The 71,745-nt window shown below is 46.8% G+C and overlaps 2 protein-coding genes across 2 annotated transcripts in view; both read right to left on the bottom strand.

Moving 5' to 3' along the window:
- NMRK2 (nicotinamide riboside kinase 2) overlaps window positions 1-5,407 on the bottom strand; it is a 19,389-nt gene extending 13,982 nt beyond the window's left edge. The window contains exons 1-2 of the mRNA XM_056844388.1: window positions 5,303-5,407; window positions 371-461 (exon numbers count right to left, since the gene is read on the bottom strand). Of these exons, the coding sequence (XP_056700366.1) occupies window positions 371-461; window positions 5,303-5,328 (117 nt within the window). The 5' untranslated portion in view covers window positions 5,329-5,407. The remainder of the gene's footprint in view (window positions 1-370; window positions 462-5,302) is intronic.
- A 21,954-nt stretch (window positions 5,408-27,361) lies between these two features.
- On the bottom strand, window positions 27,362-60,509 carry ATCAY (ATCAY kinesin light chain interacting caytaxin). The gene is made up of 9 exons (XM_056844589.1): window positions 60,422-60,509; window positions 45,751-45,809; window positions 44,569-44,793; window positions 43,668-43,853; window positions 42,074-42,176; window positions 37,138-37,269; window positions 36,760-36,846; window positions 31,658-31,756; window positions 27,362-27,401 (listed from the first exon to the last, which is right to left on the bottom strand). Exons 1-9 carry the CDS (start codon window positions 60,496-60,498, stop codon window positions 27,362-27,364), a joined length of 1,008 nt encoding a protein of 335 aa, XP_056700567.1. The 5' UTR covers window positions 60,499-60,509.
- Between the last annotated feature and the right edge of the window lie 11,236 nt (window positions 60,510-71,745).

Genomic DNA, 71,745 nt, shown 5'->3' with positions numbered 1-71,745 from the left:
TCCCTACATCTTCAAGATGTGTGGTCGTACTATATTTAATCTGTGTTAGGGATTGCTGCAATCACAAAACCAGGGAATAGTTATTGCAAGTTAGCTTATCGGAAGCAAAACAGTATATGTGTGTGTGTGTGTAAATATATATTTGTGCACACACATGCACCCTGAACAATTCAATCACTTCTTGTACTTGATTAAAAGAAATTATGCCAACACGCGGATCCGTGCACAAAAGTGTGCCGTATACATGCATACCTGGTTTGTGCTAACAAAGCAATGCTCTCAGACTCTTTAGGATGCTTACTGCACATTTAAATCACTGCAAGAACAATACGCTTCAAAAAAAAAGTTAAACAGGAAAAGTTATGCTTACCTTGAAAAAGTCATCTTGATGGACAACACAACTGTTTGGAAGTGCTTTGATAAGTCTATTGGTCAGAGTGGTTTTCCCACCATTGGTCACGCTACATAAGAAAAGAATTTGGAGCAGAATTGCAGAAGACAACATTAGAACTTTAATGGGGACAGAGAGGAGTTCAATGAACACATGTCGCCTTTGTGCATAGATCATGTCAAATGTTAATAACTGAAAAGAAAGTGAACTTTCTTCAGCATTTAATGCATCTTTAAAGGAAAAATCTGCGGGAGGGTTATGGGGGACAGTCCTATTTTTATTCTAACCCATAGATAATAACGGGAATTCAAATATTCCTGCTTTCCCACCCCACCTTAATTGGCTCAAGTGGGTCCATTTTGGGGATTATACATTAAACTATTGGGACTGTACAGATTCTCTTAGGGCGAGAACGTATGGTCACTTTATCCTCCTTTAATCCCTGTTTCGGACAGGATTCAGCCAGGATCGAACGCATGCTTTTCGCCTAATGTGCGTTCGATCCTGGCTAAAACAGGGATTAAAGGAGGATAAAGTGACCATGCGTTTTCGCCCTTAGTTAGTTGTGATTACATACAGGAAAACAGTATCATTTGGTCCACCACCTTTTTTTGGTAGGGCCTTGAACATGGTAGGCAGCAATCCAACAGGGACCAAGATGAGAAAAGCTCTCTCCTGTGGAATTTCTGCCTGCCGTGGAACTGCAGAAGGTGCAGGCAGCCTGTCAAATAAAAAACTGGCAACCCTAAACAAGTACTATAATTAAGCAACTAATTATGATTTTCCTAGTTTGTACATTTAAGCCTATCAAGGTTAGTACTGTCTACATTGACAGGTAGCAGCTTTGCTGAGTTTGAGGCATAGATTTTTCATATTATCTGCTACTTGTGGTGTTTTCTTTTTAACCAGAGATGCAGAGGGCTGAACAGGGGCCTCCTGCATTAAAAGGAGATGCTCTTTTACTGAGCCATAGCCTCTTTTAAAGAAGGCAGTATCTCAGTATTGTATGACCAAAGTATTTAGGATCACTATTCTCCACCCCCATTATAAGAGATCACTCTGCCCCCTTCCCATTATAAGAAGAGTTGGTTTTTATATGCTGACTTTCTCTACCACTTAAGGAAGAATCAAACCGGCTTACAATCACCTTCCCCTCCCCGCAAGAGACACCCTGTGAGGTAGGTGGGGCTGAGAGAGCTGTGACTAGCCCAAGGTCACCCGGCTGGCTTCATGTGTAGGAGTGGGGAAACAAATCCAGTTCACCAGATTAGCCTCCGCAGCTCATGTGGAGGAGAGGGGAATCAAACCCGGTTCTCCAGATCAGAGTCCACCGCTCCAAAACACCACACCACGCTTAGGGTTGCCAGGTCCCTCTTCGCAACCGGCAGATTTTGGGGGTGGAGCCTGAAGAGGGCGGGGTTTGGGGAGGGACTTCAATGCCATAGAGTCCAATTGCCAAAGCGGCCATTTTTCTCCAGGTGATCTGATCTCTATCAGCTGGAGATCAGTTGAATTAGCAGATTTCCTGCTACTACCTGGCAGTTGGCAACCCTAACCACGCTGGCTCTCTTGCAAAGCAAATAGGGGCACACCCAAACCACAAAATGTGTCCCCCGTCCTAGCTAAAATTAGCTTTTCCTGCTGGGTTGTTTTATGCCACATATAATAGAGTGCCTATGTGTTGATACATATACACATACCCATGTGAGGGCATAAATCTTGCAGCCAAATGTTACATAATATGCCTAGGAGGGGGACACAAAAGTGAGTCACTGAGGGCGGAGCCTGAAGAGGGCGGGGTTTGGGGAGGTGAGAGTTCCGAATAAACATTGGCCATTTAAGCTTGGTAATTAGCAGGGAATTCCAGGCTGGAGTGCCCCACATATTCTTTTTGAGTTCTTCCCGCTGAACTGTCATTTCGGAAGTCACTGCAAAGCCAGGGTATTCCTGCTTCACATTACTTAAGAGCCCCTTTAACATGACCTTTGTTTTCTTTGCTCCATCCCCGCTTCCAATCATCCACTCAAGGAACCATGAAGAATCACAGCTGTGGGGTTAGCTATGCGAAGGACGATTGCTAATGGCTATGAAACGAAGGAGCAGGCGAGTGGGGGTGTGGAATTTGTTTGGCTTTCTCCTCTTGCATTGGGACCGTGAATAGGCATTTTAAAGGTCAGATGTAAAAAGGGATCTTTGAGCGAGCATTCAGAATTGACCCTGCATAAATGGCCATAGGCTTGCCATTTATGCATGGGAGGTTTTGCCTTTGCCGCTCTTTTGGATGCACATTTTCCCCATCCAAATTCTCAAAACTTAATAAGCCCCCATGCAGAGATTTGAGAAGTCGGATGGGGAAACCGTGCATCTATAGCACTGGTTCCCAACCAGGGGTCCATGAGAACTAAATTAAGGTCCGCGAAACATAAACCCATAACAAATTAATATTTTCAATTAAAAGTTCTCTATTATAAAAATATATTCAAATATTATTCTAAGTTTAATGTTTAACTAACAGTTATGATTAATTTTCAAATTCTCGGGATTTTTATTTTGAACCTTGGGGTCCCTGCACCGAACAAAAAAGTCCTAGTGGTCCCTGGTCAAAAAAAGGTTGGGAACCACTGATCTATAGAGTGGCAAATCCAATGCAAAACCTTCCATGAATATTCTGCACTGCTGCGCAGTTATTCAGGAACAAGGGTACCAAAAGCCGCATTCTGCATAGCTCTGCATGCTTGAGAGGAAGCCCCACTAGGCCACCTTGAAGAATAAACCGCGCGCGCAATTCCCCATCCTACGGCCAAGCCGAGGATGCTCGAAATGCCCAAATAAGGAAGGGGGGGAGGAGCAGCAGCAAAGTCTTTTGAAACTGGCCGCCAGTCCCCAAGCCGCCGGGCTGTGATTGGACGGGCGGCCCAAGGAGTGGGCGGGGAATTTCGTGACGGCGACTGTGTACCGGTTTCTCGCGCGCGCGCGCGGGAGACCCGTCCATCCCGGGCTGTCCGTTAATGTTTTGGTTTTAATCTCGATGGCGCGCGCGCGCTGGCGCTTGGGCGGGCGAGGGAAAGGCGGGAATCTATTGGAGGGGAGTTTTGTTTCTTGGGAGGGGAAGGCGGGAAACTTTTTTTAGGGGTTTTTTTTTTAGCAAGGATTTTTTTAATTTTTCACTTTTTAATCATACGCAGCAATAATAAATACACATTTGTCCTGCTTTGCAGACAAAAAACAGCTCTCTTTTCAGAAAAGCTTTCCCCCCTTATCTAAATATTTCTTAGAAAATCTTAAAGCAATAGAATATGGGGTTTTTTTTAGGAAGCAAACAAAAGGGATTTTTCTCCCTTTTCCAGACAAAGAGGGTCGAAGTAACTTCCCCTTTTGTAGCCTTGTGACAAGAGGGGTTGCTGCATAAAGTAGAATGAAAGACTTCCAGTGCATTCCTACCAGTCTAAGCCCATTCATTTCAATAGGCTTAGACTGGAGTAGCTCTCTTTAGGAATGAAGTATTAAAAATCTCTTCTAGGGTTTCCCGAGCTGAGTAGGAAACAGCCCTGAAAACTGTTGGAAAAAGATGGATTCCACATTTTATGCCTAAAGTGCCTTTCCACGTTTGTGGTTTCGATCAGGGGATACAAAGCTCTGGAACAGGAATAAGCCTCGAACTACCCCCCCCCCCAAATAAATCTCTCCTCTTTTTTACAAAATCGAGACGCAAGAGCTTCAGACAGCAGATATAGAACTTGGGATAAACACCCTTAGCGTTTGGGATGCACCTCCCAGCCATGGTGGGTCAGACACGGTTTGCAAAACTGCAGTCCTTCAAACTGCAGCCTTTGGGTTCTGGTTTGATCAGTGCCCAGCTGCAAATCATAGTTTAAAACTCAGGTGTTACCCCCCCCCCCACTCCCCAAAACTGGGGTCTCAAGTCTGAGCCGTGTTGTGTAGGTTGTAAGCTAGAAGGGGTGAAACCACATTACTGAACAGTATAGGTCCGCTGTCCATCCACTGTCTACTTACTCCTTGCAAACCCCATGACTAGTTTGGATTCTTACTCCGTTCTTTAGGTAGCGGTTGCTTAAGAGAGGCAGTACTTTTTAGAATACTATAACACTACTAGGGGATTCTAGTCTGTAACTGCCCTTTTAAGAATTAGATTTCAAAAGGACAATCCTGCTCTTTTCCCCTGGTTTAATGGAAATTTAAGAATTTAAACAATTATTTTAGGTTTTAAACACTGCAAATGCATAAATGGGCAATACTATAATACCTCGGATATGGTTCTCTTCCATCTTTAGCAGTACACGCATAATGCCATAATCCTTTCCCCATTCAAAGGTGGCAGTCATTTATTTAGAATTTCATTCCCTCCGTGCCAAAACCTTTTCAAAGGCACATTTTAAAACTTTTGTCATATTGGCATGGAAGTTCTGATTATTTTATGACGGGCTGCTCCATATCATACAATTGCAATCAATACCACCCCTTTCTAGATCAAAAACTACCTAAAATATTTATTTGAAATGATGAAAGTACTCGATAAATTGATCCTTTGGTTTTGTCATATCAAGCTGTAGTCTTATTAGGGGGTGATCCACACCCCCCAGATATACCCAACTATTTAGTATTCATTTTTCTTCCCGTCTGCTTTTAGCTAGTGAGTAAATTTATAGTTCACCTTTCTGCTCCAAAGAAACATTCAGGGTGGCTAACAACCGCATCAAAAAATCTAAAGATTTGTCTTGTAGCATGAAATGTTATATTAAAACAAAACAAAACAATGCTAGATGCTATTTTCTATTGGAAGTTCACTTTCTTTTCAGTTTATTCCCAAATACGTTTCAAATGCTGTGAGCATGCAAACAGGAAAAAAAAAAAGCCAAACACAAACAGCAAGAAAGAAATGTAACGACTTACCCTCCTATTCCAATGATGTATTTCATCTTCCTGGTTTTTGGGTTTGGGCAGGAATGCAGAAATAAAAATAGGAAGAGAATAATGCCAGAGAGCAAAGATCTTCTAATCTGCCCTGGACTTTGCTTGAACTATTTCATTCAGGAAAAAGGCGTGTGTTGGCTGTCATTTATACACCAGAGCGGTCGTGGCCGCTCCCCTTTCTCCCTCCCTTTCCCCGCCCCGGGGAGGAAATGGAAAAGCACTCCCTGCAGTCATGAGTCTCGGAGGCCCTCTGAGCCAATCCTGAACATAGTGTGACTGGCCATGCGCAATGTGCCCGCACCTGTTAAGCCCTTTTCACACATCCTCGCTTGCTTCTGGCTGGCCTTGTTGACTTAGTTTATAAATAGCTTTTTTTGGCAGCCGTTCCCTTTTGCCTAAATTAGTAATGAGAAAAATGGAAATGTCACCCTCTTTCGTTACATTTTCAGAGTACGGTGTTGGGTGTTGGAGATGAGAAACTGAGTCCTACATAGCCTTAGTATATTCTAGCAGTATCTGTTTTGTTATGTTTTTATGCTACCTTCCTTTAATCAAGGCACTTAAGTTGGCTTCTGTAGGATTTCCAGAAGGCCCAGGGATTGACCTAGACAGGCTTCGCTTAAGCAAGTTCACTGCCATGTGCCTTCCAACCGGACCCCGAAATATTGTTTCTTCAATTTCTGCAAAATCAATAGAAAATATTCGATAGGCGGGGACTGCGAGTCTGTGGTGTTTAACAACTCTTCTATAAGTAGGGTTGCCAACCTCCAGGTTGTAGCTGGAGATCTCCTGCTAGTACATCTAATCTCCAGGCAACAGAGATCAGTTCACCTGAGGCAAAAACGCATGGTCGCTTTAGCCTCCTTTATTCCCTGTTTCAGCCAGGATTCAGCCAGGATCAAATGCATGCGTTTTGCCGAACGTGCGCTCGATCCTGGCTAAATCCTGACTGAAACAGGGAATAGAGGAGGCTAAAGCGACCATGCATTGGGCTCTATTGCATTTTACCCCATTGAAGCCTCCCCTCTCCCCAGACCCCGCCCTCCTCAGGCTCCCGCCCCAAAATCTCCAGGTAATCCCCAACCTGGACTTGGCAACCCTGTCGATAAGTGAACACTTGATTTATTTTGTAATGAGTTAAATTACATGGGCTGGTTGTGTGCGCTATTTTAAAATAAATCAAGTAACGCTCTACCAATCAGCTCTCAGGGTAACTTAAAATTCATCAGAATAATAAGGCCAGAAATTTCTGCTTATTTGTGCTTATTTGCACGTGTACAGAATCACACACACACACCCAAAAAAAACCCTTTTGAAAAAGTAGGGACCTGCAGGGGAAGAAGAGTGCATGACTGAGAAGGCTGGAGAGAAAGGGAGGTAGGGCATAGATAGAGGAAGGGAGGAGAAAGAGAGCCACTGGGGGGGGGTGTATTTTCCACCCCCCTCATGTAGAATCAGGTAATCGTTATGACCTCCTTACTCTTTTATGAACTCCTTACTCTTTTAGCACCGCATGATGTAACACGGTGTGTGAAAGCAACATGATCCTTCTTAAGGGTGAACAAGGTCTGGAAGAATTATGTTATTTGCAAACCGCGTGGAACTGTAGCTGCGGCTGTGTTGACAAACAGTTACTAGAAACATTGAGTTTTCAGTGCCTGTCATTCCTGGATTCCATTTGCCAGATTTAAACATGGGTAGGGTTGCCAGGTCCCTCTCCACCACCGGCAGGAGGTTTTCAGGGCGAAGTCTGAGGAAGGCGGGGTTTGGGGAGGGGAGGGACTTCAGTCGGGTACGATGCCATAGAGCCCAATTCCCAAAGCGGCCATTTCTCCAGGTGAACCGATATCTATCAGCTGGAGATCAGTTATAATAGCAGGAGATCTCCAGCCACCACCTGGAGGTTGGCAACCCTAGAAATACCTGGAGATTTTTGGGGGGCGGAGCCTGAGGAGGGGGGGTTCTGGGAGGGGCTTCAATGCCATAGAGTCCAAAGTGGCGATTTTCTCCAGGTAAACTGATTTCTATCAGCTGGAGATCAGTTGTAATAGCAGATCTCCAGCTAGTACCTGGAGGTTGGTAGCCCTAAATATGGGTGACTGACGTGCTTGATTTCTGGTTCAATGTTTTAGTCTCTTTCCTTTTTATCTTTGCTGTATATCAGGACTATGTAATCACTACTGGTGTCTTCAAGTGGACATAATCCATTTTGTGAGTCAAAACTTGCCAAGTGATTAAAAGGTAAAGGTCCCCTGTGCAAGCACCGGGTCCCATGGGGTGACGTCACATCCCGACGTTTCCTAGGCAGACTTGGTTTACGGGGTGGTTTGCCAGTGCCTTCCCCAGTCATCTTCCCTTTACCCCCCAGCAAGCTGGGGACTCATTTCACCGACCTCGGAAGGATGGAAGGCTGAGTCAACCTTGAGCCGGCTACCTGAAACCAACTTCCGTCGGGATCGAACTCAGGTCGTGAACAGAGCTTGGACTGCAATACTTGCAGCTTACCACTCTGCGCCATGGGGCCAAGCGATTACCCCAGTTTTTTTTTTTAATTTCCAGGCAAAATGGCCTAGTTACCCCCTTCTTTTCATCCTGCTTAATTAATGGCTGTTTTATGAACTTTAAATACCGCTAAATACTTTGGAGGGAACTCGTCAGGAAATTTGCCCCAGGGAGGTATCACTTAGAAATGGAAGGCTTCCTGTCCTAAATAATGGTTTAGTCATGGTTTGTTTAATTTTGTAAAATTCTGCCTTCAAAAATTAGACCAATTAATTTCTACATCAGTGGCAAGCTGCCCTTGTGACTCTAGATGGCATAGTTAAAATTCTTCAGATCAATGGTGCATTGAGTTTACAGGAACAAGTTTAGAGTCTAAATGTTTACCTCATAAGGAGGACTTAATTAAAATCAGACCATCAGCAAGAGGCATAGACAATTCAGAATAATCTTTTCTAGAAATCTTACATCATTCTAATCTCCCTGATTTGTGAAGTACAGATTCATTCACATCACAAGAAGCAAGTGGATGCTATTTCTCTGAACCTGCGCGATTTCCCCTTCCTTTTTGGACAGGATTAGAGTTGACTGGGAGACTCGGTTATTTTCCTATCTGAAGTATATTTTTATGGCTGCAATTTTGCCAAACTGGACAAGGTCAGAACCATTTTGTATTTGATGAAATGATCTGAAACAAAAGCTTTTGTGTGGGAGGTGAACACATGAACACATGAAGCTGCCTTATACTGAATCAGATTCTTGGTCCGTCAAAATCAATATTGTCTACTCAGACCAGCAGTGGCCCTCCAGGATCTCAGGCAGAGGTCTTTCGCATCATCTACTTGCCTAGTCCCTTTAACTAGAGATGCCAGGGATTGAACCTGGGACCTTCTGCATGCCAAGCAGATGTTCTATCACTGAGCCACAGCCCCTCCCCAAAATCATTAACACCTGAAGCTGCCTTATACTGAATCAGACCCTTGGTCCATCAAAGTCAGTATTGTCTACTCAGACCAGCAGCAGCTCTCCAGGGTCTCAGGCAGAGCTCTTTCACATCACCAACTTCCCTAGTCCCTTTAACCAAAGATGCCGGGGATTGAACCTGGGACCTTCTGCATGCCAAGCAAATGCTCTAACACTGAGCCTTGGCCACAACACAACACAACACAACAGTAACACAACACGATAAACCCACTCACATCATGTAGAGGAGAGAAAGCATTCTCAAAATGAATTTTAAAATTTTGCTTCCCCCCCAACTTGTTTGCCCGTTCTGTAATAAATCATTTTTGTTTTAATAAGTTTGGTTTAAATGGCTGTCATATTTTGTTCCTATGTGTATAGAAAAACCAACTCTTCTCCTTCTAGCCTACATCCATGCCAAACTGACTCTAGGTGCCATTTCAGGGTGTCTACAGCCTCCCTGGGATTGGCTGAAAGTATAGAGTTGAGTGTCATTCACATATTGGTGAAAACTCAGCTCAAATCTCTGGATGACTTCACCCAGAGGTAGATTTTGAAAAGCATAGGGAGCAAGAGAGAGTCTTGTGGGACCCCCCAGCTCCCCAGCAACACCTTCTGAAACTTGCCCTCCAGGTTGGACCAGAGCCATTGCAAAAGGGCGCCTCCCAGTTCCAGCCCAGAAAGACGGTCCAGAAAGATACTGTGATTGAAGGTATCAAAAGCTGCTGAGAGGTCCAGGAAAATCGATGCACACCCTTGACCATTTCCTGACGCAGGTCATCTACAAGGGCGAATAAGGCTGCTTCAGTCCCATAACCAGACCTAAAACAAGATTGATATGTATAGAGTGTGCTACATGGTTGGCTACATGGGGAGAATGAGGGGTTCAGGGGCTACACATGCAGCAGGTTAGTGTATCCTAATGGAGAAAATACTTTATCTGGGACTTCTGTAATCAGGTGTCACTAATTCAGCCCAGAAAATGTTATTAGTACTTCTAATGAAAAATACAAGTACACCAAAAGAAAAATCTGTAGGGCAAGTATCAGAATGGACAATGGAAAAACACAGCAAACAGGCTTAAAGTGTTCCTCTCAAACGACACGTCGTCTCTTTGTGATTGTGTGTGTTCCTAATTGCACGTTTTGCCTCTCTTGCAAAGCAACAGTTAATCCTCTTTTGAGTTCCTCCATACCCCTCTAAGTCTTAGTTATAACGTGGTATGTATCAAAGTTTATCCAGTACGTGCATTGGCCATGTTCCTCAGAGTCAGGAGTTATGCATAAGCAAACAGCTGCCAAGACCTCAGCAGTGACGTTTCTCTTCCCTCGTGGTGATCCAAATTTCTAGGCTGACTGTAGAGGATAAAGAGAATGGAAGGTCATCGATGGTCTTCTACGCATGGTTGTTTCATTCGCCGACACCCCTCTGACAACTTCAGGTCTTTGTGTTGATTATGAATGCCGTTTCCAACCGTCAGAGGTTGTCTCGCTCTCCCCCTGCATTTCCCTGCATTTTGTCCGCATTTTCAAATTCAAGATAAAACAGGTCTCTGAAAACACGGGCAAAATATGGGGAAATGCCGGGGGGGGGGGGGGAGCGAGGTGACCTCTGGCAGTTGGAAACGACATGCACAATCAACTCAAAGACCCAAAGGAGAATGTGCAAACAAAATATAGGCAAGACATATTTTTTTGTTGAAGGTTCAGTATTTTTAATTAAATATACATATTTTTTTTCCTGGCTTCAAACGAAGCAAGAAAATGTCGTACATAGTTAACAACAGTCGGTATCTGCTAGAAATTGACCAGATAAATACAAACACAAGGGAAGGGGAAGAATTATATTTCCTCACAATTTAGAAGTATGTTTTCTTTTTTGGGGGGGCAAAGGGGCTCCACTTGAACACAAGAAAACTGCATTACGTGGGGACGTGTGTGTATTGTTTGCTCCTGTGTGGTGATGATGTGAAACTTCAGCGGGTCACGAGCATGCTGTGTTAATAACTACAGGAATATATACAAAAGATCACATGTATTTACACTTGTTCTATCGGAACGTTTTTTCCCGTCTCCTTCAGCTATCTACATGATAAGACATTTTTCAAATGTCTTTGAAAAATGGGGAGAGAACCTGATGGCAAAATGCAGCGAGGTCTGCTTGAAAAGGGTACACAGTTTTCCATTAGGACTGTTTAGCATGGAAAGAAGGCGGTTAAGGGGAGACGTGATAGAAGTCTATAAAATTATGCATGGTATGGAGAGAAGCTTTTCTCCCTCTCTCATAATACTAGAACGCTGGATCATCTGCTGGAGCTGGAGGGTGAGAGATTCAAAACAGACCAAAGGAAGTATTTCTTCACACAACACATAGTTAAAATGTAGAACTCCCTGCCCCAGGATGTGGTGATGGCTGCCAATCTGGAAGGCTTTAAGAGGGGGATGGACATGTTCATGGAGGAGAGGGCTATCCATGGCTACTAGTCAAAATGGATACTAGTCACGATGCATCCCTGTTCTCTCCAGGATAGAGGAGCATGCCTATTATATTAGGTGCTGAGAAACACAAGCAGGATGGGGCTGCTGCAGCCCTCTTGTATGTGGGCTTCCTAGAGGCACCTGGTTGGCCACTGTGTGAACAGACTGCTGGACTTGATGGACCTTGGTCTGATCCAGCATGCCTTTTCTTATGTTCTTATGTTACGTTCATTCATGATGGATGAAACATTGAATTAATGAGAATGGAAAACTATTTCTGCCAGCTTCTTCTTCTCTTCTTCTTGCTATATAAGTATTTGATCAGTATTTGAATGTTTTAAAAGGAGAGCCAGTATAGTGTAGTGGTTAAGAATATCGGGCTGGGAGACCCTGGCTGGAATCCCTACTCCGCCATGCAAGCTTGTTGGGTGGGACCTTGGGCCAGTCGTTGTCTCTCAGCCTAATCTACCTTGCAGGGTTGTTGTGAGGATAAAATGGAGGACTGGAGAATGATATAAACTGTTCTGGATCCCCACTGGGGGAGAAAGGTGGGATATAAATGAAATAAATAAATTAAATTTAAAAATTATCCACTGTCCAATACAGCAATACTTATTGTTCAAGAAGTAGGCCATCTTAAAGTATTTTACCATTCCTGTTGGGTCTCTTGCATCACTGTAAAATTCAGAATAGATCGATCTTCTCTTTCTGTCATGGCAGATGTTAGAGAATCTATTCCAGCCACTGAAACATAGCAGAGGAAGAGGCAAGTGCTCCATGTTCACTTTGCTTTGGTGTAAGGTCAGAAGCCACTCAGATTAGAAGAAGAGTTGGTTTTTATACCCTGATTTTCTCTACCTTTTAAGGAGTCTCAAAGCGTCTTACCATAGCCTTCCCTCCCTCTCCCACAACAGGCATCTTGTGAGGTCAGTGGGGCTGAGAGAGTTTGGAGAGAACTGTGACTAGCCCAAGGTCACCCAGCAGGTTTCATGTGGAGCGGGGAAACCAAACTGGTTCACCAGATCAGAGTTTGCCACTAATGAGGAGGAGGGGGGGATCAAACCTGATTTACCAGATTAGAGTCCACCACTCTTAACCACTACACCACGCTGGTAGGTTTATGTTTTAACCTTGTGATGTGTTGTTTTAACTGTTCCATTTCCAGTTTTTTTTTTGGGGGGGGGTAAAATTTACTGCATTAAAGGAGTACTAGCCCAGGCTAGCCTGATCTCATCAGATCTCAGAAGCTAAGCAGGGTCATCCCTGGTTAGTATTTGGATGGGAGACCACCAAGGAAGTCCAGGGCTGCTATGCAGAGGAAGGCACTGGCAAACCACCTCTGTTAGTCTCTTGCCTTGAAAACCCCCAAAAGGGGTCGCCATAAGTTGGCTGCGACTTGACAGCACTTTACACACACACACACACACAGCTTTTTTGTGGTGGTTCTTCAGTCTCAAGTTGTTTCATTTCTGCCCCTTCATACGTCCTTCTTATCCCCACCCCCCAGTGGTAACCATTGTTGTATCTGTTCATTTACCATTTCAGGTGTCTGTTAATTTCATCTGCTAATTTTTCAGCTCAAAGACACACATGTCTCATAACACCTCTTTGTTCATCCTTTTCTCCTTCCTCCCCGCATACAGAGTGTTTCAATATGTATTAGTTTTCTGTAAAAATGCAGCATTTTATGCAGTCTATAAAGCCTGAGCCAGCTGTCCCAGGGGAAAGGAAGCACACATGTACTGGGAACATGATCATTAACTGTGGGATAGTGCAGAACGTAAGAGAAACGTAAAGAAGTCTTCACTTGCTTTCAATCTGGTCCACAGAATGAGTTTCGGCTGCGGGTGACGCAGAGCTGGGCTGTGTTCGGGGAGGATGCATAAGGACGTAGGAACATACGAGCCCTGTTGGATCAGACCGAAGATCCATCTGGCTTAGCGTCCTTTTTCTTACAGTGATCAGTCAGATGCTTCTGGGAAGACCATGAGGAGAGCTGGAAGGCAACGGCCCTTCTGATGTCATTCCAAACTGCATACCAATGGGCTTCAATATCCCACCTCCATAGCTATCTTAGTTTTCTGCTCATTAGAAGAAAGGCTTCTTCTATAAATAGGGCTGCCAGGTCCTTCTTTGCCACTGGTGGGAGGTTTTTGGGTGGAGCCTGAGGAGGGCGGGGTTTCAGGAGGGGAGGGACTTCAATGCCATACAGTCCAATTGCCAAAGGGGCCATTTTCCACCAAGGGAACAGATTTCTATTGGCTGGAGATCAGTTGTAATAGCAGGAGATCTCCAGCTAGTACCTGGAGGTTGGCAACCCTATCTATAAAACAAACTGGAGGACAATCTCTGTTTTTTTTTTTTAAATCCAAACTATGCATGATGCTGATGTTAGGCTCTCCTCCTCATAGGGTTGCCAGGTCCCTCTTTGCCACTGGCGGGAGATTTTTGGGGCGGAGCTTGAGGAGGGCGGGGTTTGGGGAGGGGAGATTTAGAGTCCATAGTGTCCAATAGCCAGAACGGCCATTTTTCTCCAGGTGATCTGATCTCTATTGGCTGGAGATCAGTTGAATTAGCAGGAGATCTCCTGCTACTACCTGGCAGTTGGCAACCCTACCTCCTAACTTTCTTATTCCTTTTACAAAATGCTGAGGAGGAGGTTAAAATCTTTTTTTGTGGTGGTGGGAATGGTTTTCTCTTCCAGTGGTATGCCTGCTAAATTTGCTTCCCTTTAGCTACTTCCTCCCCATGGGGGGGGGGGAGTGGAGCACACCCGAATTTTGTAAAAGAAGAAAGTACTGTTGAAAAACAAATACAGTTCAATATTGCATTCAGTTTGGACCTAATACATTGAATACCAAATACCAGCAGCTTTAAAGGTGCTTCATTTAAAAACACACTCTTGCTAGACGATTGCTTCCAATGCAATTAAATGAAAATGATTAACCCTAATACATTTCTAGGCGGTAGGGTTGCCAGGTCCTTCTTCGCCTCTGGCGGGAGGTTTGTGGGGTGGAGCCTGAGGAGGGCGGGGTTTGGGGTGGGGAGGGACTTCTTGGGCTAGTACCTCTCTCTCTCTCTCTCTCTCAGCCAAGCTTGTCTTCCAGGAGGGTAAAAAGGGTGATCCCTGCGATGCTGTCTTGGGTTCTTTGCAGGAAGAACAGACTACACAACTGTAAAGGAGATTTCTTTCATGGTCTATTGAACTTCCCATCCTGTTGTATTGACTCACTCTGTGTAATCCGCCTGGAGTCCCAGTGAGAAAGGTGGACTGTAAATGACATAAATAAGTGTAAGTCCCATTGGTCAGGCCGCACCTGGAGTCTTGTGTGCAGTTCTGGAGGCCTCGCTTCAGAATGGATGTGGACAGAATGGAGCGGGTGCAGAGGAGAGGGACAAGGATGATCAGGGGCCTGGAGACCGAGCCCTATGAGGAAAGGCTGAGGGTCTTGGGAATGTTTAGTCTGGAGAAGAGGCGGTTGAGGGGGGACGTGATTGCTCTCTTTCAGTATTTGAAGGGCTGCCACTTAGAGGAGGGCAGGGAGCTGTTCCTGTTGGCAGCAGAGGACAGGACTCGCAATAATGGGTTTAAATTGCAGGAGGAAAGGTACTGGCTGGCTATTACAGTAAGAGTTGTTCAACAGTGGAATCAGCTACCTAGGGCGTGGTCAATTTGGCTAACAGTGGTGAACTCCCCCTCATTGGCAGTCTTTAAGCAGAGGTTGGACAAGCACTTGTCCGGGATGCTCTAGGCCTGTGTTGGCGAACCTATGGCACGGGTGCCACTTCCGGCACGCGTAGCCCTTTCTGCCAGCACGCACGGTTCCTCCAAGCCGCTGGCCTTTCCGGCTCTGCCCCGCCCCGGTTAGGGTTAGGGTTGGGTTAGGGTTGGGGGAGGCTGTAGCCCAGGGGTGGGGAACCTCCGACATCATTGGCGGTGGCCCCCGGACTCTCCCACAGAAGCTGCCGCCATTGCCGCCGCTGGAGCGTGCGCGGCCGTCCAGGCAGGTGGGAGAGCGGGGAACAGAAGCCGAGCGCTCACACTCGGCATGGCCGGCAGCTTCTCCGGCGCCCTCTGGGCCTGTGCGGGCGGAGGGGCATGGCTGGTCGGTGGGTGCGAAGGAGGCGCCCTCTGCCCCACCCTGCTCGCCTCTCACAAGCCTGCCACCGCGCCCCACCGAGTGGCAAATCCAAGGCAAAACCTCCCATGCATAAATGGCCTCTTTCTTTTTCTGTCTCCCTCTGTCCTTTTCTTTCTCTCCCTTGCTCCATTTCTTTCTCCCTTTCTCTCTCTTTTTCTTTCTTTCTCTCCCTCCCTTCCTTCCCTTTCCCCCTCCCTTCCCTTCTTTCCTTCCTTCCTTCCTTCCTTCCTTCCTTCTTTCCCTCCAGCGGCTTCTCCGGCACCCTCTGGGTCTGTGCGGGCGGAGGGGCGTGGGTTTTTGGTTGCAGTTTGGGCACTCGGTCTCTAAAAGGTTCGCCATCACTGCTCTAGGCTGATCCTGCATTAAGCAGGGGGTTGGACTAGATGGCCTGTCTGACCCCTTCCGACTCTATGATTCTATGATTGTAGTAGTCTTACCTTATTGTAAAGAATACACTCTGCCCTTTGGAGCTCACATTGTTTTTTCCTCCCCTCCCTTGCATACCAAAGGAGACTGGAGGGGGGTTTCTTGCCAACCCCTGGGTTTTGCAGCTGTGGGTAGGGGGAAGGTATAAATCAAGATGATTGTCCAGTGTCATGAAAACAATAGAAGCCACGTGACTTTCGTCTCCCGAGTACCTTCCCATCCTTACACTTACTGTTGAGTGAAAGGTGTGGTAGGAATATTTCTGGAACCTGGCACCCAAGATCCTTTCTCTTCCTGGAGAGCCAGCGTGGTGTAGTGGTTAAGAGCGGTGGTTTGGAGCGGTGGAGTCTGATCTGGAGAACAGGGTTTGATTCCCCCACTCCTCCACATGAGCGGCGGAGGCTAATCTGGTGAACCGAGTTGGTTTCCCCACTCCTCCACATGAAGCCAACTGGGTGACCTTGGGCTAGTCACAGCTCTCTCAGCCCCACCTCCCTCACAGGGTGTCTGTTGTGGGGAAGGGAAGGTGATTGTAAGCCAGTTTGATTCTTCGTTAGGTGTTAGAGAAAGTCGGCATATAAAAACCAACTCTTCTTCTTTTTCTAGTGTAACAGCTATGCTAGAGACATCTTTCTTAAAGGAGTGGCCATGGCCATAAGTTCGTTTTCACCTACGAGGCTGCGGCGTGAGCTCCGTTGCTAAGATGGCCAGAGGCTGGTTTTTGGAAATGAGAAAACAAACAAACGATGCCTCGCGTAAAAACTGATGACTGTTTGCAAGCCCAGTATCACTGTGCTGGCCAGCAGCAAATCAAGGAAGAGCTTTGCAATTGTAAAAAAAGCGCTTCTCTCCTTTCTCTTAGTTCAGGGCCGGATGCTTTAAAATCCTGAATTATATCTGCGTACCACGGAGCCTCTGCAACGGATGCGAAACTTTCAGAGCTCTGAACCATTCCTTGGAAAATGCCATTTCTCTGCTGACTGCGTTGCGCAACCGAGAGTCTTCTGGCCTTTTTCTTGTTCTTTACTTTAGCTGGCGGGGTCTTTGAGATGGGGGAGGCAGGGCTTTTCTGGATCTTGCTGAGAATGAGATGGTCGTGAAGTCGTAACACCGGGAAGGTCATTTTTACAGTTGATAATAAACCAAGCCGAGCCCGCCTGTAGACCCTGTCCCTTTGTTCATGACATGCTGGAACAGAGAGAGGGAGAGGGTGAAATTTGTCATTTGAAGGTGGCAGACCTGTAGTTTAAGAAGAAGAGCTGGTTTTATACCCCACTTTTCTCTACCATGAAGAGGCCTCAAAGTGGCTTACAATTGTATTCCCTTCCTCTCCCCACAACAGACACTTTGTGAGGTCGGTGGGGCTAAGAGAGTTCTGAGAGAACCGTGACTAGTCCAAAGTCACCCAGCAGGCTTCATGTGGAGGAGTGGGGAAACCAACCCGGTTCACCAGATCAGAGTTTGCCACTCATGAGGAAGAGTGGGGGTTCAAACCCGATTCTCCAGATTAGAGTTCACCGCTCTTAACCACTACCCCACACTGCATCGTTGCAGGTAATTATTAAAGCAACCATGTGAGGGATGCCAAAGTATTTATGATCGCCATCTTGCAAATCTGGGGGGGGGGGCACAGCTCAGCAGCAGAGTCCATAATTTACAGACAGAAGGCTCCAGGTTTAATTCCTAGCTAAAGGGATCTTGGCTAACATTCACTGGGAATTACCTTCCTCCGGTGAAAAGGCTTTGTTCTGCTTGTTTATTTGTTACCAGCATCTGTTTGAGAGCCGGCGTGGCCTAGTGGTTCAGAGTGGTGGACTCTAATCTGGAGAACCGGGTTTGATTCCTCACTCCTCCACATGAAGCCTGCTGGGTAACCTCGGGCCAGTCACAGTTCTCTCAGAACTCTCTCAGCCCCACCTACCTCACAAGGTGACTGTTGTGTGGAGGAGAAGGGAAGGCGATTGTAAGCCGCTTTGAGAATCCTTAAAGGTAGAAAAAAGTGGGTATAAAAACCAACTCCTCCTCCTTCTAAATCCAAGAAAGAGATCACTCCTCATTTGCCTCAAATGCTTTCACACACACACTGAATAATGCACTTTCAATCCACTTTCAATGCACTTTAATGATAGTTTGCAAGTGGATTTTGCCGTTTCACATAGTAAAATCCAGCAGCAATGTGCATTGAAAGTGGATTGAAAGTGCATTATTCGGCATGTGTGAAAGTGCCCTTAAGGTGTATGAGGAACTGTGTATGTGTGAAGTGCCGTCAAGTCGCAGCCGACTTATGGCGACCCCTTTTGGGGGTTTTCATGGCAAGAGACTAACAGAGGTGGTTTGCCAGTGCCTTCTTCTGCACAGCAACCCTGGTATTCCTTGGTGGTCTCCCATCCAAATATTAACCAGGGCTGACCATGAGGAACTAGTCATTTGCAAGTGTAAAATGGAACAAGGATGCTCTCTCCCCCCACTAGGGCTGTTAAAAAAAAAATCGGTAAAATTTGAATTCGGCAAAATTCGGCCTGTTTTTATTCAGGAAATGCCAAAGTCCAAACTCCCCCACTTTGGGTCCGTGCAATTCGGCATGACATACATAGTTCAGGGAAAAATTCGGCTGAATAAAGCCATTAAAAACACAATCGCGCATTTCTGCAGCTCCGGGGGGTGCATTTTTGGGGGTAGAGGTCCCAAACTTTTAGCGTAGCTTGAGGGGACCCTTCTTGCAAGAACCCCCAAGTTTTGTAAAGATTGGGTCGGGGGGGCTGAGATATGGGCCCCGAAAGGGGTCCCCCCTCCTTAATGTGCATCTCTGACAATGGGGGGTTGCAATTAGCAGAGCTTGCCGCCCACTCCCAAAGCTCCCAGCCCTGACAAACAGCTGAGCTGCGGGGAGCAAGGGCGGGGCAAGTGCGAAGAAGTTTGCAAACCATGCAAAGCAACACATTTGCAGCCATGCAAACCATGGAAAGCAACACATTTGCAACCATACAAACCATGCAAAGCAACACGTTTGCAACCATGCAAAGCAACACCTGACACCTGGGAGTTTGCAAACCATGGAAAGGGACAGAGGCAGCTAGCTATGCATAAGGAGCAGGAGGGGTGGAATTTCCCCTTTTGCATCAGACTCAGGACCAGGCAAATGCATTCTTTAAGTCACAATTTGAAAACCAGTTATGAGCAAGCATCAAAATAGACCTAACCGATCTTATGAATGAGGGAAAACCTGAGGACACACAACTGAAGCCCCGTCCTCAAACCAGGGAGAGAGACTCAGGGGGCACATACACCCCCCCCGCAGAACAGGCGAAAGCCCCCTTTGGCTTCCCCCTCACCAACAGAAACTGCTCCCTCCTGTAAGCTCTTGACCCATCGAACCAGAAATCACCACAGAGACAATCAGATTCCAAGCAGATGGCTTTACTGGTCAAATAGGCAATACAGTGCATTGAAGGCAAGATGACAGCTATGGTTTGTCTTGCCCGTTATTTGGAAATATAAGGCAGAGAAACGGCGGGAGATTACAAAGCATAAACAGAGCATTATTTCCCAGGAGTGGCGTTCCCAGGCTTTGGTATGTGTAGCCGTCCTTGAAGTCTGGACGGTTCAGCAGAGAAACGAAAGGAACCATCTAAACCGAGATAACAGCCTGACATCCTGCTCCCCTTAAGGCCCCCTCCCATCCGGCAAGGGGGCTGGTCTGTCTGGGTAGGTATTGTGAAAAGCGTTGACGAGTTTGGGGGCGGAGACATCCCGTGCGCGAACCCATTCATCATAGGCAGGGGGGAAGTGTTTCCAGCGGATCAGGTATTGCAAGGCCCTGTGGTGTATGCGGGAATCGAGGATTTTGGAGACTTCGAAATGTTCCTCCCCCCCCCACCATTATGGGCTGTTCAGGAGGCGGCTCCGGGTGCCATTGTGGGGAAGCAACATGGGGCTTTAGAAGGCTGATATGGAAAACGGGGTGTACACGTCTCAGAGTTTTGGGGAGAGACAGTTCCACTGTGACAGGATTTATGAGGCGGATGATGGGAAATGGGCCAATGTATTTAGCATTGAGCTTATGGCACGGACGGGTGGAGCGCAGGTTCTTGGTGGAAAGGTATACCAAGTTACCCACTTGCAGGTCCCTACCGGGGGAACGATGCTTGTCGGCCTGCGCCTTGTATTTGCGCTTGGCTCGGTCTAGGTTGCTAACCAGCCAGGGCCATGTTGTACGGAGGGTGTGTGCCCAAGAGGCAATGTCGGCATCCCCCTCCCCCTCTAATCCTTCTATTGGGGTGACAGGACTGAAGTCCTGTCCATACACCGCATAAAACGGGCTGAAACCTGTGGACTGATGTACAGCATTATTGTAGGCATATTATGCAAAAGGCAACAGTTCCACCCAGTCATCTTGGTGGTAATTGACATAACAGCGCAAATAGCATTCAAGTACAGCATTGACACGTTCGGTTTGACCATCCGTTTGGGGATGGTATGCACTATCAACCCCTGCTCCACCCCCACCAATTTGAGAAAAGCTTTCCAAAACTTAGCAACGAAACTACTTCCGCGGTCGCAGATTATCTTGCGCGGAAACGAATGTAGTCTAAAGACATGTGACACGAAGAGGCGGGCCAACTTCTGAGCGGAGGGGATCCCCGCACATGGAACCAAATGTATTTGCTTAGAAAATAAGTCAGTGATAACCCATAACACAGTTTTTCCCCCGCTGAGAGGGAGATCCGTCATAAAATCTATAGCAATCACTTCCCAGGGTTTGCTGGGTATTTCAAGTGGTTGCAGTAGTCCTGGGGGCTTGCCTTGAGATCGTTTGACTGTGGCGCAAACAGGACAGCTGCGAATAAAAGAGTCAATGTCAGAACGCATTCCCCCCCACACCAAAATTGTCTGCGCAACAGGTGAAGGGTCTTTAGGAACCCAAAGTGTCCAGCTGTTTTTACTCCATGAGCCAAGTGTAAGACGTCTTTTCGGAGCGCTTTGGGCACATACAATTTCGAGTCTTTGTACCAAGAGTCTCCTTGTTCGATTACACCAGGAGGCAGGGTTTGAGCAGAGCGTTCCATAAGGCATTGTTCTCGAAGGGAATTTAAGAAAGATTCGGAGACGGGAACTCCCCCCCTTGTTTACAGTGGTAGTAGGAGCAGTTATGGGGGTTGACGAGGGGGAAGCGCTTACGTGCGGTGGTGTGCAGACTGCAGGCGGCTGGGCGGCCGGTTGGGTTGGAGGAGCTGGAGCGCCGGCTATCGTGTGTTTCCGTTGTGGGGGCAGCTGGGCGGCAGGTAGGGCTGGAGGAGCTTGCGCGCCGGCTATCGTGTGCTTCCGCTGGGGCAGCGTCTGGGATCGAGTTTGTACAGCCAGTACGGGCAGGGCTTCTCTTTGCGCGGGCATAAATAAAGAGTCTGTTGGCCGATCGAGTTTCGCCGGGTATTGAGGCAACCGGGAGAGAGCATCTGCGAGAACGTTTTGTTTTCCAGGGACATGCTTCAGGACAAAACGAAACTGAGCAAAGAATTCCGCCCAACGCTGTTGTTTCGCGGATAACTTATGGGTTCCTGTGAGGGCGGCTAGATTCTTGTGATCGGTCCAAACTTCGAAGGGTTAGACCCTTCCAGGAATTGTCGCCATAGAGTAAGTGCATGGTGAACGGCTGAGGCTTCTTTCTCCCAAATGGGAGAGTTCAATTGGGAGTGCGCAAATTTCTTTGAGAAGTAAGCGCAGGGGTGAAGGAGACCATCTGGTCCTCTTTGGAGCAGGGCCCCTCCCATAGCTACGTCGGAGGCATCGACTTGTACAATGAACATTCGATTTGGGTCTGGGTGCCGTAGCACAGGTTCCGACGTGAAAAGGCGTTTGAGGGCTACAAAGGCGGTCTGGCATTGATCAGTCCACAGTATCTTAGCGGAGGGTAATGTACCAGAGCTTCCTTTACCCTTGGTTTTCAGAAGGTCGGTGATGGGCAGCGCTATTTGGGCGAAGTTAGGGATAAATCCATGGTAGAAATTAGCAAAGCCCAGAAACTGTTGTACTTGCTTGCGGTTGGAGGGAGGAGTCCAATCGAGGACGGATTGGACCTTGGCCGGGTCCATGCTAAGGCCATGGTGGGAGATTATATATCCCAAGAAAGTTATTTTGCTCTGGTGAAATTCGCATTTAGCCAACTTTGCAAAGAGTTGGTGATTGCGCAGGCGGTGCAGAACTTCTCGGACCAAAGTGACGTGCTCATCCATGGTTTTTGAATAAATAAGAATGTCATCCAAATAAACTACCACCCCGCGGTACAGTAAATCATGGAGGATTTCGTTGATGAGTTGCATGAAGACCCCCGGGGCACCTTTTAACCCGAAGGGCATCACAAGGAATTCAAACATTCCAAAACAGCTAGAGAAGGCAGTGAGGGGTTCGTCCCCCTCGCGGATACGGACGCGGTAGTAGGCTTCTATTAGGTCCAATGTGGAGAATATACGTCCCTCTTGTAGTTGCCCCAAAATATCTGAAATTAGCGGTATAGGATAGGCGTTGGCTTGAGTAACTGCATTGAGTTTTCGGAAGTCAATGCAGAGGCGTAGGTCGCCCTCCTTTTTTCGGACGAAAAACGCGGGGGCTGAGTTGGGAGCATTCGATGGGCGAATGAACCCTCTGGCAAGGTTTTTGTCCAAAAGGTCCCATAGTACAGTGCGCTCGGAAGCGCTCATAGGGTAAATCTTACTCTTGGTTAATATGCAGTCCTTCACCACCTCAATTGCACAGTCAGTGGCCCGGTGGGGGGGTAAGGCATCACATTCTTTAATGTTAAAGACATCCGCAAAGTCCTGGTATACATCAGGTAGGGACGGCGGTGATGGGACATCGGAGATTAATGCCGGAGCGGGTGGAGACAGCACCGCAACGTGCTGTCGGTGCTGGTCGCATTTGGGGTTGGCAAAGGAGATAGTGTTCGTCTCCCAGTCTATACTGGGACTATGACCTTTAATCCAGTTAATTCCCAGGACCACTTCAAATCGGATAGGGGCTATGGTAAAGTCTATTTGCTCCCAGTGGGAGCCAATACCCATCGCCACCCCTATAGTGCGATGATCAACTGGGCCCCCCTTGAAATGGCTCCCATCCATTTGGGCAAATTGGACGGGGGCTGGTAAAGCCTCGGACTTGACTTTGAGTGCTGCAAATGTGGCCTCATTGATGAGAGTGCGACCACAACCGGAGTCAATGAGTGCCTTAATGGGTAGTTGGGGACCACCTTCATAGTGTTGTAAAACTGCATCCACATAAACGGTGGTTTCTACTTCCTTTACTTTAGTGGGAGCTTTCGGTTTAGCAGGAGATTCTGCAGAGGTCTGTGGAGACGCTCCACTCACCACAGACCGGAGCCGTTTTTTGACAAGGGGGGATTCCAGGTTTAAAGCTGGAGGATTCCATGGGTTCTCTTCGTCAGAAGGAAAGTTGTCCCCCAATGGGGCATTTGTAATCCGGGACCCGGCGGGGTCATTCGATGTAGGAAGGATAGATGAGTCCTCAACGTGAAGTGCAGAGGGTGTGGGTCTTCCCGGCGCTGCGCTGCGGGTGGCCGCGGTGCCTCTGCGTTGAGGTCGTCCTCTAGCTCGGGCTGTCATGCTGGGACGAAAGGGTTCAGGGCGATGTGGGCAGACTGCTGCAAAGTGGCCCAGTTCCCCACAAGTGAGGCAAGCACCTCTTTGAAATCGGGTTTCGCGATCCTGGGGTGGACGCGCGGGTTTCCGTGGATTGGGGGGCGGTGCCTTGGGCTGGGGCTTTTGGACGCTTTTCTCCTTGTTTCTTTGGCGGACAAGGGAAATAAAGCGCCGGCGGCTTTCCACCTCTTCGGCTAATAGAATCCAATCCTCGAGGGTGTCGGGATCACCCCGCATATACGACCAGTTCAGAATGTCAGGGTGTAAGGCTTCCCTGAAATGGTGAATTAGGGTGGCTTCGGGCCAGCCCACAATTTTGCTTGCTAGTCTTTGAAATTCATCGGCAAACTCTCGAACTGGAGTAGAGCCCTGTCTTAGTTGTAGAAGCTCCGCTTTGGCTCGTTCCCCCAGAAAGGGGTCCTCAAACCTCCTCCGTAAGGCAGTCATGAAATTGTTGAGGGAACGGATAGAGCGGGATCGGGTGTCGAACTGGAGGACCATCCAGTCGGCTGCTTTACCTGTCAAAAGGGAAGCCACATAGCGAACCCGGCTGTCCTCTGTAGGGAAGAACTGTCCTTGTTCTCGCATATAGCTGTCCACCTGATGCAAGAAACAGGGCAGGGTTTCGAGAGATCCATCGTAAGTAGTTTTCAACTTGAGTTGTTTCCAAGGACCGGGCATGGGTTGGCCCGGTTGCACGGGTGCCCTGGGTGCAGGTAAAACGGGACCTCCGGGAACCGGAGGTTGAACAGGCACATTAGCGGGTGGCTGGGCTGGCACTCCCTGAACCGGTACTGCGGCCCCCTGTGGAACGGGTTGTGCCGGGGTTGTCAGGGCCTGCTGTAACTGCCTGTTGTCCTGAAGCAAGCGTTCCATTAGCTCCTGGAGTTGATCTACACGGCCAGATAGCTCTCGATTCTGAGCTCGTAACAGGTGAACGTCCTCACCCGGGCCACCTGTACGATGAGGTTTGCTTGTCCTAAAACTTGTGGCCCATTGAGAACTGTCCCCATACAAGTCCTCTTCCTCAGACTCTTCGGAGTCTTGGCGTCGTTCCGCGAGGCGGCGTGCGCGTTGGGTCGTGCGCGACGGGGCAAATACCGGGGAAAAAGACAGACCCAATGGAGGACCGCTCCTTCCGGAGTCTTTGGGGCGGCCGCCTGTCCGCGCCCGATCCGCAGCCAACTGCAGTTCTTTATCCCTTGCGGCTTGAGCCTCGGCTTCCCCCTTAGCCGCTTCAGCAGCTTCCCTATCCGCGAGAGCTTTTGCACTTTCAAGTCTCAGAGTGGCAGCTGCGGTAATGTGCGGTAAAAGTTCCGTTTCCAGGAGCGTGAGTAGGGGGTCGGGATCCCCACCTAGCAATGGTTGCACTCGGACCGCGACCGCGGGTGCATCGGCCCCGAACGTCGAGGTCAAACGTTGAGCCAAGGTGGCTATCGTGGTATCCTTTGTACAATCCACAAAGAGGAGGGCCGTCTGGATAGCGACCCTCTTGGCTTCAGCTTGACAGTCAGCTGCATTGGGTACCAAAGAAAAACCTGCCGGTGCGGCTCCCGCCATGGTACCTTCCCCCAAGGCAACAGGACGCGTTAGAGCCGTGGATGAGAGAGTCTCATGGGCAATAAGCTTATCCAATAAATCGGTTAGTATTTGTAAGTCCTCAGTTGCCAGCCGGGCATCATCCAGCAACTGATCAAAATCCTGGAGGTCTAAACGAGCATTAGTATCCTCCGACGTTAACATTCAGAGAACCCTCACTAGAGATTGCCACTGTGTCTGGACCAGTCCACTCAAGCGGCAAACCTCTGAATTAGTCCTAAAGAGTTCAGCTACTATGTCCCGTAGAAGGGTAGGATCCTCAGATGAGGACTCCAGGGTTCCAAGAAGCAGTCGTCACGGTTCACTCGGAGAGCGCCCTCCTAGCTCCCATCCGAGTGGCAGGCGAACCCTCCGGGGCTCCAGCCTGACTAAAGAATCGATGAAGAAGAGTAGTGGATAGCTGTCATAATGTAAGCTCTTGATCCATCGAACCAGAAATCACCACAGAGACAATCAGATTCCAAGCAGATGGCTTTACTGGTCAAATAGGCAATACAGTGCATTGAAGGCAAGATGACAGCTATGGTTTGTCTTGCCCGTTATTTGGAAATATAAGGCAGAGAAACGGCGGGAGATTACAAAGCATAAACAGAGCATTATTTCCCAGGAGTGGCGTTCCCAGGCTTTGGTATGTGTAGCCGTCCTTGAAGTCTGGACGGTTCAGCAGAGAAACGAAAGGAACCATCTAAACCGAGATAACAGCCTGACACCTCCCCCCACACACACAGACTCTGCTTGCCCCCCCACACACACACACAGGAGAAAAATTATAGATTAAAGCAACAAAATGGGTCTTACTGTGGATGTCTTCTGTTCTATCAGGGGGCACCCCCCCCCCCGCAGAACAGGCGAAAGCCCCCTTTGGCTTCCCCCACACACACAGAAACTGCTCCCTCCCCACACACACACAGGAGAAAAAATATAGAGAAAAGCCCCAAAACGGGTCTTACTGTGGATGTCTTCTGTTCCATCTTCTTTGCACCTGCCCCGCCCTTGCACCCTACAGCTCAGCTGTTTGTCGGGGCTGGGAGCTTTGGGCGTGGGCGGCAAGCTCTGCTAATTGCAAACCCCCATTGTCAGAGATGCACATTAAGGGTGGGGAAGAAGACCCAGCTTGGCCACCGATTGGCCGCAGGAGAATACTGCTTACTAACTGACGGTTATGCTGCTGCGCCGAACCCCAAATTTGCCGAATTTATTTGCCGAACACCCCGAACTCGCTGAATTCGGCTCCCCGTTTTCCCGCCTTTTTTGAGTTCGGTTCCATCCGAATTAAAAAACGCCGAATCAGGGGAAATTCAGCTGTTTTTCGGTTCGGGACGAACCGAATCGACAGCCCTATCCCCCACTCCGAAAAATGCCCAACCAGAAATGTACTAAATTGATTAAAAGAGAGAATAATCCAGACCTTGTTTCCTGATCCTCTGCTGGCAGCACAGGCCTGTTTTGGAATATAGACGCAACAATCAATAACTTCACAAAGCGCATTTGTTAATACTATACCACCCATCTATACTACCATTTGGTTCTCAGCAGGGTTGGGAAGGAGCCTTTCAGGAGTCTTTGAAGATCTGAAGAATATCCACACGCACGCATGCAGACATATGTTCAAGGGATGATCTACAGGCTGACATGGAGCCTTAGGCCCTAAATAGCACATTTCTCCAGGTGATAGCAAAGTAGCTACCGAGGTTGAAAATCTGAGGTTGTAAATCTGGGGTCCAATAGAGCTGAAGCATGCACAGAACATAAAGCTGGGGTCCATGACATACTTCTTTTAAGTAACACAGAAGAATATGTGAAGGAGCCTTGCCAGATTCAGACTGAAGATTTACCTAGTCCAGCACCCTGTTTCCCCACACTGGCCAGCTACAGATTCACAAGCAGGGCATGGAGACCAAATCACCTCCTCAGGTTGCTCCTCAGAAACATATTCAGAGGTAGATTGCCTCGGAACATGGAAGTTCCATCTAGCCACCATGCCTAATAAGCATTGATGGTCCTGTCCTCCAAGACACAAGGTTCAATTCTCTGCAGCGACTATTCATCACAAAATATTAATTCTTGCAAGATTAGGGAAACTGCCCGAGGTGGACTCTGTTGGACCGGTATTCTCAGAGATCAAAATCAGGTAGCTACCTCTCTCTCTCGGCCAGGTCCTGTTTTTCTTCCTCCCTGCAAAGATAAATTGCAATTTCAAATATACCGCTTCCTGAAATAGGTACATGGTAAAGAACAATGGGAAGGATATAGGGTTTTCCCACACCTACTAAAAGTTGTATCCTACCTTTCTTTTCTGGCTCTGTTTCTCTCTTCTTCATACCTAAAAAAAATAGAGAAGAGAATTACTTTAGCTGTTCAATCCCATAATCTCAAATTCTCTATCACTTAAGGAACATTCAGACCGGCTTATAATCACCTTCCCTTACCCTCCCCACAACAGACACCCAGTGAGGTAGGTGGGGCTCAGAGAGCTCTAAGAGAGCTGTGACTAGCCCAAGGTCACCCAGGTGGCTTCGTGTGCAGGAGTGGGGAAACCAACCCGGTTCACCAGATTGGCATCTGCCGCTCACGTGGAGGAGTGGGGGAATCAAACCGGTTCTCCAGATCAGAGTCCGCTGCTCCAAACCACCACTCTTAACCACTACACCAGTGGCGGAACTACATTTTTGGGGCCCTGAAGCTTGAACTGTTATGGGGGCCCCTTCGCAACCAGCAACAATAGGGCAACATCCACCAAGGTCCAAAGGGCCTTGCTGCCCTTGCAAGGACCTTGAGGCCCAAATGGTGGAGAACAGGGTGGTGGGGTGGAGTCCTTGAAAATGGGCCATACAGTGAGCCCCTTCCCACCAGCAACAAGGTCTGGGTAACCACTGTTATCTTCTTCAGTGGGGTTGTTCTATGGCAGATCACCACAACTTTTTAATAAATTAACTACTGCAGCTCAGATTTTGATTAAAATTGCTGTACTGGGTTATCTCACATGTCAGTCACTGGTGTGAATAAAAAATGTTGTAGAAGCAAAACAATAGTTATATAAAAACTCAGTAGATGGCACTGGGGAGGACTGAAGATGTCATGAGGAAGAAAGACTCGGGTCAACCATTGTAAAGGCATTACCCTCAACATGACCCATATGAATACTTATGTTGAACTGTCTACAAAACATTCTACCACTAGAAATTAATGAGAAATAATCCAGGTCTGCCTCTTCCAAAAAACTCAATTGAATAAGCAAAATATTTAAAAAATTATGCTAGAAAACAGAAATATCTTGGTAAATATGGGAACTGAAGGACTAGTTGCTAGTTAACAAAACCTGTAGAAATATCCACATAAAAATATCATCCATGCTAACTATGGACCAAGCACACCTTGACCTATACATCTTTAACACTAAACACTAGCAAAGATATAATCAAAACTTACCAAAAAAGAAGAAAAAGAAAATTTGGAGGAATGAAAGTCACACCACCCAACATCAATGCGTGGAAAAAAGTATTGGTTCATTCTCTAAAAGTGTGCGGTTGTCCGCAACAAGGGCCAGGGCTTTTTCGGCTCTGGCCCCAGCCTGATGGAATGTTCTTCCAAGTAACATCAGGGCCCCATGGGACCTTCAGAAGTTCTGCAGGGCCTGTAAAACAGAGCTTTTCCACCTGGCCTACAATTGAGGGCGACCACAGGTTGTCATCGTTACTGGCCTCCCTCACCTCTCCCTCGGGGCTTCTGATATGAGGATTTGGCTGCTTGGCCGTCTACAGCAGCTTCTCCCCAGCCCTGCTCCCTAGGAGTAAACCCCCTCCCTTTTCAGGCAAGGCATTTTATTCCTTCTCCCTAGGCACCACTCCCTTACTCCTGATTGGCCCTAGCCTTCCCTCCAAATCCTCTTCCACCAATCACAAGGCCCAGAGGGTACCTGGGAGATGTAGGCCTGGTAACTTGAGGCCTAGAATCATGACACCCACCCTGAGCCCGGCTTTGACTGGGAATCAGGGTGGGCTACAAATTTAACAAATAATAATAATAGGGAGGGGGTCATCAGAGGGGGCACATTAGGATAAAGAGGTGAAAATCTGATCTTTTGGTATTAAAATGCACACGCAAGATGAATGCAGCCTGAATTAAGAATTCAGATGTCTTTTTATGGTTCTGATTGGCTCTAGCATAAGGGCTGAGCTATAGAAATATTAAGCCGCGCACCAACAAAGGATTTGAGGATCCAGCTGCCAAAATGTATGCTATGAATAGATTCTGATGAGCTCAGTGAGCCCTTACAGCTAGGGTGTTCGATCACTGCAAACCCCCAAGAAAATTTTGAAATTTGACCAATTACAGGGACATTTTGAGGCCATGTGAAATGGGTATTAGACCATATTCTAAAGTCAATATTAAGTACTTCAACCCATTGGCTTATGATTCTATCACTAAAAAACTCCCATCAATTTTGTAGAGAAATTCACTCATTAAAAAAAAGTTGCTTCGGGGGCCCCTCCAGGATTAGGGGCCCTGAAGCTTAAGCTTCATTAGTTTCACAGTAGATCCGCCTCTGCACTACACCACATTGGCATTCAGTTCACTAATCACAGGCACTGGAGAAACCTGACCAGGCAGTGGTGATAGCATACGGGCAGCCTAAATCTCCCGGACTAGACCTGGCAACCAGCTATGCAGGCACACGACTACTGTTCCAGCCACGCGCCCGCCCCAAACGGTACGGGACGGCCGCTGCGCGCTCCATTAAAACTGACAAGGCCGCTCCTGCGAGCTCTGTGCAGCCAGCCACTAGGAAACAGAAGCAAGGGCCACCTCCAGTGAACCTGAGAGACTCCATGTTCCTGTGCAAACTCTGTTCCAGCAGCAGCCATTTTGTGAAAAGCAGACAGTCACGTAGTCAGTGCCAGCACCCCCCTTTCCCATTGCAATATCAGCAGCTTAATGGGCAGTCAGCAACGATCCTGATAACAGCGATGACTCGTTCCTCCAGCTATGCAGCAGCGATCCCCGGACGTTTGCAGAGATCGCGCCTATTGTTCCAGAACGTTAATCACTTCAGCAGAGATCTCCCGGTTCCTCCCGGGTTGCAAAAGCCATTGGAATTAGAATAGATTTCCAAATTCTCACTACCCCACCCTGGTAGCCATAGATTAATTCTTTTGTCACCTTTTGTCACCTGGGAACCTAGGAGGGGTAAACCCCCTCTCCCTGCCCCCAGAAAAACAGTATATCTGGGGTGCCCCCAGCCCATTATGACACCTTAGGTCTTTCCTGGCACCTTTGCCGTTACTCTGTTGGTTTGGATTTTGCGCAGCCCGACCACGCTCCCTCCCGCCTTGCTGGTCAAGTCCACGGGAACCCCTTGCCCCATCTTGCTCAATTTTCCACTCTGTCTTAGTCTACGTGAACTTGGACAACACCGCTTCAAGAAGGTAGATATCACCCCACCAACGATCCCTGCCACGTTGGCATCTGTGCTTGTACTCCTCTCTTTGAATTTCTTAGATTTCTCTGTATGTGTGTATGCAACACTGATTTGATTGAAAACTACATAAACTCTTTTAATCTGGAATCCATTGCTTCTGTCTTTATTTAAAGGTCACAGTTACCAGCTCTGGTATACAAAGGTTGCGATACCACTATAAAAATAAATATTGTAATTTGCCATCTTGCTTGATAATTCTCCAAGTTAAAGGGCAATTTGGCTAACAGTGGACCCCACCAAAACCAAGATTGTGGGGGAGGATGGGGAGGCCAGCAATGGTAGTAATTGTGAAGAACGTGTGGCTGTCCTTAGTTTTCGGCCTGCCAGAACAGTTCCGTTTTTCAGGCCCTGCGGAACTCATTGAGGTCCCACAGGGCCCTGATGTTCCTTGGGAGACTGTTCCACCAGGCCGGGACCAGGGCCGAAAAAGCCCTGCCCCTCCTTGGGGACAGTCGCACACTCCGCGGGGCTGGGGACCACCCGCAGGTTGTTGTTCATTGAGCGCAAAGCTCTCGTGGGGGTAACCAGGAGAGGTTTACTTCCGGCCAGGCCGCCAGAAGCCACCACAGACCGGTTGGGGCTTGCGGAGACGGGCCGCTGGCCACAGCCGTGAAAGCTGGGCGACCACAAAATGTTAAGCAACTTGAACACATGACCACATGAAGCTACCTTCTACTGAATCAGTAGGGTTGCCAACCTCCAGGTAATAGCAGAAGGTCTCCTGCTATTACAACTGACCTCCAGCCGATAGAGATCAGTTCACCTGGAGACAATGGCCGCTTTGGCAATTGGACTCTATGGCATTGAAGTCCCTCCCCTCCCCAAATCTCCCCTCCTCAGGCTCCGCCCCCAAAACCTCCCGCCAATTGTGAAGAGGGACCTGGCAACCCTATGAATCAGACCCTTGGTCCATCAAAGTCAGTATCGTCTACTCTGACCGGCAGTGGCTCTCCAGGGTCGCAGGCAGAGGTCTTTCACATCACCTACCTGCCTGGTCTCTTTAACTGGAGATGCCGGGGATTGAACCTGGGACCTTCTGCATGCCAAGCAGATGCTCTACCACTTAGCCGCAGTCCCTCCCCCCAATTTGCTGTGCTTACTGTAGAATGCAAACTGGAATCTGGACATGTTCCATGGGGATAATGTGTTCTAGTTCCTCCAGCGTGTGGACGTACTGGATCTTACTGATAAACTTCACACTAAGGAGACAGAGAGAATCCGCAGTTAAATACATGCAGTATACACGGATTAATGTTGATTTTTGAGGATGAGCGTAATCGGTTGAGTGTAATAATTTTTGAGGATGAGCGTAATAATCCTGCTTCCCAGGAAGGTCAGATCAGGAGAAATTAGTTACATTATTGAAAGACAGAGACAAATTCATTACTTTCCAAATGGCAAGTTCTGCTGCTGCCATCATGACGGATAAAAAGATGATGGGGCATGCTGATCATAATATCTTTGGCCCACGATTGCTCCACTCTGGGTCACCTGTCATCTTTTATTTGTCTCTGGATTGTATGATCTTTCTTTCCTATTATTAGGTACATATTTTAACGATACCTGGCCCTGTGGTGCAGAGTGGTAAGCTGCAGTAAAAAGGTAAAGTAAAGGTCCCCTGTGCAAGCACTGGGTCATTCCTGACCCATGGGGTGACGTCGCATCCCGATGTTTTCTAGGCAGACTTTGTTGACGGGGTGGTTTGCCAGTGCCTTCCCCAGTCATCTTCCCTTTACCCCCAGCAAGCTGGGTCCTCATTTTACCGACCTTGGAAGGATGGAAGGCTGAGTCAACCTTGAGCCGGCTATCTGAAACCGACTTCCATCTGCATCGAACTCAGGTCGTGAGCAGAGCTTGGACTGCAGTACTGCAGCTTACCACTCTGCGCCATGAGGCTTCTAAGCTGCAGAACTGCAGTCAAAAGCTCTGCTTATGACCTGAGTTCGATCCCAACAGGAGTTGGTTTCAGGTAGCCGGCTCAAGGTTGACTTATCTCCTGGAGATAGGGTTGCCAGGTCCCCCCTCTCCTCTGGCGGGAGGCTATTCTGCTGATATCGTGAATGTGCGTGCGCGCGCGCATGTGCTCGCCAATGCACGCACATCACTTTTGGTTTAGAACTGGAAGTGCCGCCTCGCAAGGGGCCTTATACCTCTTAGTTTGAGTGGTAAAGCGGCCCATTACCACTCAAACTAAGAGTTTGAGTGATATAAGGCCCTCACAAGGCGCCACTTCCGGTTGTAAACCGGAAGTGACGTGCGCGCGGTATTTACGCGCGCGTGCATGTTTGCCCACCGACCCTCAGGTGGTCAGAGGGCAGAGGGGTAATTTGCTGGGGGTTTGCCCGCCACCAGCGGGCACCTGGCAACCCTACCTGGAGATCAGTTGTAATCCCAGGAGATTTCCAGCCACCAGTTGAAGGTTGGCAACCCTACCTAAATCTTAGGTTTGAGCCGAACTGTGCCCCTAATAGTATTATTAGTAACTGAACATAGATCAGTGTTTGGTACGCCATCTGGTACGGTCTGGTACAAAATCCGGTACAAAATCACCGTCGTTTCTAAAGTTGACTCACTATGAGCATGGCTGAACTTATGGCAAAGAGAACCTAAGTCAGATGACCCATGCCTTCCAATCAGCATTGTTACCAAGATGTCTCCAGATGGTTCAAACAGCTTTAGGCCAGAATACAGGTCTTAGGAGTAAGGAGTGAAATCATTTCCCCACCTCCCAACTTCCCACAGATGAGTCGAGTTCCCCAATTAGGCTGGTATGCTGTCCTGTACTTGAACAGGCTATATCTGCTTGGTAACAGGCTGCAGGTGTATCTTGTTAGCCACAAGCTCTGCTGGGCCTTTGTGAACTACTAAGCAAAATTCTAGGCACACAAAATGGAGAATACTGAAGCTAAGCTAATGCTAAGAACAAAATGGCCTTTCTGTCTTTCACAGTAGCAATGGCAGAGAAGGGAAGAAAATTAGCAGCACATCCCAGGACGAAAGGCTATGCGGTTGCAGGCTTCCTGGTTCACAATAATCGGTTTACTTTGTTGCAGATTTCTACAGTCGCTGGTGTAACCCTCAAGAGAATCAGCAAGAGGCTGGCATGAAAAATGTTGGGGATGGAATAATACCTCAGCGACAATGGAAAACAAGGAATAAAGTCTGATATAAGTAAAATACTCCTTGTCTATTTCTGTAACTTTCTTGTAAGCAAATGTGAGGGAGATTCAACTCATTTCCCATCTTCAGCAACACCTATTTCTTTATCTGTGTATCTCCTCGCTGGAAGTCTTAGCCATTCAAATAGTGCTCGGGCAAATTTATGATAGCGTTATGGTGAAAACCCAGTGTCAAGGAGCTATGGTGATGGTGGAAAGTACCATCAAGTCACGTCTGACTTATGGCGACCCTGTAGGGTTTTCAAGGCAAAGGTCATTCAGAGGTGGTTTGCCATTGCCTGTCTCCACCATGTCACAGCCCTAGTATTCCTTGGAGGTCTCCCATCCCAATTCTATCCAGGGCCGACCCTGCTTAGTTTCCAAGATCTGACGAGATCGGGCTATCCTGGGCTTTCCAGGGCAGGGTGTGAAGGAGCTGTACAACTTCATAATCTGAAATCAGCAGGTACACAATGCAGTGTGAGACTGTGCTATACTCCTCCCCCCTCCCTGAATAAACCATGTGGATACTGTAGTCCAATCATAGCTGTTACACAGGGTAAAACAAGGAACACCATACCCATATGGTACAAGGTACAGTATAAAACAACAATCCAGTGGCAGCTTACTGACTAACCACATTTATTCTGTCCTACGTTTTCATGAATCAGAACTCACTTCCCATTAGATGCACGGAAATATACATCCGTCTGATGAAGTCAGTTCTGACTAACAAAAGCTTATGATGGAATAAATGCTGGTAGTCTATAAGGTGCCACTGGACACGTTTTATTTTGCTGCTAGACTAGCACAGAGCTACTCATCTAGAATTAAAGCACACCACACAGGTGCATTCAAGTTTATTTGATAACATCTAAAACTGAACTGCTACAGTGGTGGCATTTGATATATTCAAGAATAATATTTGTTGCTATAGGTCTATTTCCTAAACTCATGGCCTGGTTTGATCTAATCTAATACATGATTTAGATGGAGAGGAGAATGATGTAAGCCGCCTTGGGCCCCCACTGAGGAGAAAGGTGGGATATAAATTAAATAAATACATAACACCTGCTATGGATGTCATTTGGCATCAAGTCCTGCCTTTGTACAGCCAAGGCAACAATAGCATGAGGAAAGATGCAAATGGTTAGATATTTTTTCCTACAGGAAAGGGAAGATAATTTGGGCAACAGCCTTTGAATACTACTGTACTGTATCATCGGCTCCGCTCTCCCATTTTCACTGCACAATACTGCAAACGGAACATGATTAGATGTGATACCGGTTTCCAATATATTGTATGAACTTCCAACTCCCTGGAATAGTAACATCCTGATGTCCTGTGATTGAGTCTTTTCAGCATGTTGATCGCTGTGTGGGGTACCAGAACTGTGCTCACAAACCTGCCTAAGCTATGCATGACCTGAATTATTCAGACTGCATATCGTTTTTGACTGCAATGCAGCCTTTGAGTGCAGCTTACCACTCTGCGCCATGAGGCTCCTAAGCTGCAGAACTGCAGTCAAAAGCTCTGCTTATGACCTGAGTTCGATCCCAACAGGAGTTGGTTTCAGGTAGCCGGCTCAAGGATGACTTAGCTTTCCATCCTTCCCAGGTCGATAAAATGAATACCCAGCTTGCTGGGGGTAAATTGTAGACGACTGGGGAAGGCACGGGCAAACCACCCTGTAAACACAGTCTGCCTAGTAAAAGTCGGGATGTGACGTCACCCCATGGGTCAGGAATGACCCGGTGCTTGCACAGGGGACTACCTTTACCTTTATTTTAATGATGAATTTGCATTTGCATTTTAATATTCAATGGAAAACATTTAATTCTTTAAATGATGTTGCTAGTTTTAATTTGACTGGTTTTATTTTGTCAGAATTTTCACTTTTTTTTTTTTTGCTAACATGTAAAATTTGATGATGACACACAGATTAATGTAGATTTTTGGTTTTGAACACCCTCTAGGGTCGCTTGCCTGAATTTCAAAGGGTAGTATCATTAATCCTGACCCATTTGAAACCTATGTGTGCAGTAGATTAAACCGTTTTTTTTTGGTGTGTGGAGGCTGACAGCAAGCTAAACGTTACGGTGTCCGGGGGTCCGGCCTGTGGACGCTGATGCTGTTTTAGAGTTGAACTCTGCCATTTAAAAATGTTGCGAGGGCACGGCATTTTAGCAGTCGTGGTGGGACAGGGGAGAAGGGAAGGGCGTTGACTTAAAGGTCCTGCTGAATTAAACTGATTTAGCAGTCTGGCTGCATCAGTCCATCATCCTCTTTCCACCGGTGGTCAGCCAGCTTCCTTTAGGAAACCAAGAGTCAGGTGTCAAGGCAATACCCCTTTCCCTGTCCCCTGCCCACAGCAACTGGTTTTCAGAGGTAGACTGCTTGTGAACAAGGTGGTGCTATTTAGCCATTATGTCACATAGCCATTCATAGACAATTCAGCTGCAAATTTTAATAACCTCCATTGGAAAGCCAACTGAGGCCTTTTAGGCATGGCTGTTTCCCTTGCCATCACCCCTTTGACGACTTATGCATGCCGTTTCTGACCGTCAGAGATCGCTCTCCCCCTGCGTTTCCCCGCATTTTGCCCACATTTTCAGGGACCTGTTTTATCTTGAATTTGAAAACGTGGGCAAAACGCAGGGAGAGAGCAAGGCGACCTGTGATGGTCGGAAATGGCGTGCATAATCAAAACAAAGCCCCGAAGTCATCGGAGGGATGACGGCAAATGAAACAGCCATGCATAAAACACCAAAGCTTGTTTTCAACACCACATTCTGCATCAGCAATTCTGTAAGTTTTTATGAAGATGGGCCTTCATTTTATCTGCCATGAATCTACTATGGACCAGTTTCATTTGAGTGACCTTGAATGTTTAGTTTTAGGGGAGAGGGAGAAAAATATACTCTCCGCTCCCCTCTGTCTATAATTGTATAATTCTCTGGCAGGCCTTCCTTTTTCTTCCCCTAAACTACAGTCCTTCAAACCAGCAACCATGACAGCCTTTCCTTGCAGTTTTGTTCTTTACCTGATAAACGGCCTTGAAATAGCCAGCACGGTCCGGATGAACCAAGAAGGATGAACGATTATCAGAGCTTTCAGGTTCTTCCGTAGTCTGCACACAAAAATGAGGGCAAGGCAGTGTGAGAATGAGCAGGTTGGCAAGGTCAGTTCCCCTGGAGAAAATGGCTGCTTTGGAAGGTAGACTATGGCATTCTACACCATTGAAGTCCCTCCCTAACCCTGCCCTCCTCAGGCTCCACCCCCAAAATCTCCAGGTATTTCCCAAGCAGTCCCCGGGCAGCTTCTCCATTGACCAATAGCACCTCAATCTTGTCTGGATTGACCTTCAGTGGAGACCAACAGACGGGGCTCAGGAGTTATAGAATTAATTGAACTCTCTCACCTTCTGTCAATCATCTGGTAGCATTTTTTCAGCCAACCAATCCCAGGCATTCTTCGGCGCGGCGTAGCACCGTTCAAGTACACGATCATATAGTCTTCGGCCACCAGGAGCTCCAAGCTACTGATCACGTACCTGTTGGGTGAAGATCAGAAAGCGGCTGTCAAGACGCTGAACTTGACCGCTGGTGCAAAAAGGAAAACACCCTACAGTATAAAATGTACTTTTTTGGGAAGTCTGGAATATGCAGGTCCTTAACAGTATTATTTCCTAAAGAATAAAGTCTGTCCAAGGAATGAGCACCACATCCCATGTTGAAACAGTGTTTGGAAGTTTTTCTTTACGATCTTAGCACGCTTGGTTTTGCTAACTTGCCAGTGTGATATAGTGGTTAAGAGCAGTGGTTTGGAGCAGTGGAGTCTGATCTGGAGAACCCAGTTTGATTCTCCACTCCTCCACATGAGTGGCGGATGCTAATCTGGTGAACTGGACTTGTTTCCCCACTCCTACACACGAAACCAGCTGGGTGACCTTGGGCTAGTCACAGCTCTCTCAGCCCCATCTAGCTCACAGGATGTCTGTTGTGGGGAGGGGAAGGGAAGGTGATTGTAAGCCGGTTTGAGTCTCCCTTAAGTGGTAGAGAAAGTCGGCATATAAAAACCAACTCTTCTTCTTCTCCTCCTTCTAACTAAAGGGGGTGTTACTTCCACATGGAGGCTTTGCTCTGGTTTGACTTCCAGACTTGAGCAGTTGGGGTAGGGTTGCCAACCTCCAGGTACTTTCAAGAAATAATAGCACCAGCTCTACTTATATTACATTAATATACTTTACCAAGTCAATAAATATTACAAAAAATAAGATACAGGTTGCTCCACCAAAGTATAATCAAAATCCAATCACTTCTGTGAGATATAGTCCTTAGGTTCCAACAACCTAGACAAAAGAATCCGTTTCAACAAAAATGTCCAGTATCAGGAAAATTTCAATCCATCAAATTATAATCCAATTGATTTGTACAGTCCAAAATTCAATCAATTTGTACAGTCCAAATTTGTACAGTCCAAAATGGCACTTCCGGATAAGTGTATCATCATGAAATCAGTTCACCAGTTCCCGTAGGATATTCCCAAGTGTAGGCAGCAGCTAAGCAGCTATGATGATACATAGAATTTAATTAAACTTGGATACTTGATGAGGCCGCCTCATATTGGGATAATTTGGCAAAAATGGATTTTACAGTCGGGTGAAGGGTCACTTTTTTAGGTGGGTGGAGGGGGAAAGGGTATCTTTTTCAATTATATAATCAAGCAAATATGAATGTAATACTTAAGATATATAGATACTCTTCTGTGTTATGTTTTTTCTTTATGTATTTTAATGTTAATTTTATTGTATTTGTGTTTTTTTTTTTATGTTTTGTTATAAAAATTAATAAAAATTTATATATATATTAAAAAAAGGAACGACCCGGTGCTTGCACAGGGGACCTTTACCTTTAATGTTCATTAGTCCATTTCATGTTTTATATTAGTTCCAGGATACTGGAATCTGGATTAGTTCCAGTCCAGGTTTTACTCATAACTCTTCATAAACTGACTAGAGGAGCTGCTGCAAAGGTCTCTGGATACATTGTGTTCCTTCATTCGTTTCTGGGGTTGCCGGTGGCAGTGGTGGGTATAGTTGCCAGATCCAGGTTGGGAAACTCCTGGAGATTTGGGGATGGAGCCTGGGGATGACAGGGACCTCAGTGGGGCACAATGCCATAGAGTCCACCTTCCAAAGCATCCTTTTTATCCAGGGGAACTCATCCCTGTAGTGTGGAGATGAGCTGTAATTCAGGGGGATCCCTAGGTCCCAAATGGAGGCTGGCATCCCTATTCCTTTCTCCTGACTAAAGTTACTGTATGTTTTATTAAAAAGACCGTCAGCATCTTCCTGGATCGTTGCAGCATCTTACAGCATCCACACGTTGTCATTCTCTAACAGTCTAACAGCACATTCCTGACTGGAATGCCTGCGCCAGGCTTAGGAGCCCGAAACCTCCACCCGGCGCAAAAAAACCCATGCAACCCTCATAGGGTTGCATGGGAGATATGCCTCCAAAAAGTGGTGTATCTCGAGGGTGGGGAGGGGGCGTTCCTGAACCGAAATGGCTCAGGAGGCTGCCTACTGGCGGCCCCGCCCCCTGGCCGGCACTGTAATGCCCCGGGAACACCTCCCGGGACGCCATTAAGCCCCAGGAATGCCTCCCAGGATGGCGCCATGGCTTTTGCTGGCATCTGGGCCCAACGCTGCCGCGCCAGCAGCTAAAGACCTTTGTGGCCAGCGCTGGAGTGCAGGGCCGGACACCGGTCTTCAGCTGCTGGCGTGGGCCTTTGCCGGCCTCCTGAAGACTTTGGTGTGGGCCACTGGCGCGGCTCAGAAATGCACTGTAAGACCTTTTATGCATGGTTGTTTCACTCACCGTCACCCCTCCGAAGACTTCAGATGATTGTTTTGATTATGCATGCCATTTGCATCCATCAGAGGTCGCCTCGGTCTGCCCCTGCGTTTCACCACACTTTGTCCACGTTTTCAGGGACCTGTTTTATCTCAAATTTGAAAACGCGGGCAAAACATGGGGAATCGCAGGGCGAGGAGAGCAAGGCGACCTCTGACGGTCAGAAACGGCAGGCATAATCAACACAAAGACCAAAGTCGTCAAAAGGGTGACGGCAAGGGAAACAGCCATGCATAAAAGGCCTTAGTTGGCTTTCGAATGGAGGTCATTCAAATTTGCAACTGAACTGTCTATGAATGACTATGTGACGTGATGGCTAAATAGCACCACCTTGTTCACAAGCAGTCTACCTCTGAAAACCAGTTGCTGTGGGCAGGGGACAGGGAAAGGGCTATATTGCCTTGACACCTGGCTCTTGGTTTCCTAAAGGAAGCTGGCTGACCCTGGGCGGAAAGAGGATGATGGACTGATGTAGTGTTCCAAGGAGGGTGACTTAACCTCTAAGATCCCAATTAATGTTGGAGTCAAACAAGGGTGTATCTTGGCGCCTATACTTTTTAATCTCTTTTTAAACGATCTAGCCCCATTTCTGAAAGGCAGCGATGGACATAACCCTAAATTAGGAATGGTCCACGTAACGATTCTTTTATACGCAGATGATGCGGTGCTTTCCCTCACGGAAATAGTGTCAAAAAGGCAAATTTCACGCTTTCTGGAGTATTGTGAAATAAACAAATTAACTCTAAATTTTGATAAATCCAAAATTATTGTTTTTGGGAAGAAGTGGAAACCGGCTAAATGGTGTTTTAAGGGGGGAGGAGCAGTTTAAAGAATATTTGGGAGTCTACTTCCACTCTAATAGTAGTTGGGGCCCTCATATCAGGGAAGTGGTAAAAGCGACGAACAACAATGTCCTGGCGATTATAAGGTTCTTTTACTCCAAAGGAAATCAATTTGTGCCGTCAGCTATTAAGGTGTTTAATTGCAAAACAAGTGTCAAATTGCTGTATGGAAGTCCAATTTGGATCTCAGGTTTAATAAATCAGTACAGAAGGTACAATCTAACTTTTTAAGGAAAATATTAGGGCTCCCAGCTTGCGTCTCTTATGCTGCTATTTGTTTGGAGACAAACCAAAGAAGACTAGAGACAAAAGCATGGATTTTAATAATTAAATTTTGGCTGCGATTACATTTTAGAAGTAGTAACAATCATCTCATCACGAATATGCTCTCTGAATTAGACACATCTGTATGGTCCTCTCATATTGAGAAAAAAATCACATCATTGGGGCTATGTGTTGAGGATATGGCGCTTCTCTCTGAGAGAGTGACATACACCTTGATTAAGCAAAGGATCATCGATGTTGAGAGGCAAGAACTTAGAAGTTTAGCTTCTGGCAGATGCTCACCACTACGATGGGGGCTATCAAATTCTCTCCCGGAGTATTTCTCCGGTCTTACTACTCCCCACCTTCGGAGAGCTTATATGCTAGCCCGTTTTAATGTTCTCCCTTCTGCCATTCTGTTTGGGAGATATAAGAAAATTCCATACTCCGCCAGAGTGTGTAATTGTGTTATGGGAGAGATAGAAAGTACTGACCATATTCTTTTGTACTGTCCTTTTTACTGCGAAACTCGTGCTGCACTTTTAAACCCTATTTTATCAAACTATGCTAACCAAGCTGATGAAAGTAAGATGAACTTGTTGTTATCTTCCCAAAGTCCTGAGACCATCGAATCTGTAGCCAAATTTTTTGATGATGTAATTAAGAGACAAGGTAAAATGATGTACAGTAGCTAGTTTTATTCTTATTGATTGTACTTAGTATGCCAATAAAGGTACTGAAACTGAAACTGACTGATGCAGCCAGACAGCTAAATCAGTTTAATTCAGCAGGACCTTTAAGTCAACGCCTTTCCCTTCTGCCCTGTCCCACCACGACTACTAAAATGCCGTGCCCTCGCAACATTTTTAAATGGCAGAGTTCAACTCTAAAACGGCATCAGCGTCCACAGGCTGGACCCCCAGACACCGTAACGTTTAGCTTGGCTGTCAGCCTCCACAAAAAAAAACGGTTTAATCTACAGCACACATAGGTTTCAAATGGGTCAGGATTAATGATACTACCCTTTGAAGTCCATTTGGACGCCGTTGGGTTAGGAAGGTCCCATCCATATAACCATTTTCCTTGCTTTCTCTCCTGCATTGCCAGAGGGCTTTAAAAAAATCGATAATTGCTATCAATTACCACACGGCTGTGTGGATCTCGTTGCTGCTGCAAATGCATGCACGCTTGCAACAGCAATGAGAACTACTCAGAGAACTGTTGCCATGCGGGAGCAACCTAGGACTCTGGTGCGCAGGGAAAAGCCACATTATGGAGCCGAAAGCAAGATTTCCTCCCTTTGCGGAAACTGGCAGAGTGGGCTGTCACTCACAGGAAGAGATTCTCCATGATGTAATGGTAATCGGGCAGGTTGCTGTCGGGCAGGTGGCACGCGGCGAAGACAATGATGGCGTTGAGGCCTTCTCCATAATAGCCTGAGAGAGAGAAAGAGAGGACAAAAGGACATAAGAAAGGCCAGGCTTGATCAGACCAAGGCCCATCAAGTCCAGTAGTCTGTTCACATGGTGGCCAACCAGGTGCCTCTGGGAAGCCCACAAACAAGACAACTGCAGCAGCACCATACTGCCTGTGTTCCACAGCACCTAATACAATAGGCATGCTCCTCTGATCCTGGAGAGAATAAGTATGCATCATGACTAGTATCCACTTTGACTAGTAGCCATGGATAGCCCTCTCCTCCATGAACATGTCCGCTGTAGCTAGTCACACACATGGTCATGCATGAAGCTGCCCGATAATGAGTCAGAGCATTGGTCCATCAAGGTCAATGTTGCTTACGCGACTGGTCACAGCTCTCCAGACTCTCAGATTTAGGTCTTTCCCATCACCTACTGCCTTGTAAGAACATAGGAAAAGCCCTGCTGGATCAGACCAAGGCCCAACAAGTCCAGCAGTCTGTTCACACAGTGACCAACCAGTGTCTCTAGGAAGCCCACAAAGAAGACGACTGCAGCAGTATTGTCTTGCCTGTGTTCCACAGTACCTAATATAACAGGCATGCTCCTCTGATCCTGGAGAGAGTAGGTATGCATCATGACTAGTATCCATTTTGACTAGTAGCCATGGATTGCCCTATCTTCCATGAACATGTCCACTCCCCTCTCAAAGCCTTCCAAGTTGGCAGCCACCACCACATAAGAACATAAGAAAGGCCATGCTGGATCAGACCAAGGGCCATCAAGCCCAGAAGTCTGTTCACACAGTGGCCAACCAGGTGCCTCTAGGAAGCCCACAAGCAAGACAACTGCAGCAGCATTGTCCTGCCTGAGTTTCACAGCACCTAATATAATTGGCCCCATGGCGCAGAGTGGTAAGCTGCAGTACTGCAGTCCAAGCTGTGCTCACGACCTGAATTCGATCCCGACGGAAGTTTGTTTCAGGTAGCCGGCTCAAGGTTGACTCAGCCTTCCATCCTTCCGAGATTGGTGAAATGAGTACCCAGCTTGCTGGGGGTAAAGGGAAGATGACTGGGGAAGGCACTGGCAAACCACGCCGTAAACAAAAAGTCTGCCTTGTAAACGTCATGATGTGACGTCACCCCATGGGTCAGGAATGACCTGGTGCTTGCACAGGGGACCTTTACCTTTGTTTAATATAACAGGCATGCTCCTCTGATACTGGAGTGAATAGAGACAGAGAGAGAGAAAGAGAGAGAGAGAAAGAGAGAGAGAGATCATTGATGCAATCGGTGAGGCATCTAAACAACTTCACCATTAAATGGCATCTGTACCCCTGACCTGGATGGCCCAGGTTAGCCTGGTCTTGTCAAATTTCCAAAGCTTAAGCAGTGTCAGCTCTGGTTAGTACAGCTCTGGTTAGTGGGATTGTCCCAGCTCTGCATAATATATAGAACGGGGCCTCTTGAAAAACCTGTCATTTTGGCATGCTCGGCACCACCATCTCACCTCCGTGCGTCACGACTCTCATGTATGGCTTGATCATCTGCAGGTCGATGCGGTGCTCCTGTTCGCCAATGATGACTGTCCTCCACAAGCGGCCGTTGGTGGCACTGCCGTCTTCCGTGGCTCCGTCCCCAAACAGGTCGGCACTGTCTCCGGGCATGTTTTTGGCTGTGGCCACGGGAGTGTCATCTGTGCGATGTCGAGAAACGTGACGTAAAGAACAACACCCTGAGTCATTTGTGAACAAGACTCTGCAAAGTGCAGAGGCCGTGTTCCGGGGAAGCCTTAATAAACTGCCTCACTCTCCCAGTGCATTTTGCCCAAGTTTTCCAGATGGCTAAAACAGCATCCAGAAAACATGGGCAAAACACAGGGGGAGAGCGAGGCGACCTCTGACGGGCGGAAAAGGCATGCATAATCAAAAGGAAGCCCCGAAGCAGTCGGCGGGGGGTGACCATGGGGAAACGTCCCTGCACAAAAGGCCTTCGAGACCAACAAGATTTTTCGGGTATAAGCTTTCGAGAGTTCTACTGCAGACCAACATAACTGCTCTCTAGAATTAATTTGAGAAATTCTCTTAATGATACAGAAATAAAGGGGATACTGCATAAATGAATTTTCTAGGATGCTGTTTTAGCCAGAATCTGAAAAACACAGGCAAAACGCGCAGGGACAGCGAGGCGACCTCTGATGGGTGGGAAAGGCATGCATAATCAAAAGGAAGCCCTGAAGCAGCCGGCAGGGGTCACCACGGGGAAACGCCCCTGCATAAAAGGCCCTAGAGAGCCAACGGGTTGGGAAGCAACAGCCAAGTCAGCTCTCAACAGCCAAGTCTAAAACCAGCATCTCTCCCAGCAAATAAGCAGAGTGCAGAGAAGGTCCTGTTGTCCTTTTTTCCTCTTACCTTCCCACTCCAGTTCGTTCCCATTGCCCAGGAACTCGAGGGAGTCGGTCTCGTCTGGAGTTTCGATGTCATCCACGTTGATGTCCAGGTCATCTGGTGTGTCCAGGAAATCGTCAGACAAGAGCGAGCCTTCGCTCTGATCCAGAGAAATGTTGATTTCCGGGGCGACGAGGGTTTTCCGCTTATGATGCGCCCCGTTACTAAAATTTAACGTGTTCGGAGGTGCTGAGGGTTTAGAAAAAAAAGTAGTTCAGAGTTGAGATGATACTCATAGAGGAATGGTCATTGCTATGATCCTCGCGGTAACCTGATGGGAATTTCAGTGATCCGGTGGAATATTGTACCTTAAACAAAAGGGGGCTACATACTTCAGTTGATTGGCCAGACTGACAAACTACAAAAACTTTTAATTAAAAAGATGCCCCTGGTTGGACAACACTTTTAAAAAGTTATTTATTTTTAATACAAACATTTGTTTAGGGAGCAGCTGCCTTCTTGAAACTATGCTATTAATAACATCAGGATTAAAAAAAACATTTAAAACACTATCATAAAATGACTTCAAATCAATAAGTGGTTGAGTAAAACGAGCAGGAGATTGAAAATTGCTCAACTAAGCAGTCCATAAAAGCTTTTTAAAAGAAGGGGGTACCAAATTGCAAACAGTGATACAAAAACATTCCAAAAAGACTTCACCGTAGGACAGTCAATAGAATTCTCTAACGAAAACTAAAAGGAGGGCACGCTGTAAGAAGGTCAGACCAGAACCAACGGGTTGAAATTAAATCAAAAGAGTTTCTGTACAGGCATTAGGAAGAACTTTCTAACAGTTAGAGCGGTTCCTCAGTGGAACAGGCTTCCTCGGGAGGTGGTGGGCTCTCCTTCCCTGGAGGCTTTTAAGCAGAGGCTAGATGGCCATATGTCAGCAATGCTGATTCTACGACCTTAGGCAGATCATGAGAGGGAGGGCATCTCGGCCATCTTCTGGGCATGGTGTAGGGGTCATTGGAGGGGGGTGCGGGGGGAGGTAGTTGTGAATTTCCTGCATTGTGCAGGGGGTTGGACTAGATGACCCTGGTGATCCCTTCCAACTCTATGATTCTAAGAAGACAAGGGCTTTTTATTCTCTGGCCGTGTAGCTTGACATGATCAGGCAAGACACTCTTCCAGCACCATACTTACACAATGTGGTCTCATTTGGGCTGCCCAAAGACTCCATTCCTGCCACTTCAGGGAGAGGCCTGTAGAAATGGACATGGTGGGGGAGAGAGGAATAAAAGAGTAAGAGTGTAGTCATTGATGCACGGGAATTTCATCTGAGGTTCGTTGCTCACTGGACCCACATTTTCCTGTTGGGAATCTATGCACCAGCAGTCTCCAAGCTCAAATCAAGCCCCTGCCCCTTTAAATGCTGCCTTGTAATTGGCTTACTTCGCAGTGCTCACTGTGAGAGAAAATCCCCCCCAAGCCAATTGCTGCATAAAAAAACATTTTAAGAAGAAGAACAACAACAAAAACCTGGAGCAATCTGAAAGGAAGGGGAAGGGGAGAAATCCAAGTCTTGGTTTTAAAAAGCTTTTCTTCTGCTCAGCTCCTAGGAAGCAGGAAGTATTTCAGTCCCCGCCTCTGGACATGCTGCTTTGTAACTGGCTGTGAGCAAAACCAAGCATGCATGCTCTGCACTTTGCCTTATGCTCAGGGATTTCACCTGGGCTTTGGTCAGGGAAGATGGAAGAGTCAGGTTAACAGAGGAATGGGAAGACCTGGACATTGCGAGGGCTGGCAGCGAGGTCATCTCTAATGGAGGGGAAAGTCATGCATAACTACAAGGAACAGCTGAGACAGACCAGGGGTGAACGTAAGTGAAAGTATCCTCGCGTAAACAACCAGAGAGAGCTTTCGGAGTCAGCTGTGGAGCAAATCTCTGTGTGTACGTAATGCATATTTTTTTCCTTTTGCAAGTTCGATTCTTGTATGCTTCAAATGCTGGCTTTCCAACCAAGGGCCCAGCAACAGACAGACCAGAGTAATGTGAATCTGCCTTGTGAGACCGAGGATGAATTTTAGCCACAGCCCTTCCAGCTCAGAGCAGAAGAGCAGAGCTCTGAAGTTCTGTTCATAAATGTACCAAGCTGCCATCTACTGAGTCATACTATTAGTTTGTCCAGCTGCTGTACACATATACTCTGACGGGCCGTGGCTGTCCAGGGTATCAGGCAGAGCAGCATCTTTCCCAGTATGGCTCACGGAGAACCTTTAAACTGGGGCTTGACTGTGGAACGTCCCGCATGCAAAGTTTATCTTTTGCGCTGGGGAATGTGACACCTCCCAATCCAGATTTTGAAACATCTTTTAGAAACCACTGACATAGGAGGATTTTTTTTTTTAAAAGATGATGAATCAAATAGGAATACAACTTAGTGATACCACAAAACCTATGGGTCTCTGGCAAGGAAGACACAACCAGAAGGCAGAGGTAGTAGACATAGTTATCTTCACACTAAACCAGACTGTTCTGAAGGTAATTTCGGGTGGCTAGCCATGTTAGTCTGGAGTAGTAGAACAAAAGAAATTTTTAAAATTATTTTAAATTTCCCCCCAAACTAGACATACAAACATAAACAAACAAATTATTGCATTATGTTGGAACTTACTTTATAACTGCAATTCAATTATTACCTTCTTTAACTAGCACTCTTCTATGTGTGTTAAATGTTAAGTGCCGTCAAGTCGCTTCCGACTCATGGTGATCCTATGAATCAATGTCCTCCAAAATGTCCTATATTTGACAGCCTTGCTCAGATCTTGCAAATTGAGGGCCGTGGCTTCCTTTATTGAGTCAATCCATCTCTTGTTGGGTCTTCCTCTTTTCCTGCTGCCCTCAGCTTTTCCTAGCATGACTGTCTTTTCTAGTGACTCTTGTCTTCTCATAATGTGACCAAAGTACGACAGCCTCAGTTTAGTCATTTTAGCTTCTAGGGTCAGTTCAGGCTTGATTTGATCTAGAACCCACTGATTTATTTATTTTTGGCAGTCCACAATATCCATAACACTCTCCTCCAACACCACATTTCAAAGGAATCTACTTTCTTCCCATCAGCTTTCTTCAATGTCCTGCTTTCACACCCATACACAGTAATAGGGAATACGACGGAATGAATTAACTTGATCTCAGTGGCCAGTGACACATCCTTACACTTCAGAATCTTTTCTAGCTCCTTCATGGTTGCCCTTCCCAGTCTCAATCTCCTGATTTCTTGGCTGCAGTCTCCCTTTTGGTTGTTGAGCACTCTTCTATATTCAACTTATATTTTCATATCTAATCATAGAATCATAGAATAACAGAGTTGGAAGGGACCACCAGGGTCATCTAGTCCAACCCCCTGCAAAATGCAGGAAATTAACAACTACCTCCCCCCACTTTATTGCTTAAATCATTAGTTATTGACTGTGTAGTTCAAGAATACATTCCATTTTTCATAAAACTTGGAAATTGATCTATTATGTACTAAAGACATCAATTTAGCTTATTTGCATACTCTGTTAATTTGTTTAATCGTTCAGTTATGTCCGGGTACTCCTCTGCTTTCCACTTTCTTGTTCTACACCAAGGAGTACTAGAACAAAATTTGGGTACAGTCACACTTAAAAGGGAAGGCAGCATGGTATATCCCCATCTTGTCAGATCTCAGAAGCTAAGCAGGGTCGGTACTTGGAAGGGAGACCACCAAGGGAAACTCTGTAGAGGAAGGCAATGGCAAACCACCTCTGCTTCTCACTTGCCTTGACAGCCCCTTGCTGGGGTCATAGAATCATAGAGTTGGAAGGGACCACCAGGCTCATCTAGTCCAACCCCCTACACAATTCAGGAAATTCACAACTATCTCCCCCGCCCCACAAACCCACAGTGTCCCTACTCCATGCCCAGAAGATGGCCAAGATGCCTTCCCTCTCATCATCTGCCTAAGGTCATAGAATCAGCATTGCTGACAGATGGCCATCTAAGCCACTGCTTAAAACCTCCAGGGAAAGAGCACTTACCACCTCCTGAGGAAGTCAGTTCCACCGAGGAACCGCTCGACCTGTTAGAAAATTCTTCCTGATGTCTAGACGGAAACTCTTTTTGATTTAATTCCAACCTGTTGGTTCTGGTCCGACCTTCTGGGGCAACAGAAAACAACTCGGCACCCTCCTCTATATGACAGCCCTTCAAGTACTTGAAGACAGTTATCATATCCCCTCTCAGTATGCTCCTCTTCAGGCTAAACATACCCAGCTCCTTCAACCTTTCCTCATAGGACACGGGTAGCCGTAAATCGGCTGCTACTTGCCAGCACTTTACGCACACCCCCCGCACCTTAAAAGCCAACCGAATTTTCCAGAGTCCACGCTTTCATGAGTCAAAGCTCGCTTTGTCAGTACCAGACCGCTTCTTTCCATCTCGCCAGACTTTTGCAAGGTCTCGACATCTGATCCACTGGAAGCAAATTTCAGCTGCGTAATTATTTGGATTACGGGATAGTCTCCCTCCCCTCCCCCAAGACTGTGATTGTATATTATGAAATTCTGTGCGCTGTGATCCGGGGCACGTCTGTTTCAAGGCCTGTGATTTTACCCACCAAAAAAGAAATCCCTGCGACATTAGAGGGGTGGGGGAACACAGGCAGCGTACAAAAACACACACATGAGTCCTTCTTTCCCCTGCGAGGAAATTAGATGCACTGACCTCTAAATCTGCAGCATCACAAACTCAGCTAGATATTCGGTTATTTTAAAAACATCACTTGTTTACGTGCCATTACTTTGTCCAAGGGGAGATTGGAAGAGACAAAAACTGGCTGCGGAAAACCCCAATAAAGCTGTCTTTCCTTACCTTCTGGAAGCGATGCCTAGTTCGTGCCAGTTCCTGATTTCGGATTTCAATTTTTCAGCATTCCCCCTTATTTTCCATTTGGTGTATTTGCTTGCCTGAGTGCAGGGTATTGCTTTTATGGTCTCTCTCTCTCTCTCTCTCTCTCTCTCTCTCTCTCTCTCTCTCTCTCTCTCTCTCTCTCTCTCTCTCTCTCTCTGTCCCTAATCAACACAGCTGATCCACAGGGTCATGTGTCACCAATTTGGACTGCCCTGGACATGTGATGCTTCAGCTTGGCCATATAAGGTACCTGCTGTTGCCGGTGATTAGCTAGCGGCTCACTGAGCATGCTCCCTGCATCCCAAACCACAAGCATCCTTCAAGTACCACAACAGAGCTGAAACCTTGCAAGCAGCAGAGAAGAGGCTGAACCTTTCACGGGGGCGGGGTGGGTGGGTCTTTTTCTCGTGTGCTATCTCAGCTTGTTCTTATCTCGTTCTTATCTCCTCATGGGAGACCCCAGACTACGCACATCCCAAAGCCTGTTTCATGGCTTTGCAAAAAGGGAACTGAAAATCTCTCTCTGACCCGTCCTGCGTCTGGCGATAATAATTCTCCCCCTCCCCTTTTCAGGCAGCTCAGTTCTCCTGTTCCCAGCTGGGCTCTGTCACGGCATGGGGAATAAAGCCTTCTTCGGCCAGATGGAGTAATCTCTAGCAGGCAAATGCAGACACGCTTTGGGACCCTTCGGCATACAGGCAGGCTTGCTTCTGCCATTGTGAATCGAATCTAACCCTCCTTTTCACTCACGGAAGCTCCCAGCCCCGAACATATTCATACCACTGCCTTCACAGCAAGGCATCTAGAGTAGGAGTGTCAAACATAAGGCCCGCAGGCCAGATCCAAACCCTTAAGAGATGTTATCCGGTCCGTGAGCCAGCCACCCACCCCCACTCTTGATCTGGGCTAGCAAGACATGGCCCGGCCCGACCAAGTGACATCTATAACATATCCGGCCCTTGTAACAGTTGAGTTCGATGCCCCTGATCTAGAGGCAGTGTTTGTTTTACCTGAAAGGAATTTAGGCATTTTTGAGGCAAAATGAGCCCTAACATATATTTTAAATAAACTTTAAATAATGAGGCTGATCCGCTCTCTGGGGGAAAGCTGGTTGTTTGGATTTTGTGGGTTCCTCTCCCCCTTATGCATGGGTCTTCAGCTGGCATAGGCCTTTGATGCAGGAACGTTTCCCCGTGGTCACCCCACCGACTGCTTCGGGGCTTCCTTGTGATTATGCGTGCCTTTTCTGCCTGTCTGTCAGGCCTCAGTAATCCAATGAGTTCTGGCAATAACTTTTCTCCAGACGTTACAGCGAGCTAAAAGTTTATTACAGAAAGTCAGTGGTTTCAGCAGGTAAAAGACTTAAGGCTAGAATACAGGCATGGGGGAATAGTGATACATATATAGGTCAGATACAATAGGGAAGCTTAGGTTTGAGAAACAAAGAAACAATACAGATGGTTCTTGTAGGTTATCCGGGCTGTGTGACCGTGGTCTTGGTATTTTCTTTCCTGACCACGGTCACTCAGCCCGGATAACCTACAAGAACCAATGAACTCTGACCGTGAAAGCCTTCGACAAAACAATACAGAATTTAACTACCGGCAAGTACTTAAGCAAACGCATACAGAAAATAAATGCGTGCGTTAACTGGCTGATCTTCCCGGGCTCCGTCATTGTTTTGCAGGACCCGGTATCAGGTTGGCGATTTCCCGGGCGGGTCTCCATTGAGGTGTAGATCTTGGGAGGGAGACCCGGTGTAAACGGGGGAAGGGACTGAGTGCAAAAACTCCATTTTGTCCGTGGGGAAAACCATCTTGTTTCATTCCGGGGTTGACAGAGAGCCTATCTGACACTGTCAGAGGTTGCCGCGCTCTCCCCGCTTGTTTTGCCTGCATTTTCCAGATTCTGGCTAAAACAGCATCTGGAAAACATGGGCGAAGTGGCGAAGAGGGACCTGGCAACCCTAGCACGCTGGCATGGCTCACGCTCAGTTTCACCCCACCCAGGATGGCAGGAGGTCTCCTCATTTCAATAACAAAGATTGAGATTGAGGGGACGAACAGAGGTGTTCTCCCAGCCTATGCAAGCAAACATGCTCGCTTGCTGCATTCCTGTGCCTCCTTTCCGCCCAAATAGGGTCTCCAAGGTGGCGAATGTCCGAATATTAAAACATTTCAACCTTAAAACAACCTTTAAAATAGTGTCACGGTCTCTGACATAATTATGGTATTTTGTGTACATGTGCAGAATTAATTCCATGTAGAGCTTGAACACAACATACAAACTGAACCACAAACTGCAGAGGTTTGTGTAATGAAAAGCCTGGCAACAGCTTGCAAAATGCAAATGTCCTTAGAACAGGCTGATTGAAACCTCTCAAGGTCTGAATTCTTTCAAGAGCTAACTAACTTACCCTAGTCTTGTCCTTGAAGGGAGAAGAACAGAGTCATTCTTCACTATCTGCCAGAAAGGTGTATCTGAAATTACCCTTCCTGATTCAGCGGCCAGCTGTCAGCTGCTCATATCTCAAGAGCAGAAAAGTCCTGCTATCCTCAAACCTTGAGAAGGTCTACTCAAAGACCTCAAGGCTATAAGTGCAGTAAGCTTCTTGCTTTCTATAACCTTGCTGAAGGCTATGCTTCCTACTGACCAGATGAATATATGTTACAATGTGAGCAATAATTGTGTTTTATAATTTATATAGTTATATATTGTATTGTAGATTTCTAAATAGTCTCATTTAATGCGTATTGTACTGAAGACGAGAATGGTATGAAAATTGAGTATATGGAGTGATCATGGAGCTCAGAAATGATTGTTTATACTTTAAGCAAAATAGACTGAAAGGAAAGGAAGCCCATATTTGGTCATGGGGAGAAGCTAATAACCTGGACAGCTGCAACTAAGACATTGCACTGCTCATGTTATCTGAAAGTAGGGAGGAAGATATCCCTCCTGATGGTAAAATCAACACTCTTAATGAGTCTGAAACAGTATAAATACAGCCACAGTAAGCCCAGAGAATCAGAACCTTCCAAAGGCTCTCAAGAAAAGGCTGACTGGTATGTATGGCTTAAATACATTACTCTAGACTTTATGAATTAAATACTTTGAACTGAATCAGAATAATTTGAGTGTTATATTTTAGAAGTTGGATTTTGAAACTGAATAGTATGTAAGACTTGCTTGCTTTTACTTCATACATTGTAAATACATACATTGTACTTTGACAAGAGTTTTTATAGAAGTGATAAAGACTTGATAATCTGTATTTACACATATTTTACTAGAAGTATATCAATAAAAAGACTTGCTTTTTAAAAGTAGGTAAAGTTGTTGAGTCCTGCTTACTCGATGACTGGATGAATAAGATAACTTCACTTCTCAGTAAATGATACATTCTAAGAGCCAGTCATCTGAACAGAATGACCCGCTTCAATAGGATGTAAGTAAAATAATTCAATAACAAACATATAAACACGCAAAATACCGAAACCATGGGAAAGGCCAATAACTAGTTGTCGAAGGCTTTCACCGTCAGAGTTCATTGGTTCTTGTAGGTTATCCGGGCTGTGTGACCGTGGTCTTGGTATTTTCTTTTCTGGTATTTCTTTCCTTGGTATTTTCTTTAGCTTTGGATTCCACATGTTAACAGATCACTTCAGGATACAATGGTTCCACATTAACATACCACACCCTCATTAGCACATTATCTTGATACTTACAGGACAATGATTAGCACATTACCTTTGATACTTTTGCAGGACAATGACTCAGCTCAAACCCAACCCCCTTCTGACTATATATTACTCTTCCTACACACTTGACACTGAGAGACACTGTCCTTCGGTGTTACTCCTCTGAAGATGCCTGCCACAGCTGCTGGCGAAAGATCAGGAAAGAAAATACCAAGACCACGGTCACACAGCCTGGATAACCTACAAGAACCAGCCAATAACTAGGGTTGCCAGCTCCAGGTTTGGAAATACCTGGAGATTTTTGGGGCGGAGCCTGAGGGGGCGGGATTTGAGGAAGGGAGGACTTCAATGCCATAGAATCCAATTGCCAAAGCGGCCATTTTCTCTGGATGAACTTATCTCTATCGGCTGGAGATCAGTCATAATAGCAGGAGATCTCCAGCTAGCACTTGCCGGTTGGCAGCCTTACCAATAACAGTTATTGAGGGGGATGCCAAACAAACAAAAAAACACACAAAAGTCTTCACTCACTGGTGGAAGACAATGATAGAGGGAGACAGATGGATCACCCTGGGGAGGGAGTCCCAATGTTTTGGCACCACGATAGAGAACTTCCTCAGGTTGCCACCCATCTAGCCTCAGCCAGCAGAAGGTCACCCAAAGCAGGGCCTTCAAAGATGAGTTGAGTGGAGGGCTAGGTTCATATAGGAGAAGGTGGTCCTTAAGGTATGTTGGCCGCAAGACATATAACGCTTTAAAGGTCAACACCAGCACCTTGAAATGGGCCCGCAAGGAAATCAGGAACCAGAGTAGTCGGATCAAAACTGGAGTGATATGGTCCCTACAACCCACCCCAGTCAACATTCTGGCTGCTGTGTTCTGCACCAACTGAGAGGGTAGGCATCTTGGCCATCTTCTGGTCACTAGGGGTGTGTGTGTGGGGGAGGTAATTGTGAATTTCCTGCATTGTGCAGGGGGTTGGACTAGATGACTCTGGTGGTCCCTTCCAACTCTATGATTCTGAGAACATAAGAATATAAGAAAGGCCCTACTGGATCAGACCAAGGCCCATCAAGTCCAGCAGTCTGTTCACACAGTGGACAACCAGGTGCCTCTAGGAAGCCCACAAACAAGACAATTGCAGCAGCATCATCCTGCCTGTGTTCCTCAGCACCTAATATAATAGGCATGCTCCTCTGATACTAGAAAGAATAGGTATGCAGCATGACTAGTATCCATTTTAACTAATAGCCATGAATACCCCTTTCCTCCCTGAATATGTCCACTCCCCTCTTAAAGCCTTCCAAGTTGGCAGCTATCACCACATCCAGGGAGTTCCACAATTTAACTATGCGTTGTGTGGAAAAAATACTTCCTTTTATCTGTTTTGAATCTGTCACCCTCCAGCTTCAACAGATTACCTCGCGTTCTAGTATTATGGGAGAGGGAGAAAAACTTCTCCCTGTCCACTCTCTCCAAACCATGCATAATTTTATAGACCTCTATCATGTCTCCCCTCAGCCGCCTTCTTTCTAAGCTAAACAGCCCTAAGCGTTTTAACTGCTCCTCATAGGGCAGTTGCTCTAGTCCCCTAATCATTTTGGTTGCTCTTTTCTGCACCTTCTCAAGCTCTGTAATATCCTTGTTTAGGTGTGGTGACCAGAACTTTACACAGTATTCCAAATGTGGTCTCATCTCACCATAGATTTGTACAAGGTCAGTATGATAGCAGCAGTTTTATTCTGTATTCCTTGTCTAATGATGGCCAGCATGGAATTTGCCTTTTTACAGCAGCCGCACATTGGGTCGACATCTTCATTGAGCTATCTATGATAGTCTTCAAGGGCAGCCCCACAGATAGCACATTACAGTGATCTAAATTAGATGTTACTAGGGCATGCACCACAGCTGGCTCACCAGCTGAAGGGCTGCAGGGCTCACCAGCCAAAGCTGGTGAAAAGCCCCCCTCGCCACTGATCCCACCTGTTTATCCAACGGGAGGCCCACATCTAGCAGCTACGAACCTGCTCCTTTAAGGGGAGTGCAACTCCATCCAGGAGATGTTCCATTTCCTGGGTCAACCCCTCCCCCCCATCAGCACCATATCTGTTTCATTCAGATTACCTTTCAGTTTGTTAGCCCTCATTCACCCCAAAATGGCCTCCAGGCCGTTATATAACCTCCCTGGGATCTGCTGGGTGGTGCGATAGTAGAGCTGAGTGTCATTCCACATAATGGTGGCTTATCAACTTTGCCACTTCTTACTTAACTATCAGTAGGCTGTAATCCACAGAAACAAGAAGCTGTTTTTCATAGTTTCATGGAGTTGGAAGGGTCCACCAGGGTCATCTAGTCCAACCCCCTGCATAACTACCTCCCCCACACACACCCAGTGACCCCTACTCCATGGTTATCTGACATCCCTTCAAGTACTTGAAGATGGTTATCATGTCCCCTCTCAGTCTTCTCCTCTTCAGGCTAAACATACCCATCTCCTTCATCCTTTCCTCATAGGACTTGGTCTCCAGACCCTGTAACGATACCCTTCTATACCTCCTGTAATATGGACACCCTTGGACTCTCGTGTCTGTACATTGGGACTGCTGCTGCATGGCAGGGGAGGCATGGAGAGAGACAGTACCACACTCCATGACACAGGAGCACCCCAGACACCCCACCGGATATCGCTGTACGGAGCCAGCAGGGACCTGTGAATGGCACACAGCACCTAGACCCGGAGAAGGGAAGGGGACCTGAACTCCAACTTGGATCTGAATGCAGAGCAGAACAGAGAACTCCAAAATCTGCTCCTGAGCCTCTCTGCCAGAGACTCGCCCCTGGAACAGCTGCCTTCCTGGACACCTTTGCATAACCAAAGAAATGGCCAGCATATCAAGATCTGCCTGACAACTTCAGACTCAGAACAATAGCGTTTTCCCCCTCCACACCTTACATTCCTTCTCAGAGCAGGCTAATCCCATCTTCTCCTTCCCCTCCCTGCTCCCAGTTCCTGCCAGCTGTCAATAGCACAATCACTGAGGGATTGACAGTCATCAATAATCCCCTCATATTCCGATCACCCTGGCCCACACCTTTTTACCACTCAATCTTTCTCAAGTTTTAAAGCAATGTTACCTTTGTGCCCTGTGAGTCAGTCTGCCCCAAGGGCAGAATGTGACTATAAAACAGAGAGACCTGGCACATGTCACTCTCTCCTTCTCATTTTGGATCCAGAACACAAGATGTGAGTCCTACACCTGGCGTGTAGTCCTTTTTCCCCTTCCCTTGTGCAGCTGCTATTCTGGAACCTCACTCTGCAGGAAAGGTGACTATAAACTGCTTTACTGCTATCCCTTTTAGAACTCTTGTGTGTGTGTGTGAATATTGTGTGCAATTGCGCTTGTATGATTTGTGCCCCCTTTCCCCCTAAATAAAGTACATCCTGTTTTGACTGCATTCAGTCTCTTTAGCCATTTGTTCATTACTGGTTTTGCTCACCTTGTGCAGACACAGGAATAGACCCCGCTAAAGCCTCTCATTTGTGCTCTAAATTTGTCTCTAAACCGACTAATTCCCCCATTAAAAGTTGGAGACCCCAGCATTCCCCGTAACAACCCCTCACCATCTTTGTTGCCCTCCTCTGGACACATTCCAGCTTGTCTACATCCTTCTTAAATTGTGGTGCCCCAAACTGAACACAATACTCTAGTTGAGGTCTAACCAGAGCAAAGTGATACCATCACTTCACGTGACCTGGACACTAGACTTCTGTTGATGCGTCCGTTTCCCCATCCTATGTACATTTCCTCAGGTTAGGGTTGCTAGCTCTGGGTTGGGAAATATCAGGAGATTTTGGGAGTGGAGTCTGAGGAGGGTGGCATTTGGAGAGGGGAGGGACTTTGATGCCATAGAGTCCAATTGCCGAAGTGGACATTTCCTCCAGGGGAACTGATTTCTATTGGCTGGAGATCAGTTGTAATAGTGGGAGGTCTCCAGCCACCACCTGGAGGTTGGCAACCCTACCTCAGGGTAATGTTCATTTTAATGGAGTTTCTTCCACTGCAACCTAGATGTTGCTCACTTACAAAAAAGAAAAGATATTATGAAAGCAACCCATTAAAAATGAACTCTTCCCACCTTTTCTTCTCACCTATAAATTGCTGTAAAAAGATGTCTGGGTGCACAAGTCACCCCAACTGTTTCTCGGGTCCCTCAGCTCCCCCTCCTTGGGGGTTACCGCACTTGTATTCCCAGCGATGTATTAAGAGTTTGAAAATCTTTGTTTGGCCCCTTGAGCCGTGAAGACGTCTTCCAACCATTTATAAGCCGTGGTATCCAAAAACCCTTTTAAAGCGATGTTTTTTATAACATTTTCAAACTCTTAATACATCGCTGGGAATACACAGTGCGGTAACCCCCCTTGATTCACTCTCAACACCAGAAACAAAGTGGGGGGAGGTATGAGCTAAGAAAAGCCCATCTTGGGGAGAATTGCAGAAAGAGACGCCGTTGGGTGACGAGAAGACTTGGGTTTGCAACTGGGAAAAGAATCCGTCCGGGGAAAGAGAACAAGGTCTCCCCACCCCAAACAAAGTTTTAATCTAGTTCAAAATTTGAAGTATATCACCTTTGGGTTGTGGTCCCTCCTGCTCTTTGAATAAGGCATAGGTACGTCAGGTGTCCTGTTAAAGCAGGAGACCTTCTGGCATCCTGGGGTAGGGGGAGTTGAGCGTGTGCCATGTCAGCATGCTGACATCACTTCCGGTTTTTCCATAGTGAATGTTTTAGCATCTACAAAACCTCTAGGATAAAACCATAGAGTCTGTATAAATGCTAGATCATTTAAAGACATCACTTCCGGTAAAAACTGGAAGTGATGTCTTTAAATCATCTAGTATTAAATGATCAGCATATTGGTGAATAGGGCTGCCAGCTCCGGGTTGTGAAATACCTGGTTTTTTTTGGGGTGTAGCCTGAGGAGGGCAGGGTTTGGGGAGGGGAGGGACTTCATTGCCATAGAATCCGAGTGCCAAAGAAGAAGAAGAAGAAGAGGAGTTGGTTTTTATATGCCGACTTTCTCTACCACTTAAGGAAGAATCAAACCAGTTTACAATCACCTTCCCTTCCCCTCCCCTCCCCACAACAGACAACCTGTGAGATAGGTGGAGCTGAGAGAGTGTGACTAGGGTTGCCAACCTCCAGGTAATAGCTGGAAATCTCCCGCTACTACAACTGATCTCCAGCCAATAGAGACCAGATCACCTGGAGAAAATGGCCACTTTGGCAATTGGAGTGTATGGCATTGAAGCCCCTCCCCTCCCCAAACCCCACCGTCCTCAGGCTCCGCCCTGAAAACCTCCCGCCGGTGGTGAAGAGTGACCTGGCAACCCTAAGTGTGACTAGCCCAAGGTCACCCAGCTGGCCTTACATGTAGGAGTGGGGAAACAAATCCAGTCCACCAGATTAGCCTCCGCCGCTCATGTGGAGGAGCGGGGAATCAAACCCGGTTCTCCAGATCACAGTCCACCGCTCCAAACCACTGCTCTTAACCACTACACCACATTGGCCGTTTTCTCCAGGAGAACTGATTATCACCTGGAGAGCAGTTGTTATAGCAGGAGATCTCCAGCTACCATCTGGAGCTTGGCAACCCTCGTCCACCTAGCCAAGACGTAACAGTGGCTTTTGGGCAGAGAGGCCTTTCCCAGCCACGTACACATGGTGGGTATTTTTCCTGGAGAGGGAATCCAGGACCTTCTGCATGCAAAGCACGTGCGAGAAGCCCAACTCTTTCCCCTGGGGCTGGGAACAGAGGCTCATAGATCCCTGCTGCAGCTGGGCCTTTCGTAGACAAGAGCGTCCAGCTAATAATCCCAGGGAAAGGAAGACGGGAAGCGGCCTCTGCTGGGCAGCTCCATCTGCTTCGGAGCCTTGCGCTGCAGCAGCTGGAAGGAGACAAGGGTGCGGACTGTCTGAGGAACACAGGAGTCCTGTGGCCCTCAACAGAGGCTAGCTGTAGCTGAGAAGGGCCTCCTTTACACCAGCAGGACACATTTCACCAGGCTGGGCATGCCCAGCATCAGAGTATAGCAGCATTATTGTGTGCTGTGTGCCCTGGGTGGGGTGGGGGAGGGGGGGAGAGTCTTTTTAGTTTGATTTATGGAAATTTCTGGATCGCCTTTCCGCAAAACACTCAAGGCAGTGAAAGACCCAATAAAACAGCCATACAAACATTGAGAGTCAATTATAAAGCAACGGTGTGTTTAAAGTGCTGGCAAGTTGCAGCTGATTTATGGTGACCCCCTAGGGTTGCCAACCTCCAGGTACTTACAAAAAATAGACACTTTTGTGCAATAAGAAGCTAAACCCAAAAGCACACAGAGAACCATATAAGTATATCTAAACCAATCTCTAATGCACTAATGATCATAGAAACATACAAATGGCCATATACAATGTCAATTAAATATAGACTTGGGACTTCAAACCTTTTTAGTCCAAGCTGTGAATAGAAAAAAACATTGTTAGATATTACTATGGTTGTACTTACCTGACTTACCTTATTATGTACTTGGGAATGATGTTACTTGTGTGCATATAATATCTATATTTAATTGACATTGTATACGGCAATTTGTATGTTTCTATGATAATTATTGCATTCAAGGTTGATTTAGATATACTTATATGGTTTTCTGTGTGCTTTTGGGTTTAACCTTCAGGTACTAGCTGGAGATCTCCTGATATTCCAATGGATCTCCAGCCAAGAGAGATCAGTTCGCCTGGAGAAAATGGCAGCTTTGGCAACTGGACTCTATGGTATTGAAGTCCCTCCCCTCCCCAAACCCCCTCCGCCCCGAAAACCTCCCGTCAGTGGCGAAGAGGGACCTGGCAACCCTATCACCCCCATAGGGCAGGGGTCCCCAACCTTTTGAGCCTGCGGGCACATTTGGAATTCTGACATGGCATGGTGGGCGCAGCAACAAAATGGCTGCCCCAAAAGGCGGAGCCAGTCCCAAAATGATTGCTACCGCTTAACTTCAGTAACACAGTGCGGGTCCTTTTGCTGTGGTGTCAGCTGCTTTGAGACTCCTTACAGTAGAGGAAAAAAGTGGGGTATAAAAAACAACTCTTCTCCCTCTTTACCCACTGGAAGTAGATTGTTTATCATGAATGGGGATTTTTTTTTTAACCTACTAGAAGAACCATTCTTTTTCTACCTTGATTTGGGAGAACATACCTTGGGAAGTCTTCATCTTGCCATTCCTCCTTTACATCCACATTTTCCATACGGAGTGTGGCTTCAGTGGTACCCATCTTGCTCCGTGGAGGGGGTTTAACAGAAAGGCTCTTGAGCTTAATCTGGAACAGAAGAAGAAGAAAATGAAGAAGAGTTGGTTATTATATCCCGGTTTTCTCTACCTTTTAAGGAGTGTCAAACCGGCTTACAATCACCTTCCCCTCCCCACAACAGACACCTTGTGAGGTAGGCGGGGCTGAGAGAGTTTGGAGAGAACCGTGGCTAGCCCAAGGTCACCCAGCAGGCTTCATGTGGAGGAGTGGGGAATCAAACCCAGTTCTCCGGATTAGCGTCTGCAACCCTTAACCACTACAACCACGCTGGCTCTCGCTGAAACAGCATGCATAATCGACACAAAAGTCCCAAAGCCGTCGGAGGGTTGAGCGCGAGGGAAAAAGCCATGCTTAAAAGGCCTAAGTTTCCTAATAAAGTGTGCGTGTGCACGGACACACTCGCAGGGCTCTCGAGGGGCACTTCGGTGAGTGAAAATAGTGTGCTGTCAACCTCCAGGCAGGGCCTGGAATACTCCCAGAATTACAACTGATCTCCAGAGGCCAGCTTCTCGGGGTGAACTCCATGGCATTACATCCCTGCCGAAGGCAATATGCCTTCGGAAGCAAAGGGTGAATGACATAGAACATCAGGCAGATCTCGGGAGATCACCGTTTCCCCTATCACCTGAAAAATCTAGGTATGTAGTCTCCCCGGCAGCATATCTTTCCCGATTAGAATTTATCATTCATAGGAAAGTTTTCACCCACGCTAGGTGCCAGGACTTACCTTCAGCGGTATTGGAGGGAAGATAGAAGAAGGTCCCTATAGCAGAAAGGTCAGGGGATATAGAAACTTCAGAACAGGTCTTGATCCGCTGCTCATTCTACCAAGAAGTCCGCATAAGGGTTCTTTCCCCTTTGCTTAACACTTGCCCTGACCAACCAGATGAGTTTCTGGAGAAGAAGCTTCTAACTGATGAAAAACCACAGTTTACACTCTTGACTGCTAAATTCTGCGCTGCAATAATTAAAATACGTCGTACCCTGACAGGATAAGAGTAACAGAAATACTTTATTACTCAAAATATTAAGGGGGTCACACCAAGTTATACGATGTGTATATAAATTTTAGTGAGCCCCGTGGCGCAGAGTGGTCAGCTGCAGTACTGCAGTCCAAGCTCTGCTCACGACCCGAGTTCGATCCAGGCGGAAGTTGGTTTCAGGTAGCCGGCTCAAGGTCGACTCAGCCTTCCATCCTTCCGAGGCCGGTAAAACGAGGACCCAGCTTGCTGGGGGTAAAGCGTGGATGACTAGGAAAGGCACTGGCAAACCACCCGGTACACAAAGTCTGCCTTGGAAACGTCAGGATGTGACGTCACCCCATGGGTCAGGAATGACCCCGTGCTTGCAAAGGGGACCTTTACCTTTATATAAATTTTATTCATACACGTAATATGTAATTTTCAGGCTTAGATTATTTGTAGTAGCAGTAGTAGCTGTTCTTGTAATTTTCTTATTATCTTTTGTGGCTGTTGTTGTTTGTTTGGTTGTTTGTTTTTGCTGGTCAGTGACCGTATTAATAAATTATTATTATTATCATTATCATCCCTGCTGAATTCCCTTTCCTCCCCAAACTCTACTCTCCCCAGACTCTGTCTTCCAGTGTCCATGAATTTCCCAACCTAGAGCTGGCAAGTCCTCCCTTCAGGAGCGGGGAGACTGAAGCCCCTTTTCCACATGCATTGTGGTTGCCACTGGGAAAACAGTCCCCGGTGCCACACCTGTGAGGCATAGAACTCCAGGTTGTGAATCAGCTGTAACCGGATCTTGTAGGCCTCCCAGAGTGACCCAGGCTGAGTTCAGAGTGTCTCAGGTTACCTTCTTACACACAGGTGTTCCTTCAGACCTGTAGCCAGACATTTTTAAGGGATGGGACATAAGGGTACACTGGGGGTGAAGTTGGCAGAAATCCCCCAAGATCAGCTTAGAAATCTTTACGGTTCTACCCCAATGATTTCATTGGTCACTTGTTGTTTGCCCCGTCTTGGATGCTATTGGGAAGCGGCTTTTTGCCTGCTTCCCCACAGCATTGGGGTACTTCCACGCAACCCCCCCCCTCTCCCGGGTTTCTCAGGCTTTGCTGCACTGTTACCTGAACCCACTTCAGCAAAGCTGGGGAGGCCCCATGTGAACAGGGAAGTCCAGATCTTCTCATTCTTGCCCACATTAGTGCCATTTTCCATTCCCCAGTCCTTCCCCCATCTTCCCCTCCCCAACAGAGTGCTTTTTTGCTTTTTAAATCAGCAACTGAATAATGACATATCATTATAATGTTGTGTGTGCGTTAAGTGCTGTCAAGTCACTTCCGACTCACGGTGACCCTATGAATCAGTGTCCTCCAAAATGTCCTATCTTTAACAGCCTTGCAAATTGAGGGCTGTGGCTTCCTTTATCGAGTCCATCCATCTCTTGTTGGGTCCTCCTCTTTTCCTACTGCCTTCGACTTTTCCTAGCATGATTGTCTTTTCCAGTGACTCTTGTGTTCTCATAATGTGACCAAAGTACGATGTGTGTGTTAAGTGCCATCAAGTCGCATCCGACTCATGGTGACCCTATGAATCAATGTCCTCCAAAATGTCCTGTCTTTGACAGCCTTGTTTAGATCTTGCAAATTGAGGGCTGTGGCTTCCTTTATAGAGTCAATCTATCTCTTGTTGGGTCTTCCTCTTTTTCGGCTGCCCTCAACTTTTCCTAGCATGACTGTCTTTTCTAGTGACTCTAGAAAAGTATGATAGCCTCAGTTTAGTCATTAAAGCTTCTAGGGTCAGTTCAGGCTTGATTTGATCTATAACCCACTGATTTGTTTTTTTGGCAGTCCACAGTATCCATAACGCTCTCCTCCAACCCCACATTTCAAAGGAATCTACTTTCTTCCGATCAGCTTTCTTCATTGTCCAGATTTCACACCCACACGTAGTAATAGGGAATACGATGGCATGAATTAACTTGATCTTGGTTGCCAGTGATGCATCCTTCCATTATAATGTTATGCCAATCTAAATATGAGGTTCTCTAAATTCCCAGCTTTTATCTGGGAAGCCAAGCCTGAAAACCTCCAGACTAACAAAGACTACAGTCCACAATAGCCATGCAGATTAATTAGCCTTGGATTTCACACATTAACAGATCACTTCAGGATACAGTGGTTCCATATTAACATACCACACCCTCATTATGTTGATACTTACAGGACAATGATTAGCACATTACCTTTGATACTTTTTGCAGGACAATGATTCAGCTCAAACCCAACCACTTTCTGACTATATTACTCTTCCTACACACTTGACACTGAGAGACACTGTCCTTCAGTGCTACTCCTCTGAAGATGCCTGCCACAGCTGCTGGGGAAACGTCAGGAAAGAAAATACCAAGACCACGGTCACACAGCCCGGATAACCTACAAGAACCAATGAACTCTGACCGTGAAAGCCTTCGACAATATCCTTATTTCTGTTGTGCCACCAGTGTGTGCAATAGGGTTGGCAACCTCCAGGTACTACTGGAAATCTCAAGCACTTATGGCAAGAAAACAAATACAGACAAAAATATGCTGTTAAGTCTATTCAAAATATGTAAATCCGGGTTTACAGGAAGGCTATGTGCCTGCATTGGAACATACGTTCTGATTGTTTAGCTTCTGGGGACTGCCAATGACGAAAAAGCAGCTTGCGAAATAGGATATTTACCGGAGACCTTTCGGTAAAAGGTCACCTTTTCACCTACGCAGCTTACAGGACCTAGAGTCTTAGACATCTTCAAGGACCTAGAGTCTTACGGACGCATCTCCAAACGGAATTTACACATGTACTGCACATTATTGCATCAATTGTATTTTTGTACAGATTAATGTGTGTGCATTTCATATTTTGAATAGACTTAACAGCATATTTTTGTCTGTATTTGTTTTGTTGCCATAAGTGCTTGAGATTTCCAGTAGCATTTGCTTGGGGCACTAGATCCAATTTTGATTGCCAAAACCTCCAGGTACTAGCTGGAGATCTCCTGCTATTACAACTGATCTCCAGCCAATCGAGATCAGTTCCCCTGGAGAAAATGGGCGCCTTGGCAATTGGACTCTATGGTATTGAAGTCCTTCCCCTCCCCAAACCCCACCCTCCTCAGGCTCCACCCCAAAAACCTCCCACTGGTGGCAACCCTAGTGTGCAAAGAAGGGGAACACAGATTCTTGCACCAAGACGTTTACAGTTTAAATACAAACCAAGAAGTCAACATCCCCTCCCCTATTTTTTCATACCCAGCCTCTGGTCCTTGGAGGTAGACTGCTTCTGGACATGGGGGTTCCATCTAGCTTTAACCGTTGTTGATATATTGCTCCTCCGTGATTGGGGTGGTGGGCACGCATCGGCAGAAGTCACCAGGGCAAGGAATGCATGAGAGAAAACTCAGCTGGTCCTTTTAGCCTTTATTTATAATAATAAATAAATATGAGCCCACCTGGCATTCTGGTAAGGGCAAAGAGAATATACATGGGGTGGGTCTGAATGCTTGAAATGGCGACGTGCTCTTTAAAAGTCGACTCCACCTTTTGACCCCTGTTCAATGTGAAATACCTAGAGGCTATACATATTTCCCCACTTATGAGTCATTGCTTTCCTTAGTTATTGTGGAAAACGTTTTGGAAAGCTAAGGAGGGCAATTTCCTCAGTGGTTCGTTCCTTCTTAGGCCTAATGAGCTCTTAATTCCAGCAGCGATGCTACGGAATCGAATTAGCAATTGAAGTCTAATTGAAGCAAAGCTGTTTCTGGCTGTGGAAATGCCACCTAGGACAAAGATGGTTCAGGCTTGACTTTCATAGAATCATAGTGTTGGAAGGGACCACCAGGGTCATCTAGTCCAACCCCCTGCATAATGCAGGAAATTCACAACTACCTCCCCCTCGACACCCCCAGTGACCCCCTACTCCATGCCCAGAAGATGGCCAAGATGCCCTTCCTCTCATGATCTGCCTAAGGTCATAGAATCAGAATTGCTGACAGATGGCCATCTAGCCTCTGCTTAAAAGCCTCCAAGGAAGGAGCACTTACCACCTCCCGAGGAAGCCTGTTCCACTGAGGAACCGTTCTAACTGTTAGAAAATTCTTCCTAATGTCTAGACGGAAACTCTGTTGATTTAATTTCGACCTTCTGGGGCAACAGAAAACAACTCGGCACCCTCCTCTATATGACAGCCCTTCAAGTACTTGAGGATGGCTATCATAAGAACATAAGAAAGGCCATGCTGGATTAGACCAAGGTCCATCAAGTCCAGCAGTCTGTGCACACAGTGGCCAACCAGGTGCCTCTAGGAAGCCCACAAACAAGACGACTGCAGCAGCACCGTCCTGCCTGTGTTCCACAGCACCTAATATAATGGGCATGCTCCTCTGATCCTGGAGAGAATAGGTATGCATCATGACTAGAGTCCACTTTTTACTAGTAGCCATGAATAGCCCTCTCCTCCATGAGATAAGTGTTTCTGTCTTTGCCTTTCCACATGGGCAGACGCTCTGTTCGACTGGGCTATCTAGGAATCTGCCAAATAATTCGTTGAGGGGTAAGGCATTGTGTCTGGCCAAGAAGAAAAGTCTTCGAAAGGTTGGAATGGTTAAGAATTCAAGATAGCTTTAGACTACAAGCATCAGTTCTCTCAGAGAAAATGGCTACTTTGGAGGGTGGAGTTTATGGCATTATACTCTGCTGAGCTCCCTCCCCAAACCCCGCCTTCTCCAGGCTTCACTCCCAGATCTCCAGGAACCTCCTATGGATTTGGCAACCCTAAACTACACAACAGAAGCTGCAGGCATCCATGTTGGCCCAAAGGACAATCAAAAATCAAATGCTATGTAATACCTTTTATTAGGCCCAACCAAAATCACAGAGGACAATGTGCAAGCTTTTGAGTCATGCAGGACTCTGCATCAGATTAGATGTTAGGTGCAACCCGATCCCAGGGCCAACCAGCCCAAAGTATAAAGTAGGGTTGCCCACCTCCAGGTAGTAGCTGGAGATCTCCTGCTATTACAACTGATCTCCAGCCGATAGAGATCAGTTCACCTGGAGAAAATGGCTGCTTTGGCCATTGGACTTTATGGCATTGAAGTCCCCCCCCTCCCCAAACCCCACCCTCCTCAGGCTCCGCCCCCAAAACCTTCCGTTGGTGGCAAAGAGGGACCTGGCAACCCTAGTCCCTGGACAGACAGGTCAATGTCCACCTTGTGCCGGGTTTCCTTTCATTTTGTCTTGTGACCACGATGCTAACAAAGTGTTGCTCAGACGACACGCTTGCCTCAACAAAGCCCAGACACGGAGAGGCAGTATTTTGCAGCAGGGCCAAATAAACAAGGCGTCCTGCAGTGTCCGTGTTCTCCAGCAGTGCCTTTGGAAGTCTCCGCATTTTTAGTAGGGGGAGAGAAGTCTGGGAGCTCATACAGAGGAAGAAGGGTTGCCCGTTTCAGCACGTAATGCCCATTTGAGAAATGCCATCATAGGAAAATATGTGCAACAGCGTATACTCCCTCATTTGGAGCATTTCCCTCACCTTATTTTGTGCATTCGTAAGAGCAGTTGTGCCGGATCAGGGGGCTCGATATCCCGTTTTGCACGGTGGCCACCAGATGCCCCTCGAAGGCCTACAAGCAGGGGCACAGAAGCCAAAGTCCCTCCCCCCATGCTGACATTCATAGGTAGGGTTGCCAACATCCTGGTAGCAGCTGGAGATCTCCTGCTATTACAACTGATCTCCAGCAGATAGAGATCAGTTCCCCTGGAGAAAATGGCTGCTTTGGCAATTGGACCCTATGGCATTGAAGTCCCTCCCCTCTCCAAACCCCACCCTCCTCAGGCTCTGCTCCCAAAATCTCCAGGTATTTCTCAACCTGGAGCTGGCAACCCTATTCATAGGGTTTGTGTGGTGGTGTTGAGATCATGACTCGAGGTTTCTGGGAGCAACATCTTCCGATGTCCTCATAATTTCTCCACGTTCTTTGTTGAATCTGGAAGGGCCAAAGTCAGCTACCCTAAGGTCTCCCAACGGCTGCTGAGCATAATGTTCCAAATCAAAGTGAATCATGGAGTATCTTACTGGGCAGATCTTTCCAGGATCTGCCCAGTAAGATACGGAACATCTCACAGCCCCCTCTCCAAAGGCATATTCTGTTTCAACTACACAAAGATTTCTCCCTTGATCAGTTGTAATTCTAGGAGATCTCCAGGCTCCATCTGGAGGTTACAAGCTAAGAAAAACAGCACAGGCTCTGTATAAAGAAATACAATGATGTATTCAAAAGGTATGTAAACACACCGAAAACGAAGATTACAACAAAGAGGCCAATAGGTATGAGGAGACACTACTAAAGAGAGGTTACCCTAGAGATATAATACACAAAGCCCGACATGAAGCTGATTTGAGGCCACGTTCCACTCTTTTGCAACATTCTAATTTTATACCAAAACACCAGAGAAATTTCACAAGACCTAACATTTGTTGGTCTCTTGAATATAGTCCCAGATCAAATAAAATAGATCAAATAGTTTAAAAACATTGGCATTTATTAAGATCGTTTCCTGGTTGTGAAATGTTGCCAACTTGTGGGCTGCGCAAATCTAGAGCCATCAGTAACATTGTGACACACTCTTATAGTTTCATACAAAGTCCTTTAAAAACCTCTCTCCCCCTTGGGCATCATAAATGCGGGGGATGTTCTGTATGTCCCCTAAGTTTGCCTATAAAAAAATTAAGTGCTACCAGCACTGGGTTCAAATTCGAATTGCGGCAATTCACCAATTGCTCCTCTAGGATTTACGCAATTCTTTGCAGCTGCCGTTTGATGTATATTGGTTCCACGACACGTGTCATCTGGACACGCATCGAAGAACACCATTCTCGCATTAGAGGAAAGGTTTTAGATGCTCCCTTAGTCTCACATTTTCTGGAAAAAGGCCACGGGGACAGTGACTTTAATTTTTTTATATTATATGGCAATACAAACCTCACCCTTATAATTTGACTGATATGAAACTCTCTTTATTGCAGCAAGAATGTAAATTTATCCACATCTTCAAAACTATGTCCCCTAACGGGTTAAATACTGAAATGGATCTTTCATGTTTTTTATAACCTGATACGTGAATGTAGCTCTGTTTCTTTAAGAATGCTTTGATTGATATTTGCTGTTTTATATAATTAAAGTCAGACGTTTAATGGGCTAAGTTCTCATGATTACCACTTGAACCTGTCGGTCACTCAAAAGACAGCACTGTCTGTATGATATCGAATGATTATTGGTAAGTTAATTTGTTGGCATATATTTGTATTTTCCATGTATGTACAGATGTTTGTCTGCAATTTTTCTAATTAGTCACCTTGCACACCCTTTTCCTTAGGCTGAAGAAGCACTCAAGCGAAACGTGATATTATCTAGAAATCGCGTTCTTGTGATCCTTCAACCTGTACTGCGGCCATATACTATCATAACATCAATACGGCAATTTTTTTGGATGAATGATAGGCTGATTCCAGCTTATACATCCTTTTTTGCATTGTGCATGACCGTTTATTGCCAGACCTTGGAATTACTTTCTACATCTTTACTGAGCATGTCTATTGCTACTCCATTCATTGGATTCATCTTCATATCTCTACTGCGCATGACCAACTTACCTGATTGTCGGAGTTGACTTTTCATTGCGGTCTCCCGTTCTTTTTGTGTACAGCTGTTAATAGATCGTTTTCATGTTTATATTTAGTTCTATGAACTGCTTGTTTCACTGTTATTGCGCTGTGTGTGTACAGTTTAATAGAAATTTTTTTCGGTGTGTTTACATACCTTTTGAATACATCATTGTATTTCTTTATACAGAGCCTGTGCTGTTTTTCTTAGCTTGTATACAGCACTATTGTTTGTAGTTTTGAAAGCATTTTGCTATGGCTCATCCACCTGGAGGTTGGCAACCCTAGCTGCCTCTGAACTGTGTTGGCTGTGTAGAACTGCTTACGAAGAAGAAGAGTTGGTGTTAATATGCCAACTTTCTCTACTACTAAAGGAAGAATCGAACCAGCTTACAATCACTTTGTCTCCCCGCCCACAACAGACACCCTGTGAGGTAAGTGGGGCCGAGAGAGCTGTGACTAACCCAAGGTCACCCAACTGTGTAGCAGTGGGAAAACCAACCTGGTTCACCAGATTAGCGTCCGCTGCTCATATGGAGGAGTGGGGAATCAAACCCGGTTCTCCAGATCACAGTCCACCGCTCCAAACCACCACTCTCAACCACTAAACCACACTGTCACTAAGTGTCACCTAGATGCCTCAATGTGGCCTAGCTACTTGCTGTATGATTTAGCACCACACGTATCTGTTTTGAGCATTTCTGCCCTGCCTTCTCCACTGTTTGGGTGTTTTTCACACATGCTGAATAATGCACTTTCAATGCACTTTGCAGATGGATTTTGCAAACTATTGCTAAAGTGCATTGACAGTGGAATGAAAGTGCATTATTCAGGATGTGTGAAAGTGCCCTTTGGCCATTTTGGCATGGCAATTAGCTGCGCGTTCCAGACTGAATTGCCCCGCATATTTTTTTAAACTTTGCATGCTGAACCATCATTTTGGAAGTGACTGCGAAGCCGGCACATACCGTACCTGCTTCCCAATACTAAAGAGCCCATTTAACGCGACCGTGCGAAGAATCTCCCTCAAGGAACCATGCAAAACAACAGAGGCGTGTTAGCTATGCATATGCTAATAGCTATGCAAACAGGAACAAAAGAGCAGGTGAGTGTGGGGGAGAGTGGAACTTCTCCTTTTGCATTGGGGCCGTGAAAAGGCATTTTTAAAGTCGCATTTTTAAAAAAGAGCTTTGAGTGAGCATCAAAATGGACCATGCAAAAAATGGCCTTTGTGAGGTCTCGGTGCCTCAATGTGGCCTAGATGCTTCGGTGCCAATAACCCCTCTCCCACCCCCACCCCTCTTTCATCCTACCTGACTCCCTGCTTGGAAGCAGAGACTCTGACTTGATTTATCGGGAGCCTTTATCAGAGGGCTCCCTGTGGAGGGGGGGGGGAGGGGGAGAGAGAGAGAGAGAGAGAGAGAGAGAGAGAGAGAGAGAGAGAGAGAGAAGCTTCAGCCTGAAACCACTCATGCCTCTTATACTGCAGGAAGGTTGACACATGATTGTAAATCCACCTTCCTGCTTGGCCGTCGATTGATTCTGAAACCCAGTGCAAGCATCCCTCCAGCCTGCCTTTCCGTTTTTCATGCGTCAGAAATCCAATCTACGACGTCTTCCAACACCACCTTAGACTAGGGTTGCCAGCTCTGGGTTGGGAATTACCGGGAGATTTTGGGGGTGGAGCCTGAGGAGGGCGGGGTTTGGAGAGGGGAGGGACTTCAATGCCATAGAGTCCAATGGCCAAAGTAGCCTTTTTCTCAAGGGGAACTTATTTCTATCGCCTGGTGATCAGTTGTAATAGCGGCAGATCTCCAGCCACTACCTGGATGTTGGCAACCCTACCTTAGATGTGCACGACAACGGTGGGGCCGAGAAACGCCTTAGATGCCACATGTTAATCCAGACTTTAGACTGTATACGCCAGTTGCTGTGCTAACATTTCTGCTCTCGGCCATCCCCTTAGGATTTCACAGATTTACAGGATCCTGGGATCCCAGATTTTCAGGGTCCTGGGGGTGGGCAGAGCTGTTGTTGTTATTGGCACCCCCCCACCCCAAATATCTGACTATTGCAGAGGGCTGTTCTCTTGCCAATACCTTCACACCCACCCAGCCCCCAGCGCAGGGGGACATATTTCCACAGATCACGCAAGGAAAAGCCACAGATGTCGCCAGAGGCCGTGGTCTCCTAGGGGGCCGAGAGCCCACCATAAAGAGCATCTAGCATCTTGACTCACCGCATCCGTGTGTCTCCTGGCCGCCAGCAGTGCAGAGAAGGATCCGCTCAGCTTCTCTGCCACATCCCTCCTTTCTCTACGAGGCCTTTCTTGACGCACCGAAGGCTTTCGCTGGCCAGGCCGAGATGGAGAAGGGAGCTGGGCTCTGATACAACCTGGTCTTCATCAGAAGATCTGTCTCCTCTGCTTTCTCTCTCTCCGTTAAATATGCACCTGGTTCTATCCATCCATTCAGCCCTGTGGGTCCGGCATCTTTTTGCTTCTGGGCGGCATAGCCTTGAAGGTGTTTCCCCCCCTGCA

The sequence above is a fragment of the Euleptes europaea genome, chromosome 2 (assembly GCF_029931775.1).
Source record: "Euleptes europaea isolate rEulEur1 chromosome 2, rEulEur1.hap1, whole genome shotgun sequence".
NCBI lineage: Eukaryota > Metazoa > Chordata > Lepidosauria > Squamata > Sphaerodactylidae > Euleptes > Euleptes europaea.
This window is presented reverse-complemented; position numbering and strand designations above follow the sequence as displayed.

Excerpts from the sequence above, each read along its gene's own strand:
- ATCAY (XM_056844589.1), bottom strand. The coding sequence starts at position 60,498 with ATGGGTACCACTGAAGCCACACTCCGTATGGAAAATGTGGATGTAAAG. Across the intron at positions 43,854-44,568 it reads GAACGAACTGGAGTGGGAAG|ATGACACTCCCGTGGCCACA; the intron begins GTAAGAGGAAAA and ends GACATCGCACAG. Across the intron at positions 36,847-37,137 it reads TACCAGATGATTGACAGAAG|ACTACGGAAGAACCTGAAAG; the intron begins GTGAGAGAGTTC and ends TTTTGTGTGCAG.